The sequence below is a fragment of the Corvus moneduloides genome, chromosome 22 (assembly GCF_009650955.1).
Source record: "Corvus moneduloides isolate bCorMon1 chromosome 22, bCorMon1.pri, whole genome shotgun sequence".
Taxonomy (NCBI): Eukaryota; Metazoa; Chordata; class Aves; order Passeriformes; family Corvidae; genus Corvus; species Corvus moneduloides.
In genome coordinates this window covers 5,287,315-5,358,421 of record NC_045497.1, presented here as the reverse complement: position 1 = coordinate 5,358,421, position 71,107 = coordinate 5,287,315, and the positions used below count along the sequence as shown (strand labels likewise).

Genomic DNA, 71,107 nt, shown 5'->3' with positions numbered 1-71,107 from the left:
TGAAATGTAATTAGACCTTACAGAGACCGAGTTTCTAAATCCCTGCACCAGCCTGGCTGAGAGAAAAATTTCACAACACTAAAAGTATTACTTTCACAATAAGTGAGGATTCCACCTAGGTGGGATTGGATCTTATCACCGGGACATTTGCACCATGACGACTTGATCACCACACTCTGATATCTACATTGCATCTGATAAGGAATCGGACATTCCAGGAACTAAAAATAACTGTTCCAGGAACCAGAGATGGCCCATCCATCAGCAGAAATGGCCCACTCATCACCCAGGATGGACAATTCATCAGACCCAGGAAAGGCTTTGTGCGGCCCAACTCTGGGACAAGAAAACTTCATGAATACGAGAAGAATAGAATCGGTGCTGTTTTTCTCGATCATGGCGTTTGAAACCGATATTTCGGTGGCATAATAAATGTCATTTCTTTATTAATTTTGATTCGGCAATTTTGTTTATATTAAATCCCGTAAGTCAAAAACATAATTTGACCCATTGTGTCCCACCCACAGAGATATCCTGCAAACTGGATGACTAGTGGTGGTGGGATGCAACTTCCTGAAGCCCACTTGAGGCTTTCATGATAACCTGCCACTAACCACAAGTCTCCTTGAGAGGAAACACTAGTAATTTTAAGGAGGAGATGTGGCAGCTACCCAGTTTGCTCTGTGTTGCAGGGCCTTGAATAGATACGGACAGAGTTTGTGGGAGGGCTTTGTGCTGCCATCAGCCATGCTCTGCATGCTGTGGGAATGCTGGCATCTATCTCAAGCCACACTCTTTTATAAGTATTCTGAGAAGTGGTGGACCCTGGTTTTCAGAGCCTAATAAAGCTCACTTTTGCTGGGTTTAATGCACTTGTCACAGCAGCATCCATCAGAAGCGAACAGCACCTGAGAGAGTACAGCTCCCTGGTACTGGAGCATCCAAAAATGGATGGTGCTCCGAGCCGAGATTTTGAAGGCAGCATGGATCACATTACATCTAGAAGCAACTGATTTTTTTATGGAGTTCCAACAAGCTCCTCCATTAGCTGCCTCTCCCTTCCCCTTCCTCTGGCATTCAGGTACTTGGGCTTGCAGGGGTTGTAACTGCACAACTTCAGGGACTTTCAGTTTCCTATTCCTATTTTAACTTTCTCCTTCTTTCTATTAATACTTTTCCTGGAGTTTAATGCAAAATGTAAGGAAGTTCTTTCTCTGCAACTTTTAATCCATCTTGCAGAAGTTCTGTAGCAGAGATTATAGGTATCAGTCCTATGGTTTTCTAAAATTTCTGTTGTATTATTTTCAATTCCCTCACCTGTCTCCTTCACATTTTTTCTGAGTATTCTCCTTCCTACATCCACATATTTCCCTGCTTGTTCACTTTTCTTCCTGTTCTTTTGGACAGCCTGATCATGGCAGAAGAGGTTGTGCAATACTACAGTCCTGTCTCTGGCTGCAAGGGGTTCAGTGTCCCAGAGCTTGATGCCTGGGCTTGGATTACAAGGGGGATCCTGGAAGGAATTTTGGATGCCCAACTTTGAGTCAGGGTCATGTGAGCTACATTGGATTCTTACAGACCTCCAAATAATGGCAATTCTAAAACATAACTTCAGGGAAAAATAGGAAATAATTATAAATGAATGAATGTAGCAGACTGCTGATGGGCACTGGTGGAACTTTAATCTCAGGACCTTATTAGAGCAAACACATCCATGCCACCCACCAGCTCTGGCCATTCTCACTACTTTGCCATCTGTTGCAGGATAGCTGGATGAACAAAATTTCCATAATTTGCACAATGTCCTCATGCAAAGCACAGTAGGAAGCCTGTTGGTAGTTCTTCATCTTATGGCTCTGAGGAGACAAAGTTGGACTTTAACTATAGGGAAGAGGCCAGACCACTTCCCATGTAATTCTTTTTCTTTGGAGTTTTAGAACTTGAAGAAGTTTTTCAGAATTTTGTGAAATGGTCCTCATTTTTTCCCAGGGACAATGAATTTCCAAAACATTCCATGGACTGCAACTTCAGCAAAACAATTCTCTGCCAGCACCTGAGGCAGTCAGGGAAGCAAAATAAACAAGTAAAACCCAAGCCACACACACTGCTTGAGCTTAATGCAAATAAATCACAGAAGTATTAAGTTCAGCTCTAAATCTCTCTCTCCATCTTCCTGTCTTTCAGACTGTTTCTTTCCTAAGAATATTTTATCAATCTGCCAGTCTAGTTTTATGTACTGTTTAGCTTTTTCCTGGCTGTGTATTGTCTGTCTTCTTCCCTGCTCATACTTCTCACTTTACCTTTATACTAATAACACTGTGTTGGTAAATAGGGGCACACCACCAAAAGCAACTGCAAAAGATATTTCTCCAGCCCCATCTCTCAGGGGACACTTTTCTCCATCTTGAGGCACCAGGGGCTCTTTTACAGATAGGTTTTTAATTCTCAGCTACAGCCTGCACTGGTCCCCATTTCCACACTGGAGGCAGCACAGCTGGGACTGTCCACACACTGCCTGCAGTGGCTGCAGTCTACAGCCTTCCACATGAACACAAACCCACTGACTGTGGCATGAAGGGCTCTGGTGAAGTAGTGGAGCCACAACAGGAAGAGCTGCCTTGTCAGAGCATGAAGCCACTGGCTTTGTCAAAAAGCAACCGCATCTGCCTGCCTGGGCTGCTCAGACACACGTGGCCCCTTTTCTTGCTCCCTCAGAGAGAACCACACCAGTTCTTTGCTTCCTCACCCACAGGTAGATCAGCCTTTCTCTCACATCAGCAGTTCAAGCAGGTTGATGTTCAGATGAAAAAGCCTGCACAAGGTAAAATACAAAGCCTGATAATAGATGGAGGGTTTCAATTGCGCTCCATTTGCTCAGGGTGTGAGAACAGCACAAGCTTTTATTCTGTTTCATTGTCTAAGGCAGAATGCTTGTCTTGACTCAGTGGAAGGACCTGGACATTAAAGGAATATTTAGCTGCTTAGCTTTCCAATAGCTGGTTGGAAATAACTCTGGGTGTGGGGGACAAAAGACTAATTTGCCAAGCAGGTACCATATAGAACTCCCTGCCACAGGGTGTTTGAATAGACAGGTAAGTAGTCATATGCTCCATTGCTAGGAACTGGCCAACCTTTCTGAGGTCAAAATAGAACAGGACTGATTTATAACAGCTACAAATTTTGTTCATAATTTTCCCCCACAGTTAATTTTTTTTTTTTTTCACGGAGATAATATCAACAGGAAAAATACCTGATATAATTTTGAATTTGAAAGACATCTTGTCTTCCATTAATCATTAGGCTATAATGTGCCCTGCATTTGCTACATGCACACTGGAACTTTTCCCACAAATCCCAGAGCGATCTTGTAGCGGGTTCAGTTTGTAACTGGGCAGAAACACCAATTTAGTGTAGTGGTTTGGTCCAAAATACTCATTACTATTTACCTTCTGTGAGATAAGAATTAGGAGAAAAGCAAAGCAGGCACCAAACTTGAAAGAATAAAAAGAAGTTAACAGACCTAAAAGAGGGAAAATGAAAAAATCACACCACACCTTCAGAACACTTCTCCTCCCCCCACCTTTCTCCCTTCTCCCACTGACAGTGCAAAAAAACAACCCTTGAGATGTTCAGTCTGTTTACCACTTCCGTAATAGCCTTGTTCAGTTCATTTAGGAAGAGAAGTCTCTCTTGCTCATGCTATGGAGAAATTATCACAATGAGACAGCCGCCCAGGTTGGTTCTCTGCTTGCATCATGTGAGAGTCCCCTCCCATGACTTGCAGCTTTTCCCACAACTGCTTTCAAGGGTCCAATCTTGAGCTACTGGGGTACAATTTTAAGGTTGAGCCGTTCAGAAACAAAAGTTCTCTTCACCAATCTCTGGGAGCATTTCATCTCTAAGAGTAGAGGCCCTCCTCCTTCCCTGGGAGCAAAGGGTCCTCCTCATCTTCATCTCTAGGACTATCTCTGGGAGCATCTCTAGGAACTGAGGTCTTCTCCTTTCCATTTGGAGCAAAAGTCCTCATCGCTTCCTTCTCTCCCTGTTCAAACTTCTCATCAAATTACAGCTGCTTCAGCATCTGCTTATCTCAGCGCAGGTGCTTTTGCTCACAAGTACAAGTTGAACGCTCCACCCCCCCCCCCCCCCCCCCCCCCCATGCCTTCATGAAATTACAACGGGTACTCTGATACATCATAGCTTTACAACAGAATTTCAGCTTTAAGCATCTCCTCTTTCTTCTCCCTCAGGTTTTCAGCTCTTCACAGCACTAAAAGGGTTAATCTCACTTAGGCCTTGCAGCTGGAATTTCGCTTATCGCTGTTGGTCACATGATCTTTTGCTGGACAGCAGGGCAGCTTCAGCTGAATCTTGGCCGCACTGGAGAGGGGGAGCCGGGCCGCTCTGTCTGCACGTAGCAGAGCAGTGGGGGAGAGGGTGGGGGAGGGGGGGCTGTGGGGGGAACAGGGCCCATCGGCTCCAGGATGGCTGTGGCCCGGCCCAGCCTGGCCTGAGCAGGGCCTGAGCCAGGCCTGCCAGGGCCCCCGTATGGGGCTCCGCAGCACCTGTCCCAGTGCCGGAAACGAGACAGAGCCCTGCCTGGGGTTTATCTATTCTTAAGTGTGGACCAGAGAGGTGGTCAAAATTCTAAGTGGCTTAAAAAATTGTCCATGTTCAAACTGGCTAACTGATAGGTTCTGTCAAGTCACAGAGGAAGCTGTAAGCACCCCTTTGCAAGAACATCACTTCCGGGACTATGCTTTGCTAACCCATGAGAGATCTACACCAGTGGAGGAAGGTTTGATCTTGAGGAATCCTTTTGTTTGCAAGCACCTTCTGGCTTAGAACTTTCCTAGGAATTTTTGGTTTTATAGAAATTTTTTGCTTTTTAGTAATTTTCTGACTTTGAATCACTTCTGCAAGCTTTCCTGTTTCTGCAATAGTAGAAGAGATTGGTAACATTTCTGAAGTGGTAGTGGGTATGCACTCGTCCTTCAGTGTGTGAATAGGTTAGTTTGAGTTCCTGTCCTCCTCCTTATTTTCCTTATTCTTGTTCTGTTCTTCCTTCCTGGAGCAGGCATTTCCCCCACCTGATTTTCAGAAGCACTTTTTTTACTGCTGCTACCAATATGCAAAATCTTCTGATTTGTCCCCACTGCATATCTGGTGGAGAAGGAGTCAAAGTTATGCTTTGCTTAAGTACATTTTAATTGCTTCAAAAAGAAATATCTGAAACACTAAATATTTCAGCTTAAACTAATATATTTTTGTTCCAGTCGGTGCTTCTTAAAGATTTGTGTTTCCAGTGAAGAGCTGAAATGTTCTGCTGGTAAAGTAGAGCATTTTTTGAGAAGTTTTTATGTAAATAAGAATATTTACATATCTGGAAATGAATGACCAAGTTTTAAAAGGCTTGAGCACCCACAAATTATGTTACGTATAATGGGAACTTCAGGTTTGATGCTTAGAGGTTTAAAGATGGATTTGAAAACCTACCTTTTGGCTTGTGGATTTGAAGTTTTTGGGTTTTTATTATTGGAATGCCCTGAGTTTTCCTCAGTGTGACTGCTTCAAGATGTGTTTGCCTTTCAGGATCTTGCATTCATCAGAGCAATAACTTCTGAAATGCATCAGAAGACTGAGCAATTTGTATCTGTGACACACAGCAGCTGAGGGGACCTGAAACTTCTGCTACATGAAGGTTAGGCAGATGCTGGGGCATTTCTGCTCATGGAAATGCAGTCAAAGAGCTCAGTTAACAGCTCTCACTCCATAGTGTTGATGGGGAGCTCAGGGGACTGGTAATGGAATATGGCACTCTTTCCCTCTGCTTTACCAATTAGTATTCTCTCTGGTGAGCAATAAGTGAAGGCTAGTGCTGGCTGACTGTGATTTTTGGCCTCCTTGATGTGACCTTGTGGAGTGAACTTATTTTCCAAATGCCAGATTCAGCAGCCTTCATTCAGTGCAATGCATTGGAGCAAGTGTGTCTGGATGTGGTGGGAGGAGGGATGTGTAACCCGTGGGTGACAGAGTACAGCTTTGAAGGGTCAAGTTTAGAAATCACCGATTAACCCTTCTGAGCTCACTAACACTGCGGGTTGAGTGAGTTGAAGGCAGATGATAAGAGGCAACAGTGAACAAATAAATGGCACCTCAAATGCCTCCCACCACCTGGCTGTACAGAAGGAAGAAGGCTAGAGGAAAGCCAAGGTGGAGATAACCAAAGTGACTTATTCAAGATCCCAGAGTGGATCCTGGAGGTCCAGGAATAGAGGAACAGAGGTGTCCGCCAGACTGTGATGTGCCTCAGATTGTCCCCCCTCTATAGATTGTTATTATTTATGTTTATACCATTAATAATTTGAAGGAAATCTATCTATAGCAAAACTTCACTTATTATGCCTCCCCTTCTATGTTCAACTCTACTATGATCTGTTTGGTAAAGTCTGTTTAGAGACAGCTCTCTAACTGGAGGGCAGGAAAAATGGAATTAGGTGCTCTACAGGTGGATGTGAATAAGAACAGTTGAATGATTGATTGCAAAGAGGTTTCTACAGATGTTGGGGCTCCAGGAGGGGACCAGCTCTGTAGAAAGACACAAGGGAGACACAAGGCCAAAGATAAACTATGGAATAGGGATAGGAAAAAGAGTAGGAAAGGTTGAGAAGTATCTGCCACAGGAAGACCTTTAAGAACAGGGCAACACTATCCCAGTTCATTGAGCCCTGCAGGAAAACAGCTGCTGTATTAGTTCTCCTGCCTTCTACCTCAGAGTGGCCTGTAGTGGATAGCCTCAGGACCTCATCTCTCTTCCTTTCCCTATGTCCTCTGGTGAGCACACTGCCACAGAGGAAGTGATGTCTTGTTCAAGGTCACACAATGAGTCAGTGGCAGAGCCAGCTGGGGACGAGCCTCAGGGCTTCCCAAGTCCCTGGCCTGCATCCACTGTGCATTCACTGGCATAGAGGCAGCTCTGCAAATCTCACATTCATTACAATACAATAAAGCTTTGCTGCATGGGTCTGTTTTTTTGGGTTTTTTTACAATGTCTCTCAGAAACCCAAGACTGATTTGCATTTTAAAACCACCAGTTCCAGCTCAGGAGAATGCTATTCAGTAGCTCTGGGAGCTCAGGAGTAAAGATTATCTCCCAGTTTTTCTCTCCCAATTTTTCTGCCTGAAATTTATTTTTGTCCAAATAGCACAATACTTATTTCTAATGCTTATGTTGTGAATATTCATTACATCCTGAGGCTTCAAGGCTCCAGTGGGAAGGCGAGCACAGGAGGCACTGCAGTCCTGATACGCCTACATGCCATAGGCACAGGGTAGAGGCATCAGGGTGAGAAGGCTTGTTTGGCTAGGGTGTGAGCTGTGGGATACTAATGCAGTCTGGAAGCCTTTGGGGAATGCTGATGAAACTCCATTAAATAGTGCACTGAAGGCCTTTTCAACAAATAACTTTCATAAAACCATTGGCTTCCCTTAATTGTAAGGAAAAAGCCTCACATGCAGCAGGGGTTTAGGATACACTCTGTCTCCTTTACATCTGTTTCTTTCTCTCTGGTAATCTGCAGAAGGATCTCTCTTTCCCAGCAAGCTTCAGGACTGGGGATACTCTTCCTGCCCTCAAAACTGTAGTGTTTTACCTGTCAGCAGTGGTGATTTAGGTTTCCACATGTGAATTTATGCAAAAGAGCCCTGCTCTCATGCATACCCGAGCAGTACAGCTCCCCACAGCAGCGTGGGCTGCAGCTGCTTGCAGGGCTGGGACATGCTTCCCTTCTCCTGATATGGCTGGAGGCTCCCAAGCTCACTGCTGTTCAGATGGTGCCATCTGGCTCTCACAAAATATATGAGAAATGTTATCCAATAAAAGAGGGGACTGGCTGGCTGTGTGCCTTCACCTCTGCTCTTTGGGGAAGCGGTTGTTTCTGCATCTGGGAAATGTTTAACAGAATCTTTGAGTACTAGTGTTGCCTGAGTAAGAAATAATAGGCCAACAATTAGAATTCAGGCCTGAATCAGTGGTAACTAGAAGACATTTTGCTTGGTCAGGTCAGGGCTAAGGTTTATAAAAATACACAACACATAGAAATAGATTGTAATGTGGCTTTGTTAGTTTTATGGACAGATAGGAAATGTTCCTTTCCTTGATGTTCTGTCAAGCAGGATGTTTGGGTTAAGAAAGATGAGAAGAAAAGGTTTCAGTTCTATGAAAGGAAGACATAGGGAAAAAAAAGCTGGGGGAAGTTTCTAAAAAGAGCATTTTTTCCCCCCATCCCCATTCTTTTAATCTGAAAATATGCTTTATCTGCAACTCAGCATCCTTCAGGGATTGCCCCCAGGAGCTGAGGGGCTGAGGGGGGTGTTGGATGCACCTGCAGATTCTCCTGGGACACTTTGCTGGCAGCTGATGAAAAAGAACCTCTCTGGCCTAGGGGCTAATGCCCTTTCTTGCTGGGTTTCTTCATTACTTTCTCTTCACTTTGTTAAGTTTACTGGTTTGTTCAGTCTTATTTTGAGGCCCTTTTCTATTGCTGCCTGCTCCAAGGTCACCCTTCCCCCTCCCTGAGACTGGTCAAACAGCCGTGTGCTCTGAACCTCCTTTGTTCTAAAGTGCAGGCAAAACCGGAAGTAACTCAGACTCTGGAGCAGTGTCTGATTGGCCAGTTACCCCAGGTCCGCCCCTAGCGCTCCCCTTTCCCTTCTCGTGAATAAAAGAGAGAGCTCAGAGTGGGCCCGCTCTCTTTGGCTCAGCTCCCGTCTGTGAACAACTTCTGTGTGTCTCTCTCTGACTGAAAGCATCTAATTGCAGGATTAGGCATAAGCCAAGAGCTGTATTTCTACCTCTTTGCTTCTACCCGTGGTATTGGCTTCGCAGCTACCATTTGCTGCTTTTTAGAGCTACTGAAGTGGCAGGTTGCTTGTGCCGTCCCTCTAGACAACTCGAGGCTTCCTGAGGCACTGAAACTGAGAGCCTAGCCGGTAAAAGTGCTGTATTTCCACACTTTTCCACATACCCACAGTCCCACATGCATGTCACCCTGTCATGGTTTGACACTGGCCAAACGCCAGGCACCCACAAAAGCCGGTCACTCAACCTCCCCTGCCACAGCTGAGCAGAGGAGAGAAAAATTTAACAAAGAGTTCATAAGATAAGGACTGCGAGAAAACACTACAAGGGCAAAACAGGCACAACTTAGAGATATAAAGTGAGTTCATTACTAACAAAATCAGAGGAGGATAATGAGAAGTAAAATAAGTCCTTAAAAACACCTTTGCTTCCCCCAGCCCCTCCCTCCTTTCCACCGACAGCACAGGGAGACAGAGGGTGGGGATCTTGGTCAGTTTGTCACCTGAGGTTTTCTTCTGCTTTTTGTTGTTCCCCTGTGAGACCATGAGGTCCCCTCCCACGGGAGACAGTTCTCTGTGAACTTCTCCAGCGTGGGTCCACCCTCACGAGCAGCAGTCCTGCCAAAACTGCTGCAATGTGAGTCCCTCCCACGGGCACACAGTCCTCCCAAAACTGCTGCGCCGTGGGTCACTCTTCCATGGGGTGCAGTCCTCCAAGGACAGGCTGCCCAGCCTGGGAGCAGGGCCCTCTCTCTCCACTGGATCTCCCACTGGATCACAGGCCCCTCCAGGCATCCACCTGCTCCAGCACAGGCACCTCCCCCACGGGCTGTGGGTGGATCTCTGCATCCCCCATGGATCCCCAGGGGCTGCGGGTGGATCTCTGCATCCCCCATGGATCCCCAGGGGCTGCAGGGGCACAGCTGCTTCACCATGGTCATCACCATGGCCTGCAGAGGAATCTCGGCTCCAGCACCTGGAGCACCTCTTCCCCCTCCTTCTTCACTGACCTTGGTGTCACCATGTTGTTTCCCTCACATCTTCTCACCTCCTCCTCTTCTCTAGCTGGAATTAAAACTGTGCCACTACTTTTGTTTTGATTTCTCCTTAAATATGTTATCACAGATGTGCTAGTTTGAAAACAAACCAGTGGGAGGCACCAAGTCAGAATAACAATTTAATGGAAATTAAAGAAAAGGGGAAAAAAAGGTAAAAGAAAACACTGTCAAACTGACAGAGTCAAGGTACAACCTGACACCCTGTTAGGCAGGGTGGTGGTAGCAGTCTGGTAGAATGGTGGCTGCAGTCCTCTGAAGCAGTGATCCTGTAGTAAAACAGTCTGCTCTTCCTCAGGAAGTCCAGTGGTGGCTGTGTAGCTCCTGTCCTCTGGAAATCCAGTGGGAAGCCGGTGTCTCTGGTGTTCAGCCTCAGATTATATCCACGATGGGATGCTTGGTTCCTCCCTCTGGGTGGAGCATCTCACAATGGGGTAATGAGTCATGAGGCAAAGTGTTGATTAGGCTCATTAACAGAAGATAGTCCGGAGGGAGTTATCTCTGAGTCAGGCGGCAGGACAATGATGGGCAATTAACAGAAAGATAGTCTGGGGGGAGGAGGCAAGGAAACACTGCCCCACCTGGTTTCAACAGCTCCTGAGGATGGTAATAGAATACACTGCAACCCAGGACAACAGAGGTGTTACCATCATCTCTAATTGGCCCAGTTTTGGCCAGCAGTATGTCCATCATCAGAGCCATCATGGATTTGCTCTGCCGGACATGATGGAAGCTTCCAGCAGCTTCTCACAGAATCCACCTCTGTGGCCCTCGTTTCCAAAAACCAGGCCATGCAAAACCAACACACACCTTTCAATCCAGGTGCTTCTAACTCCAATGAGACATCTCCATGTACACAAGGCCTGGTAGCCCTGTGTGTACTCCAGGGCTGTGCTGACAGACTTTGCATGCACTCATCTGTACACACTTACATGGAGGCATTTCTCCATCCCAAGCCTGACTCTCAAGCCAGCCATTGTGTTTGACAGAAGGTCAGTGCTCAGCTGTTGCCTAGTCCCTTCTGCAATGTGTCTGGCTGGTACAAACTTGAAAGCCTTTCGGGCAATCAAGCAATAATAGACCTTGTGGAAGCTGAAAGTCCCCCAGATAAAATTTACAAGGCCTAAGAGAGTCTGCCTGGCATTATTTAACGCTTTACTAATGAGCACCTGGACGGGAAAGATTGCTTAGGTATTTTTATTCTGCATAGATGAGCAGTCAAGATTTCAGAGAGGGGCCATAAATATAAGCAAGTGGAATGGTGCCTGATCCTTCCGTGGAAGGCAGTTGTGCTGAGGCTGTGAGAACGTGAATAAAGGGGAAGGTGTTTTCCTTCAGTTTCCCAACTCCAAAAGACATCCTTTAGCCAGGAATGGCTTTACGGACAGTAGCAATCCCTTTCCTGCCTGCCTGTGACTGTGCCTCTGTGGACAGGTGTTTGTGGATTTGCAGCTACTACCCAAGAGTGCAATTCAATGCTGATGTCCCCTGGTGTCATGGGTGTGTTTCTACCTGTATGGCTGAGGACAGCAGTGTGCAGTGCCTCAGCCCCTGTGCTGTTTGGCTGGGCATGTGTGCCATTAATAAGAACCACAGATAATGCTAATTCTTTGTAGATGCATTTGCATTGTTAGTGGAGTCTGCCAATAAGGCACTGACACTTTTGTGTACAGTTATGTGCAAGTAATGCAGGTACGGTTGGATACAGTTTGTGTTTAGGTGTTGCTCATACAGACGGTTTCAACTTGTGTCTCAGTAAAACATACTCAGTATTGCTGATTTAAACTAGTAATGAACTATGTCTTCATTTTGGTAGCACACGCCGTGTTTGATTGAACACTTCTATGAGGCCTGAGGGAGGAAAGTGATAGCAGTTAGAAGCTGATGCTCTATGAACACAGAGGGACATGGAAGGAAATGTTAAACCAGGTATGAAGATTTCTCCTGGGCACTATCCTAGCCCCCTCATCCCCAAATATTTGAAATGTTTTATTTCTTTCCAATGCAGAATGAAAAGAAACTGAAATCATGGAAGTTGCCATAGCACAGGATTGTCAGCCCCTCAGTCAGCCCTTTCCATCCAGGTGAGTATTCCATTATGGAGCTTTTTGAGTGCTGTGCAGACCCCTGTGTGTTCACGTAGCGATACTTAATGTTGAATGTGGCAGTTGGAGTGTCTCTATATTGACGGGGAAAGGGATATTCTTCATGTACATATTGTAGGTGCTAGCACAGCAAGAGAAAATTCTAGTTCAGCTAAGGGCTAGTGTAGCTCTGTGGTGTGCATGTGAAGGAAGGTGTCGTGGTTTTACGCTCTTGAAAAACCATGTACAAGTTTTAAAAGCTGAAGCTGTCAAGTAGATTTGTGCAGAGAGGAGACGGGAATGGTTCGTCTTTGTGCAGGTGTGCCAGCAGCACTCTGTGGCTGATTGCTCCTGTGTGCATCACACGACCTGGGGTGCTTGTGCCCAGAGGCAAGCGGGGCCAGCTCACAGGGTGTGTGTCTGTCTGCACCTGAAACGCTGTCAGAGTCAGAAACACTTCTGAGGAGAGTTGTGTTACTGTCTGAGTGTTCAGACGCAGCACCAGCGCATAACTCCCACAGTCTGCTGGGCTCTGCTGAATGATTGATTGAGCACTGTCCCTCACATCAGCGTGGGCTGTGCTTGCAACACCAGCAAAGTTAGGAAAAGCAATTTTTCCCTTTATTGTACACTTGCAGTTTTCAACAAAATTGCTAACCCCACACCATCACCTTCTCTGCAGACACCTTCATCACTGGCAGAAGTGTACAAAGCTGGTGGAATGCATTTTTACTTCAGAAGCCTCATTAGATTTCCATTCCTTGGAGCCCCACAAGGAAGACGATGGTCTGGCTTTGTCTGCTTCACTTCCTGTTCACTTTGGGTGATGCATCAGAAAGAGCTTTTGACACAGCCTGCCTGGAGACGGACCTGTTGTATTGTGCTGCTTTCCTTTTCTTACTGACTTGACAAATCTATCTGAAATCAGATATTTTTCCTAAGCACCATCAACACTCAAATAAGTGAGAATGTAGGGCAGAACAAATTTAAATTAATTGATTAAAAGCTCTTACCACCAGGTAGTTGTTCAGCAATTTACTAACATAATCCTGCTCTTGCAGGAGTCCACATAACAGAAACAGGTCACTCCAGTACAACAGGCCAAGGATGAGGGGACTATTGTTCTCTCTCTCTCTTCCTCCAAAGCCAGAAGAGCACAAAATAAATATATGCAAGACCACTGTATCCAGCATAGTAACTAGAGACCCTTCCTCAACACTAAGCAAGGCCCCTGTACTCAGGGATGTCTTTATCATAGATGGGACTCCATCTCCTGAAAGTCAAGGCAAAGGCAAGGCAAGCTAGATGACCACCTATGCAGAATGCCTTGCTCCATGAGAGGCAAGCATGAATGTATAAAAGATTTTCTCTACCACCCTAATTAATAAGTCTTGCTGTCTCCCATTTAATGACTCCTACTTAATTCAGGGATTGTGCTGCATACTTCTGCCATTTAATGCATGCAGTGTCTCCTGTACAGAGCATTTATCTAGCAGTGAAGGTACCAGCAAGTACTCATATTGAGTCCTTCCCAGAGCCCTGGCTCTAACACGGGCTGGACCTGCAGCACCGGCGAGGTGCTGCAAAAGTTTCTAGTAGTTTCTGTCCCAAGATGCACCAGGTCCTGGGGTCGTGGCAGTGCTCACCCGACAGAGCCGGGCTCCCATCCCCAGTCCACAATCTGTCACACGAGGCATTCCCATCCCTCTCCAAAAGGCAGCCTGTAAACCAAGGGCTTCCTCCGCGGGCGGGCAGGGCAGTCCCGGAAGATCCCGCATCCCGGAGAGTCCACGGGCACCCGCAGCTCCTCGCTTCGGCGGCCGCTCCGTTACCTGCCCTCTCTGCTAAGGAGTTGCGCGGGGAGGGCTGTCACCGGGGGCCGTTCCTAAGCGCCGTGTCCGCGCTGCCCTGCCCGGCGGCGGCCGCTCTCCCGGCGGTACCGGGCCCTGTGCTGGGACTGCCTTCCCACCGGGGCTGCCTGTCCGGTGCCACCGCACCGGGGCCACCGGGGCGAGGGCCGCACAGGGGCACGGTTTATAAACGCGATTTATAGCACGGCTGCAGCGCCGCCCGCAGCCTGGCGGGGCGGCGGCAGCCCCGGAGCTGCGCACCGCACCGCACCGCACCGCACCGCTCCGCGGCACAGCGGCGGGCGCTGGCGGTCGCCCTTCCGCCCACGGCGGCCGCGGCGCTCGGCGGAGCGGCATCTAAAGGCGGTGGCGGGGCCGGGTCAGGGTTGCGGGACCGGCACCGCCGCACGCCGCTGCCGCCGGCGCTGCAACGAGCACCGGTACCGGGGGAGTCGGCGCTGCCCGGAATCGCTGCGAGCCCAGGGCTGCTGCCGCTCGGCGAAGCGGAGGTGAGTGATGCGCTCCGCGGCCTCGGGGTCTGCGGGGGCTTGGGAGTCTGTGAGCACAGCCGTCTGTCGTGGTGCCATCTCCGCCGCCGGCCCTCAGCGCTCGGCCCTGCCCGGGTGGGTGGCCCGGGGGGTCGGTCGGGCTCTCAGGTCCCGCAGTGCCCAGGGACAACATCGCTTCCAATCGCGCTTTTTTTTTCTTCCTCTTTTTTTTTTTTTTTTTAGCCCTCCACTTCCATTCGCTCCCCACCCCCCCCCCCCCCCCCCCCCCCCCCCCCCCGCCCCCCCCGCTTCCTTTTTTCTTTCCCCCTGGGAATCCAACAGCTAAATCCCTCAGTTGTGTGTTTAGCCAACTCTCCCTGGAAGCTCTGGATAGTTCATGAATATGCACAGAGAGAGCCTTTCCCGGGAGGCTGCCCCTATAATGAGCTGATTGAGCTGCGCCTGCAGCAGGGTTGTTCTCCTGGGGGAAAAGTTGGGCGCCAGAACTGAGCAGCTTTGTGTCCCCGGCTTCACGGAGGCTTGGCCGGCCTCCCTGAGGAGGAGCAGAGTCAGTGGGGTATTCGCCGTACTCAGTTGTGTTAGCAGGTTCAGCCAGGCAGGATCCTCATCTGCTGTGTGTCCAAAAGATATAAAGAGCATCATGTACCTAGTACACGTAAGGTAACTTTCCTGTTTTATACCATCTTGTGCAGAAATGGACTTTTCCTGTCTAAAAACACCGCACCACTTAATAAGGACATTTCATTGCTTAGCAACAGTCCCAACTCAGCTTGGTCCTGGGCTCTTGCCATTCAGGTGGTCTCCAAAGATGTGCCAGTAAAACAGCTGCTGTCCTGGAGAAGAGGACCTCTTCTGTTTTTTCCTTGGTGATGTGATGACCAAGCCAAAAGAGTGAGGCTGGTTGCCACTGCCCAAGTATTTAAGAGCACTTGAGAGACTGGGAGCTGAGTGTAACTGAAAAATTCCAGTCCAGACAGAGTAAGCTGGAAGTGGCCGGTCCTTCAGGCATGTGTGGGACCTTGCAGCTGCCTTGATGCTGCCTCCTGTGTCACTTGCACCTTTGTTTTGTGCACAGGCATAGCAGCATGCTGGTTAACAACCTTCACTTATGCAATTATTAGAATAGTATTTTGACAGCTGTGCAGAGTCTGCTAGGGTTTAATGTAATACACAAACAAATAAGTTCCTTTAAAATAAGGCTGATGCATGCCCTTGTCTGCTGTGTCAAGACAGACTCTAGTTAAGTGGGGTGAGGACTTGTGCTTTGGAAGAGAAGTACTTTCACAATTCAAATGACAGAATAAACACACAGACTTTTTGCTCACAAAGCCACATCCTGATACACATAAAATCTGCTACCCTAGAAACTCAGGCTTTTAAAAAAAATTTCTCCATGAAAATTTGTGTAAACTTTTGAAACTAGCTGTCTGTTCTCATCAGAACAACTTTGCTTGGGGACAGTATTTTTCCCTCTTTCTCATCAATAACCTTGTAAAGTGTTGATAAAGATATAATCCACAGCATCAGCTTCCTTTAATTGCTCTTTTAGACTGTGTATCGAGATGGAAACCTAGCAACACAACAACTTGAAGGGAGATGTTTCAATAGCTACACTTCTTTTATCACCCTGGATGCATCTTCAGAGGTTAGACTCATCAAGCTAGTCTCTTTACCCTTTAGAGCCTTATAGCTTGATTCCCTAAACCTGGAATAAAACAGAACTGAGCTAGTGAAAAAGACAATGAAGATGGAATGGAAAAGCTTAATATGATAAAAGATCCATTCTTCCTTTCTTCCTGCTGCCCCTGTGAATACCTGCAGTATTCCCATGGGAAAGATACTCCTCTACAGAGAGAGAATGCTTGTCTAATAGGAAAATGATTCAAGGGGAAACTACCCTTCAGCATTTGTGTCCGTTTCACCTAGAGGCACAAGGGGAAAGCTAAGGGACCAATGGCCCAGAGCAGTGTGTAACAATGTAATGTGTGAGAACCGGACTGGCATTTGAGAAGAAGCATCAGCATCATCCAATCTCCAATTGCCCATGGTGATGACGACTGTGATTCCGTTTCTGCAATGTACAGGGCAAATTCATCCTCAGGGGTAGGAAAAAACCCCAAACCACAACCCCAAACGTGAGCTGAAGTCACTGATACTCTATTCAGATTTCCCTCACTCACTATAGTGTAGTGCTTTTAGCTATATTGACAAACGCCCTTGTTGTGCATAGCCTCCTTACCATAGAATAAGGCACTTACAGGGAGTCAAGGTGACAATGTAATTTGGGGGTGCATAAATGAGGGATTTCACACCGGTGAAATTGCTGTTAGTTTTCAGATATTTGGGGAAAATGTGTTTGCTAGGTGCTAAAAATTCTCTCAATACCTAGTGTGTCCTTGGCTGTGCCTCCCAAGATCTTGTACTTTTTCAGTGTTAATGAACAAAACATCGCAAATGCCTTTGTCAGACCAACAGAAGAAGCAGTTAAGTTACAGGAGAACTCTGACCCCTTCTGTATCTGTCATTTCTGAACTGCAAATGAAGTTTTATTAATAAGCTGTATTTTGCAGGAGTTTATGGGGTGGCTGTGATGTGTGTGTATGTAATCAAATCACATGACAGTGATAGGATGGGTGCATTTCGATTTGGCACAAGGAGAGCGTATGCACACGGTGTTAACATTTTGCATCCAAAAAAGCCACAGCACATCTGAAATCCTCTTGTGGTACCAGTGCTCCAAGATAAGTGCTCCTTATACAAAGACTTGCCTGTTGGTTACGAGTACTTAATAAGTAAGCTTGAGTGAAACTGGAGCGGGATAGAAGTTCATACCCTGGTGCATATGGAAAATCTGGATAAACTATGATTTTTATTTCTTAAGTTTGATCGGGTCCTTCTGTGAGTCCCAGGGCGTCTCTGGATGATGCTGCTGTGGTCTCTGTGCATGCCAACATGCAGTAAATCCTGGCAGGACTCTCTTCAGCATGAAGTATTTCACATACAATTGGTTTAATCCTCTAATCTTACCAAGCACTGACATAAATGAGAATTTAACAGGTTAGTTCATTCTAAAAAATCAAATCCCGTTATATTTCTCAAGGTAGTGCAAAAGATTTCTCCTTTTACTTACTTGATTGGCTTATTTTTTTAATCCATTGTTTGTTTAGAGGTATCAAACTATAGATTTGGGCTTAATGGTGAAAGGTACAGGTAATCGGCTCTCCTGTGATGCGAGTTTATCTGCGGTTTGAACAGCTGGAGGGGATTTCAGGATCAGAGCAAGTAGTGTGGCCTGAGGGCCTGGTTACTGGGAGCTGTGAGCTTGGCAGAGGAAGGAGTTTCTACTAAGTCTCAGTGCTTCTTACCTCCTCGGCGACAGCAGTCCTATGCACTTTTTATTGCTTTTGTGCCAGTCAAGAGGAGCAGATGTCCTTTGCCTTCTTCCTTCCCACACACCTCGCCGTTTCTCTCTCTCTAGAGAGATAAGCAGTCCTCACAAGGTGTGTGTGAAAAGTGTCGTTCGGCTCTGTGAGTGTGTGGCCAGGGGCCCGGGAAAGTGTTTTCAGACCTCGTGATGAAGTTGAGCAATGAAATACTAGTTTCTAGAACTCCCTTAATCTCCCCCCGTGATACCGCAGAACAGGCTATCTCTTTAAATGATTGATTTCACACAGATTTACCTGGGTTCATTCATCTTGTTGTAGCTTTACCAGGGTGAATTTTCTCTCAGGTCTGCCCTTACCAGTGCCTTTGCTAAGGGCTGGATCCTGCCTCCTCTCCTCTTTCAGAGCAGCACCTCATTTCGTGAATAGCTCTGCTGCATTCAGTGAGACCGTTAAAGAGGAAGGTGCTGTGGTGCCTGTGACTCAGACTAATGCAAGTCAATTTAAAGGACAGATTAAGCGCAGTGTGAGTATGGATTGCAGTGTCTGGCCCTTAATGAATAATTCAGGAGTATGGAGGAGACAGTGCAAGAGTTAAGTGCTTAATCCAGCTCTAGGTGAAGTCAGCAAAAGGCTTCCCATTGACCCCTGTCCGGGATATGTTTCAGCAAAGCTTAACTATGTGTAAGTTTGTAAATTGTCCCATTGATGGCAGTGTGCTTCAGGCGTGAGCTACAGCAACTGTCCGCATTAGCACCCAGCTGAATGTTGTTTATGAATCTCTTGCCTGTTACACTGTCATTAACCGTCCTCTGCAGCACGTAAAGGAAGATTTCTGAGGTCTCAGCACGGTTGTTGAGTCACACTTTTATAGTATTGAAAACCAGAAAAGATTAATAACTGGAGTGCCACACCACTAACAGAAAATACAGACAGAAAAAGATTGGCAAAAAAAGCTTCAAAGGTTTCATTTTGGTTGCTTAGAGCCAGGGATGGTGCCCTCCTTCTGCAAGAACAAGACAATTGCCTGTGATAGGGATCCTACCAGCACTGGACACACAGCCTTTCACAGCTCAGGGAGTCCACTTGTGCCTGCTCTGCCAGTAGCTGAGTGTGATCTGCCTTCCTGGGGTGAATTGAACCCCCAGGGACTGCAACTGCTCCTGGAAGACCCGATGTGGGAATGGCAGAACAGTTTTGCTGGTGGGAACCAGAGGATGCTCTGCAGCTCTTGTTTTCAAGTTTTTATGGGTCTGTAGCACCTGGGAATCCTGTCCTTCCAGCTACTCCAGAGAGATTTACTTTCCCATAAAGGTTCAGTTCAGCACAGCCACTAGCAGTGCTGATTTTTTTCATGATGGCAGCAGCATCATCAACTTGGAGGGGCAGGGCATCTCCTCCTTCTGGTTGTAACATACAAAACTTCTAGCGTAACCTGTGCCTTTGTTCTGAGCCTCCAGATTCTGGCAGTGCCACAGGCTTTTGCACACCCACGGCAGAGCACGGCACCCCAGAGACAGGCTGTCTCCTGCACTGAAATTAGGGCTTCACAGATACCTCACCCTTTTTTCCTGTTTTAGAGTTCTCTCTGCTTGCTGGGAGAAGTGGTTTGGGGGACAAGGCTGGGATACTTTCCCTGCCATCTGCCTTAAGGCAGCAGGCTTGAAAGCTGGCAGAGTTACTTCCTGATCTTTGCCAAGCTCTGTTAACACAGAACAGCTCCTCCTGAATAGAAGGCAGTTCATGTTACATAAATAGTGGAGAAAGGGGAGAGGCCAGTGTGTTTAGAGGGGTTGAAAGCCACACTGGCAGTCATCTGATTCTTGAACTACTGCTTGGCCTTGACTCTCTGCTGCTTTATGGGAGGAGAGTCAGGGGTGAGTGTCATTTTTCTGCCTGGACGTGAAGGTGTGGATATTGTTGCTTCTGGGGCCTGGTTCTGCAGCTGCATCTCACTTGCAGTCATGTCGGTGAAGTCACTTGGGATTTGTTACTGGGAATGTTATCTGAGATCTACCTGCTAAACTAACTACATGGATAAGCTTATTTGGGCTTCAGGGCATCCTGTTTCATGCTGCCACAGACTTTCTTCCCATCTTACTTTTGCATAGCAGAAATCTCTTTGACTTGAACAAAGAGGAGGATTCCTGGAGATCTCTAGTTTTACTCTGAGCTCACTTGGCTGATGTTGGGCTAGCAAGTCACAGGGCCTCTGTGTCACTGTCGCTGTCTCTGTTAAATGGAGTTGTAGGTACAACTGCTGCTTCTCAGATGGCAACTAAAGCTGAATGATGTTAGTTGTAACTTGCTTGGTCTGTATTTAGCTTCTGTGAAAGTCAGCAAAAGTAATAGCTGAATTCCATCAGAGCTGAAGCTCAACTGTGGAACCTTGCTTAATTAATTTGTGAACTTGCATATAATCCTATGTATTTCCCTAGAGGAATAAGGAATTGGATCTGATAGGTGTTTGCAAAGGGTTTATGCAGTCTCTGATATATGATGCACAAAGTACTCTTTGCTCCTAGGGGGATGTTGGCTTGTTTCTTGGCTCTGTGTTACACCCAGGAGCTGAGAATGAACTGCTTTTGAGCTGTATTAAAGCCTTTGGAGACAGTTTGGAAAAAAAACCCAAACAACACCTAACCCTTCTACTGCTTGGGGTACTGCTGCACTTGCAGCACACTTGGTTCCCTGAATCCAATAAGTTCTCTCTTTGTTCCACCTTTTAACAAGGGAAATGAATTACTGAAGAAGATGGGGCTGCAGACTCAGATTTGAACTAGAACCCAATGGGGCATTTTAAACATGTTTGAGAAATGCCCAAAGCAACCCTGACTCCTGCTTATAAATCAAACCTGGCCAAATCCTCTGTCTTCATATTTACACTGCCACCTCTTTCACTCCACCTCTCCCCTTCCACACCCTCCCACTTGCTCTCCAGCTAAAACTCAGGCACCAGGTTTAATCTCCAAGCCAATTTTTATAGCTGAGTTGAAACTGGAAGGTGGACAGGCCCACAAGAGCATGAAAGTGACTCAGTAACACAATGGGCTCCAGTTAAACTGGGAGTCTGGACAATATAAACATCAGCTTGTTTTGAAAGCTAAATTTATTTTGCCTGAAAGCTCAGGGTAGCTCTTGGACCATGCTGAAAACTGCTCCTTCTGGTGCTTCCTGCCAACAGTTGCAATTTCCAGCCTCTGGGCATTGCAGGGTGGGCTTTTTCAGGACTCACAGAGCACCTTGTCAGTGCCTTGGACTTCTCTGAGTGTCCAGTCTCTGAATGTGCTTCTTAGTGGAGTGTCTCACATCTGATGTATATGCTTCAAGCCATTCCTTTCCACATCCAAACTGAATTTTATTTCCAGGGCCATCCCTTCACTTTTTCCCCATCCTAACTCTTGCATCTCAGCTCTGTCCCTTCACACAGGGCTCAGAGATGGGCAGCAAGTGGGCAGCTGAGCTGTGGTCTGTGGTGGTCTTTGGTCCATTTCATACTTGTCTCTGGTGTCAATGCATGCACAGAGCATGGCAGAAAAGCTGCAGCATCGTAGGGTGCTATAAAACACCAGCCTATGACAACTGGAAACAAGATGTATCAGCAGGTAAATGTTTCATCCCCTGTGGCACTGCTTAAGCCAAAGAAGCAAAGCTTCATTCCTGTAAATCAGCTGTCTGGAACCAATTCCTTGGTGCAAGTTTCCTCACAGTAACTCCAGAGTTCATAGCATGGGTTTTTGTGTAAGTGGCACAGGAAAGCATCTTGCCTTGTTTAGATTCCAAAAACGGAGAGCTCTACTATAAGTAGCAGACAAATAAAATTTTGATGACATTTCCTTTACAGACCTCTTGCAGTGCCTTGTATTTCTGATGTGTTGTGGGGAGATAATTCCTTCTGGATCCAAATCTTGGCTTACATGCAGCTAAATTCGTTCCTGCATGTACACCACCTGCCTACATGCTCATTTACTTGGTTATGTTGCAGATCCTGGTACTGTTCGCATTTCCATTTCTCTGGCTGATTTGGGAAGGGCCAACAGTGACTTTTCCTCTTGTACTCAGCCAAAAGCCTGGTTTCCAGAGGGCCAGACACAGTTCCACATCCACACAGGGCAGTGGAGTGAGTCCCTTTGAAAATCAATTTACAGATGTCTTTGCAAAAACAGCCTGTGTTTGCTTGTGAAGGGGAATCCCAGGAGTCTTTTGAACAAGGCATGTTGTGAAATGATGGAAGTCTCGAACTCCAAAATATGAGAGCAATTCAGAGCAGATTATGTGCTTTGCCCCAGGAAAGCTGGAAAAACTAGAGCCACAAATATTACCTTCATTTTTGTGTTTTAACTGCAGGACTTTGTCCTAAGAGATAGCACAAGTAGCATCTCAGCCTGCGAACATCTGTCTGAAAGTGTGGGATGCAGTAAGGAACTGGGAACAATTGCCTGAAATGCTTTGATCCTTTGCCAGGTGGCAGTTCTCGTCCCTTTGGGTTGGCTGATTGCCACTCATGAGCAGCTCCTGTGCAGCTCCTATGGCTGTGAATCTCTGCATCTTTGGTGGTAGAAGGGGAATAAAGACAAGGGTGATGTTTGCCTCTTTCTGAACTGCTTCAGATCATGGACCTCCAGGTCTGTGCTGGGAGGGAGGAGAAGAGCGCAGAGAGGAGGACATTCCTACTGTCTCAGCTCAGTCCTGGTGGCCTAAATCTGTATCCTAGAGACGTGGCTTCACTGGAAGCTTCTGGGAGCTGTTACAAGCAATGTTTCCCTCCCTTGCACAGTGACTAATAGGAACCAGCTCATGGTGTCTCTTGTTTGTATTAGGAAGCATCCTGGACTTTGTCTGAGACGAATGTGTCATTAAAGCCTGTTTGCTTATTCTGAGGCCCTGCCCCCTCCTCTGCTAATGGTCTGCAGGACTGTGCTTATTGAGCTGTAGTAATATTTAATGTGAGTTTCTGCATGGCTGGTGCAGCTGGCAGTAAGCTTTAAGTCATTGTACTGGCAGGGGATCTGCCGACCTGCTGCTCAGGCACTGAGGCAGCTTGTCTTGTCTCCACATCTTCCCCTCAAGAAGTTTTCCTTCTGTTCTGAAAAACCTTGTGCTTGCCCAGGTCCTGCTCCAGAGCAGTGAGCTGTGTGACATTAGAGGCTCTTCAGCCTCTGGATATTGCACATCTTCTTCCAGATTTCTCACTGATTCTTGGAAGATGAAATATCAGTGCTAATTAGATTAATTCCGCAAGCACTGGGTTTTCATGGGAGGAGAGCAGGTAATTGCATCTATTTGAGAGAGAGAGAGGTGTGGGAGGTAAGAAAGACATACCTGCTCAGATCCCACTTTTCAGGCTGCTAAAAGCCAGCCAGCTACAAGCTGCTTTGTGAGTCCCTCCTGATCCAGTAGTAAGTTTTCCATGGGTTACTATAAAGCATAGTTTGCTGCAGTTATTCTCACTCAGTTGTAGTGACGGTCAGGATGAATTCCCCCCAAAATTCACCCTCACATTCTCAGAAATAGGAGGCTGTGTCTGTGCGACAGATAAGCTCAGCTCAGTGAATGGAGCTGGAATGGTGCACAAGTATTTCAGTATTCCTGCTACTCCCTCATTTGGGAGAGGGCTACAGATCACCCACTCCTCTCTCATGCTGGTGTATGGAAAGCCCTGCTGAAAAAGTCAATGTTACTGAAATACCATGGGAGCTGTGTCCTCACCACAGCCTTACAGCCTTTCTGTTCCAAATCTGGCATTTTCTGATGTCAGTAAATTGTAGCAGTGAAAAATAAGACTTGTAGATCCATTAGATCTAAATGGGTAGCGCCTGGAGTGAGACACTGTGACCTGCATGACTCAACACATGTGCAGATGGGACTCTGTGCCTGTTCCTCCCCTTTCTGGAAGGTCAGAGCACAACGAGCAGAGCTGGCTAAGTACACTCTTCAGGTGGAGCACTTGTAACATTTTCTTGTAACCTTACTGTACCTTTTACCACCTTTGGAGTGGCAAGAAGTGGAGCTGAAACAGCTGCCTGTGCTGTGGTTGGCGAGAAGGCCTGGCAGCACAGGTTGGAATTCCTGCCTTATCTTTCATATTGCTGCCCACAGAACCACAGCCAGCAAAGCCTCCTCTGCACAAACTGCTGCTTGAGCTGCTGAGAGAAACAGCTCAGATGGAGGGTGAGGAAGAAGTTTTCCTCCTCCTTCTCAGCGATGAACTAGCAGCTTATGTGAATACTGTGGAGAGGAGCCTTTAGGAGAGGGTGTTTTGATCAGTCCCAGAAGCAGTGTGCACACCAGCAGGGTATTGCTGGAGAACTGCACATGGATGAGGCTGCACAGCCAGCCCTTGTCTGTGTCCTTCCTCCCACTGCAAAGGGCGGCTGTGGGGAGAGGGGTCAGAGTCTGCATGGGAATCCTGCAGCTGAGCACAGAGTGGTATCAGTCCCGGTGGTTAACGTAAACTGGGGAGGCTGAGCACAGGGTAGAATAATAAATTACTGGTAGGCACTGCCAGCAGGATCTGGCTTTCCTTTCCAGGGTGACAGTGATGTATGAAGTTGGAGTGTAGCAGCACACAAGCTTTGGGGATGGCAGTTTATTCCACTGGCTTGGGAATTGATGATTCCCCTCTGTGGTCTGACATTCCTTCCTGGAGTGATACTTCTTGGGATAGTAATGCAAGGCCCTGGTTTGTGGCAGCCATCTACATGTAATGATCTGTAAAGGCTTTGCTCTGAGCACAGGTGCTTAGGGGTAGGTGCTGGAGTGTGGGAATCCACATACCTTTGACAAGCTTGTTCTTTGGGCCCCTGGCAGGTGGGATCCAGGGTGCTTTTGAAATCTGTCAAGGCACCCAAAGGCACCCAGCTGAGCCAGAAGAGATCCCTTTACTTAGAAACAGCAACTGGCTGGGGCTCAGACAAAATCTAAGTAATTTTTGTAGTGGTTAGGTAAGTAACATCTGAAGCATATCAGAGCCTCAGCTTGTTTGGTGTCTGTGTGCAGAAACCTGGAATTGCCACATGCCTGAGTGACAGCACAGCTTATCACCAGCACAAGCAAGTAGCTTGAGTAGTAAATATGGCATAGGGCTGTGAGGCATGTTTTGTGAGATTATAACCAAGAAAGCTGCTTCTGACATCTACAATAATTAGTTACAATAACCAGGAGCAAATTATTTTATCAGGAAATTAATTTTCTTTGGCAGTGACATGCATGTTAGCGAAGTGTTCTGCAGCAATCCCGGGATGTTAGGGCACTGAACGTGCATGGTTTGATGTGAGCAAATCCTTGTGACCTTTGCCTTTGAAAAGTGCCAGTTTCAATACTTTAAAGCATGTATTTTGAGGCAATTTATTGGTTTATTTTTGGTAGTGTAGATGGTGTGAATATGGCTGTCATTGGGGAGGTTGGATATCCCTCACCAGCATAAAGGTTATGTTGCACAGTGATGGTTATGTTTGATGATACAGCTCAAATTATACTTGCAGAACACAGCAGAGTTTGTGGTTTGTTGCACACAGCCCCCATCTTTGCCCTCAAAAAGATCTGGTATCCTGTGTGTCAAGCTAGGCACCCAAAATGTCTACTTCTTCCTTCATCTCCTGAGCTCCAGCATCTGTCAGATGCAGACTACACCACCCCCTCCTTCTCTGAGATGCTGGGAGAAGATTCAGTTCACCCTGTTTGTTCAGCCCTCAGACTCTGTTGTGACAGGCAGTGTTGAAAAGCTCATGTGGAAATTAATAATTCTGCCTGTGAGCCAGGCATGAGCGGTGTGCAGGAAATGAGGCATGAGACCACACACTGAATGACGAGGAGACAACAGGGGAGCAAATAACTGCTGGGTTTGGGGAGCATTATCCATCGCATGCACTGGTGGAAGCCTTGGACACTGGGCTTGTAAGCAAAACTACACTGCAGAGCATTTACAAAAGAAGGACAAATTAAGGATTCTGTGTCGGCCCTGAATTTGGCATTTCTTCACTGATGAGTGCTTGACTTTGCAGCTAATCTTTCCACACTGTTTTTGGCATGCAATTATGAGTAGATCTAATCAGTGTTTGTCAGAGCCTGGAGTAGCAGGTGGGTGCACGCAGAAGATCCTCGACGTCGTATGCTGAGAGTGCTCCAAGCAGCCTTTGTCCAGTCAGAAAGCTGGTCAAGAGATGGTAGAATCATTTAGGTTGGAAAAGCTCATTGAACCTAATCACTTAAGATCATTGATCCTTCTGTTTCCAGCTGCTCTTATCTTAGCCAGGGTGTAAAAGTTCCTGTAGGGCTGAAGAGGGGTGGAACAGTCAGCAGTGGAACACCTCAGTAAGAGATGTGGATGCGTGTGCCTATGCTTGATTTCATAAAGCTTGTGATCAGATAATCCTCTTTCCTATATACAGCCCTGTCTATTGTCTTGCTTTTTGTGAGCAAGTGGAGTTATAGACTGTAGAGCTTTAATGTATATATATATTTAAAATATTTTTGTTGAACTTTTTTTCCGGCAAACACATATTTATATCATTCCACTGTAATTCCAACAGCTCTGTGCTGCTGGAGCATTCTGATGTCATTCTGATCTGCAAAGTGCCTGGAGTCTGGTAGTGTTTTTGTGCATCTTACCAAAGGATTTAAAGCAAGTAGAAAGGGAAATGCAAAGCACACAGAAAGAAAATAGATTAAAGCCATGTTGCTGTGTTGTGCTTGCAACTGGAAAAGTGAACCCTGCTTAACTAATAATGGTGGAGCCAGCTCAGCCATCAGATCAAACCAGTGCTTTTCAGCAGCATGTGCATCTCTGGGCTCGTATCCCACCGAAACAGGCTCTGTCAGTGTTGTATTCTCAGGTGCGGGTTCTGCTCCATGGCTGAATTAAGTCAATGTTTTGAGAAGTGTTATAGGAGATTCAGGGTCAGGTATCCATGGCCTGTTTTACTTTTCCAGGAGTGCAAAACTTGTGAAAGTTGATAAGACTGATCAATAGTTAATTTATGCAAGCACAGTTAACTATTGGGAGACAGCAAATGTTGATCACAAAACCTAAGAAGCAGGATTCACCTTAATCTTCTCAAAATAAGAGGAACAAGAATTTACTTGAGACGAACACAGAAACCACTGAATCATTCTACAAAGGACTGTGCGTGCTTCAGAAGAAAGGTGAAAAGTGCATTGTGTTGAAGACTACCGATCTTCATCAGAAAGACCCCTGAGGAAGAAGAGGCACCTTCCTCAGTGAGACCACCAGCACACACCATGCATGTGTGACACATATGCTAATGATATTAATGACTTCTGAGAACTAATTTGTATAACCACTCCTATCTCAAGGAATGTGATGACTATTCATGAATTTTACCCATAATATTGTGTTGTAGGAAGTGCCAGTGTATGTGTTTGGAGGAGTGATCCCCCATGCACCTGGTGCCGAATAAAGCAAATACCCGCTTCTTGGAATCTGTCTCTGAAGTGTCTCTTGGCCTGGTTTGGGTGATTCAACTGGCACCCCAGAGGGGACCCTAACTCTGCCTGGCTGCTGGATCCAGGGGTAAGCAGACCTCCCAGCCACGGCCCTGAATTTTCAGGGGGAGCTCAGCTGTCTCCTGGCTCATGGCGAGAGCAGACAAGGACCATCTGCACCAAATTAAGGTATTTGCTATTTTTTGTTGAGTAGAAATTCCCATGGGTCCAGGGTTCAAGTCCCCAAGGGTGGGTTGAAAGTCCCGAGGAGACTAGGTCTCCCAAAATTAGTCCTGGGCAAAAGGAATGGTACCTTTAAGGGGTTGGAGCCCCCAGGGATTGGACCCCACTCTAATGCACAAGGAAAGATACCTTTAAGGGGTTGGAGGCCCCAGGGGTTGGACCCCACTGTCATGCACTATCATATTTTTGTTCTGTCTGTCGCTGTTTTGCTATTGTGTGAGTGAGAACAGATGAGACGTGTTCCGGACACAAAGCGAGTGTGGAGCTCTAGCTGTGGTTCTGTAACCCGGAGCCGGGAGTGGCCAATGAAAAGCGAAGTGATTGGCAGTGAGTGAATGAGTATAAATCATATAAACTATTGGTTTGGAGTTCAACCTTGTTATCCTGAGGGAGGCGGATTGTATCACTGGAGGGGAGAGATTTTAGACATTAAATTGAGAACACCCAGACACGCAACCCCTTTTCTAATGTAGCTCCACGTAACTTCCCTCCTGAAATTCCGTGGAAACAGTTGTGAGGCTTGGACTTTGTGTACGTGTATTAATTGTGAGAGAAAGTGGTATTGTACTAAAAGAAGTGGGTGGTGTCCAAAATGAGGGTGTAAGTAATGTTAAAGTAAGGGGAGGGTGACAGAATAGTGAGAGGTTTATTGTGGCTTTAGTGTGTGGATCTGGGAGGCTTGGAAAGAAAAGTGGGAGGAGATGTGCAGGAAGGCTTGCGTGGAAAGAGAGAAGAGAGGAAGAGAAAAGAGAGGAACAGACAAAGGAGGCAATGGGATCATCAGAAAGCAAGGAAATAACCCAGAAGAGTCCACTGGGATGTGTGTTGGCACACTGGAAAGAACTAGGAGGAATCCCTGGAGGGACTATGAAAAAGAGCACCCTAATTAAATACTGTAACCAATGGTTGCCACTATACAAATTAGATGATGGTGAAAAGTGGCCAGAAAATGGGACTTTAAACTATAACACCTTACTACAATTAATGCTATTTTTAAGGAGGGAGAATAGATGGGATGAAATTTTTTACGTGGATTGTTTTTTACTTTAAGACGTAAACCAGAGTGGCAAAAACGGTGTGGTATCAGTTTGGCACCCCAGGATTCAATGGTCCTGCTTTTAGAAAAGGAGGCAAAAGGTAACAGCTGCATGAAGAGGTGTTGCTCATAATGCAATATAGGGCAGAGATGTTTAAAGCTCAAAACTGAGAGAGACCAGGATCCCTTAGAAAGCCAGGAGTTAATGAAATACAGTGGTGACACCCTAACATCAGAGACAACGTCCCCAGCATCTCTAACATCCCTGGAGGGTAGTGGGAACAAAGGGACAAGTGAGGCTAGCTCAGGAATATCATCCAGAACTAGGAGCAAGGTCCCTGTAGAGAAGAAGCTTATAGCACTGCTCAGACAAGTGGTAGGGCCAGATGGGGGAATAACAGAAGTTAAAGCACCATTTACAGCTCTGGATTTAGATACCTGGAGGGAGGCAGCCAGAATGTATAGAAAAGACCCTGAAAAGGTAGCAAAGAGGTTTGAATTAGTTGTTAGAAATCAGGATGTTGATTGGGATGTTAATGCTATCAGAGCTAGCTGAAACAGAAAAAGCAGCTGTAATATCCACGGCAAGAACACATGTGCAGGGACAAATAGCTACTGGGATATTACACGGTAATGTAGATAACATTTTCCCCACGGAAGATCCACATTGGGACCCAAATGATCCACAAACATATCCGTTTTTGGTTAGATACAGGAAATTAATACACTGGGACTGCTAAACACTATACCTAAAATGTTTAATTGGTCATTGTTGTTCAGTATTCACCAGGAAGCCACTGAGTCTCCAGACTCATTTGTAGAAAGGCTAAGGGATAATATGAGGAGACACACTACACTGGATCCAGCTTCTGAAATCGGGCAGTAACAGTTAATATCCTTATTAATGGATCAGTCAGCGCCAGCTATACGCAGAAAATTGCAAAAGGTCAGGGAACCAGATAACGGGAACTTAGAGAAACTTTTAGCAGCGGCGTGGGAAGTTTATAAAAACAGAGCACAGCCCCTTACGGTCATGGTTGCCCAGGTTAGGGGACCGAGATTCCCCAGGGGTGGGAGGAGGCCTCCACCTGGGGGGCAAAGACAGCAATGCCCAGCCCCTAACCAATGTTTACTGTGTGGCCAGCTCAGGCATTGGAAGCGGAATTGTCCTATGAATCGTGCCGCGATTCCGACGACACAATCATCAGCCCCGCCAGAACCAGTGACTGTAGCACAACTGTATCAGTAGTGACAGGGACTGGCTGGTCCCTCCCTAGCCGACCCGCTGGTTAAACTTAGGCTAGGGGAACGGGAGGTGGAATTTTTGGTAGGTACTGGAGCCACGTTCTCAGTCCTGAATCAGACTTTTGAGTCCTATAAGCAATGATTATGTCCAAGTTATTGGGGCCACGGGGAAAACAGAAAAAGCCTACTTTTTAAGACCCTTAAAATTTACATTAGGTAAAAAGATGGGAATACATCAATTTTTATATCTTCCAAATTCACCAAAGCCACTGCTAGGCAGAGATCTATTAACTTGGTTAGAAGCAAAAACAGAATTTACAGAATAAGGAATGAGACTACAGGTTCCTGAGGAAAAATTAATTATGGCCTTAAGTTTAGCAAATTTCCCTGAAAGAGGAGAAATACCCATGGATAGTGAAATAACAGATCAAGTGATCCCACTAGTATGGGATGTTGAAATTCCAGGGAGATCAAAATGGGCTTCCCCGGTGATTACTGAACTACTGGAAGGTGCACAACCAGTGTCAGTTAAACAATATCCACTAAGACAAGAAGCACGAGTGGGAATAGAACCAATAATTGCCAAATTTATTGATCAAGGGTTGTTGAGAGAGTGTAGGTCTCCCTATAATACCCCAATTCTACCAGTACAAAAGCCAAATGGAAGTTATAGATTGGTTCTGGACCTAAGGGCAATAAATGCAATGACGAAAACACTTCATCCCGTAGTGGCCAATCCTTACACTTACAAAATTACAGAGTGACTGGGTGTGGTTTTCAGTTTTAAAGGATTCTTTTGTCTGCCATTAGCTGAAAGCAGTCAGGAAATTTTTGCCTTTGAATGGGAAAACCCCAGAACAGGGAGAAAGAGTCAGCTCACATGGACTGTATTGCCACAAGGATTCAAAATAGCCCCACGATATTTGGAGATCAATTAGCCAAGGAACTGGAAGCCTGGACACCGCCACTTGGAGAAGGTACACTCCTGCAGTACGTTGATGACCTACTGATAGCAACAAGGACCTGTGAAGACTGCAAGGACTGGACTGTAAGTATTTTAAATTTTCTGGGACTAAGTGGATATAGGGTCTCCTCTGAAAAGACTCAGCTAGTCCTCCAAAAAGTTAGATATCTGGGATATGAACTGGTGGGAGGAGAGAGAGCCTTGGGAAATAACAAGAAGGAGGCAATTTGTCAAATGCCCTGGCCAGCTACAACCAAAGACCTGAGAACTTTTCTGGGAATGACAGGATAGTGTAGGTTGTGGATCTACAACTTTGGACTAATTGTGAAACCTTTATACCAACTCCTGAAAGAAACTGGGGGAACTCACCTATGCTGGACACCAGAGACTAATAATGCATTGATAACTCCGAAACGTGAGTTGATGCAAGCTCCAGCACTATGCATACCAGATGTCACTAAACCTTTTCTGTTGTTCTCACATGAGAGGCAAGGACTGGTGCTGGGACTTTTGGCACAGAAGCTGGGACCATACAAAAGGCCAGTGGCTTATTTCTCCAAGTAGCTGGACGTGGTCAGCCGAGGATGGCCCGCCTGCCTGCGTGCAGTGGCAGCCATCATCCTGAACATAGAGGAAGTTTGCAAGTTCACAATGGGCCAGCAGATGACTGGTTTTGTCTCTCACACAGTGTCAGCAGTGCTCACACAGAAAGGAAATCACTGGTTAATCCCATCTCGCTTTCTCAAATACCAAGCTGTTCTAACAGAATCGGAGGATGTGAGTACCAACATCTTAAATCCAGCAGCTTACCTCCAGGGCAAAGCTACTGAGGAGCCTGTACAGCATGACTGCATTGAAACCATGGAGGCAGTTTACTCCAGCCGCCCGGACCTAAAGGACTCTCGCTAGAAAATGCGGACAACTGGTTCACTGATGGGAGCAGCTATGTCAAGAATGGTAAGCGGTTTGCTGGGTATACAATTACAACCACAGACGCCGTCATCGAAGCAAATCCGTTACCTGTGGGGACATCTGCTCAAAAGGCTGAGGTAATAGCCCTGACTTGAGCCCTGGCATTAGCTGAAGGAAAACCTATCAACATTTGGACTGATACAAGGTATGCCTTCGGGGTGGTACATGCTCATGGGGCTATTTGGAAAGAAAGGGGTTTATTAACCTCACAGAAGAAAGAAATCCAGCATGCTACTGAAATCTTACAGTTGCTGGAAGTGGTGCTAAAACCTTCAAAAGTGGCTATGATGCATTGTAAAGGACACTCCCAGGGAAGCACCATCCCTGAACTAGGAAATGCTATGGCAGACAAAACCGCAAAGTCAATGGCTAGTGGGGTTCAGATCCAAGCCCTAGCTCTAATCCCTTCTAACATCCTTATGGGTGAAAACTCCCCACCATACAACACTGATGATTTAAATTGGATACAAGAAGAAAAGGGACAAATGGGAACAGACGGGTGGGCTAAAATAAAGGGTCTCATACCCAGAAAACTGTTAAAATTATTTATCCAGAGCGAACATTCTAAGACACATTGGGGAGTTGATGCTCTACATAACCACTTAAAGGACAAAGTGACAGCACCAAAATTAAAGGAGACAATTGAGGACATAACTTCCACTTGTGAAATCTGTCTTAAAAATAACTCTAATACCACTGTTAGGCTAAACACAGGGACTGTCCCTAAAGGAGCTTTACCAGGGGATGTGTGGCAAATTGACTTTTCTGAATTACCTAGAAGAGGGGGATATCTTTTAGTCCTCACAGACACTTCTTCAGGTTGGCCAGAAGCTTTCCCTTGTAGGACAAATAAAGCTAGAGAAGTTGTTAAAGCTTTAGTACAAGAAATTATTCCACGATTTGGGGTGCCTTGGGAAATTAATTCTGATACGGGATCACACTTTGTAGCCCAGGTGGTGGTGCAGGGAGTGAGTAGTCATCTACTGGGTATAAGCTGGCAATTACATGCACCATACAGGCCTCAGGCAAGTGGGCAAGTAGAAAAGATTAATCACTTAATAATACAACAATTTGCCAAAATTTGTCAAGAAACTAATTTATATTGGTATCAGGCTCTGCCCATGGCTTTGCTAAGAATTAGGGTAAAACCACGGTTTAAAGAAAAACTAAGTCCCTTTGAAATTTTGTATGGAAGGCCCTATGGAACAAATGTGATTCACAATGACAGTGTGGCTCTGTTAGGGCAAAGCTACTTAATAGGTTATGTAAAGCATTTAGGTCAAAAATTACAATCAATGTGGACTACAGTTGTTAATTGTCAACCGCCACCACCTGATAAACCCTTTCACAATGTGAATCCAGGAGACTGGGTTTATGTTAAGTCTCTTTCAGGAGATCCACTTCAGGAAAAATGGGAAGGACCTTATCAGACACTGCTGACCACTCACACAGCAATTAAAGTACAAGGAAAACCAACTTGGATCCATTATACAAAGACAAAACCTGCGCCAAAACCAGAGTGGGAAGCAAGAACAGGACCTCTACGCCTTCAAATACAAAAAATCAACACAACATGATTTGGACCATATTAGTGGCACTGGTAACTGGGGCGGGTGCATGGGATCAAAATACATACCTTCTATTGCTCAAAGGTGTTGTTGAGAACTTTAACTGATTGCTGGATATGCTCCCAGCTGCCTGAAAATTCTGCTAGAGGCTTTCCTTTGGTTGGGACAACATTCCCTAATACAACAGAAATCCATGCTGCACTTAGTACTAATAATCTTTCACATTATGTCAACATATCCCTAGACCAACTTCAGTGGAAATTAGAGCTTGAGGAATCAATAAATGAGTCCTCACTGGTACCCTGTGTGCAGCGGTGCTGGGAGGAGTCTATACCCAAAAACTCAGGAGGAAATAAGATGGATTCCAAATGTGGGAGCTTAACATTTATAGGCAGCTACCCCAACTGCTCAAGTTTTTGGACCTATGGGGGGGGTTAACATGTAGAATAAGAATCAAACGAGACGAGGACCAAAGCCCAAGGGTTGGCCAGTGCCCTCATGACAGGGTTGGTACTGGATATATGGACACAGTGCCTATAAAGTTTTACCCTTAAGATGGCAAGGCCGCTGTGCGATAGGACGAGTATTTCCCCACATTAATGTTGTCTCTCAACTACAAGGCTTGCTCCAGACTTTTATACACAGCACCAAAAGGACATCAAACCCCTTGATAGATAGACCCACTGGATTTCACAGCTTTGCGAGGTGGTTTATACCCAGCCTCGGAGTAAGTGAGCTAGAAAAATCAATAGTGAATCTTTTCACTGCCGTAGAAACCATAATGAATGCCACTGCAGATGCCATAAGAACACAGCAAATCGAGATTAAGAGCATGTCACAATTGGCTATACAGAATAGACTTGCATTAGATTTGCTGTACGCCAAAGAGGGAGGAGTATGTACAGTTATAAATACAAGCTGTTGCAGTTATGTTGATTTAAATAAATGCATAGAAACAGATTTGCAGACAATTCTGGACAAAACACAAACATTGCATCAGATCACCTTAGATGACACTTCTTGGGGGTTTAAAGACGTATGGGACAAACTTACAGCGTGGTTACCCAACTTATCCTGGCTTAAACAATTGTTCGTAATAGTTATTTCTATAATTGCATTGTTATTTACTGTTTGCATTAGTAGTTACTGTTGTACAATTTTATGTACTTGGAATCGCAATGCTTATGCTCAATGGCAAAAGCACAAACTTAGAAGCAAGATAGAGAAGGGTACTTACTTTCAAGGCATGCAAAATTTGTAAAGAATTACAAATGACCAAAGAAAAAGGGGGGATTGATAAGACTGATCAATAGTTAACTCATGCAAGCACAGTTAACTATTGGGAGACAGCAAATGTTGATCACAAAACCTAAGAAGCAGGATTCACCTTAATCTTCTCAAAATAAGAGGAACAAGAATTTACTTGAGACCAACACAGAAACCACTGAATCATTCTACAAAGGACTGTGCATGCTCCAGAAAGAAAGGTGAAAAGTGCATTGTGCTGAAGACTACTGATCTTCATCAGAAAGACCCCTGAGGAAGAAGAGGCACCTTCCTCAGTGAGACCACCAGCACACACCACGCATGTGTGACACATATGCTAATGATATTAATGACTTCTGAGAACTAATTTGTATAACCACTCCTATCTCAAGGAATGTGATGACTATTCATGAATTTTACCCATAATATTGTGTTGTAGGAAGTGCCAGTGTGTGTGTTTGGAGGAGTGATCCCCCACGCACCTGGTGCCGAATAAAGCAAATACCCGCTTCTTGGACTCTGTCTCTGAAGTGTCTCTTGGCCTGGTTTGGGTGATTCAAAGTCAGACCTTCAATTAGAGGAAAATCGTATCTAATTCTCCCTATTGTTTTGCTTAACAATTCATGAAAGGTAGTCTACGCACTTGGTGACAGCTGTGTTGATAAGGGAGAATGGGGACCTGAGATAGCCCTTCTTGGTTGTATTTTAAAATTAGAATTCTGGATTAGTCTCAGTGATTCAAGTGTAGAGCAAGACTGTGGTTCTGTGTCCTGGTGTCCCGGTGGAGCTCTGCTTTAGTGTGGTACATTAATGATGCCCTCAAGTTGTTCTACATGGCCAGAACTGTGTGCAGCTCTGTGTCACAGAGACATGGCTTTCAGCAGGACCTGGATGCTCTTAGGATGTTTTGGAAGCACAAAAGCTATTTCTCTCCCTCTTATAGGAACTTCATGTAGCTAACAAAGGGGCCTAAAGCTGCCTTTAGTAGAAACTCCAGGAGATTTCAGGAATACAAATAGGAACATAAAACTGCTAGCTTTGCTCTGAAGCTCTGCCCATGGGAGAAACCAGTGTGAAGTTTAATTATTTTGTCAATGAGAATCTCCTATATTACAGAAATTGTCTTTCCCTCCCTTCTAGTCTTGTGCTTTCTTTCCTTTTTTCTTTCTAGTTTGTTGCTGTGCAAGGCTCCCTTTTCCCTGTAGGAAGGAACAACCGGGTAATTGAAATGGAACACTAGTGAAGATTTTTTTATCTGAAAGTCAGCATTAATTAGTCAGGTCAGTTGTAATTAGCTTCCTCATCTGTCACTGCTTCTCTCCAACTTGCCCATGACTTTCTTCTATCCTAGGTGTCACTGAAAAAGAACTGTCTTGTGGGAGCTGCATGGGTGTTTTTCCTGGTTGAGGTGCGAGTGACAATCCCTATGGGGCTATTGAGGCTTAAGCTGGATCTCATCTGGAGGAAGCCTGTTTGCTTTGGAAATAACAGAGGGAAGCCCAAGAGATCTAAATGCCTACCCAAACCAGCTGAATCAGTGCCTCTTCTCTAAAGAAACAGACCCAGGGCTCCAAGGAGTGCTCTTATCCTCTGCCTCTTTCAACCTGGCCCAGGTTAGGCTTGCGCAGAAGTGAGGCAGAGCTTTAATGAAGGCTGCGGGATTAAGTTCTCTGTGTATATCCTGGAGCTGAAAAAGTAATTGGGCCATGATACAGTGCTGGGAGTCTCTGGATAGTGTGAGAAGTGATGGAGGGAAAACAGGCCAGCCCCCAAGTAGAATTCAAGCAGAAAAAATGCATTTCAATCCCCTTCTGACTAATTTGGGGGTTTATCTCCCCTGCCAATTCCATTTGCCCTGTTTTGGGTTGGATAAGCTTTCATCCTGACCCAGGCAGGATCTGAGGAAGGCAGCAAAGCTAGATGAGTCCCAAGGGCAATGCTAAGTGTGCCATGTCTGGCTTTGGAGCTGAATCACGTGATGAACTCTCTCCTGAAAGGAGTGCAGAGCTGTGGATGCAGGCATATGCTTACCCTGCATGCAGAGGGAGGTTGGCACTGCTGGGGACAGCCCAGGTGCTACTCACCCTGCCCTTGCCTCTGTCCCAGACCAAATCTTGATCCTTCCCTGACTCAGTTCTCACATGACTGTATATAAGGGCTTCTCCAGAAATTTCTGTGCTGGAGTTCACACCAGTGCCAGAATTGGTGCCAGTCTGCAGCTACAGTGTAACGTGTTGGTCACCAGATATGTAGGTACCCATGTATTACAAATTGGGGGTTGCAGTCACCATGACAGTTGATGGAAAAGCCAGAGGGAGATGCCTGAGATCTGATCCTGATTCCTTGAGGGACTACCCAAAAACAGAGGCTAGACAAAATTAAGAGAATAAGAAGCAGTTATATTTATTGAAGGGCCTTCAGGTACATTAGGGCAGACAAAGCCCACCCAGGGGCTACACCCAAAATGGACAATGGGTCACAGGGTTTTCATACTTTTATAAGTTTGGTCCATTTGCATATCAGGGTTAATCCTCCAATTACAGCTTCAGGTAATGAAGTCATTTACCCCAAGTGTGCTCCCCCCAACTCACTTCTGTTTACATTTCTCGGGGCCTGAGACTGTAAGGTGTCCTTGAGTTTCAGGCCTAGAGAGGAATTGTTTTGTCTGACCAAAATGGGAGAACAGTAGCTAACAGTCTATATGGAGTAAAGAATTACAGGATATGGAAAAATACAAGAGCTAAAATCCTAAGGCATCAATCCCATCCTTGAGTTGAGGATTTATTTCTTCGTTAAGAAAGAAGATGGTGTGATCCCTTTTCTGCTGCCTTATTATTATGTCGCTCTCTCTCATTTCCCTTTCTTGTCACATGCGGCTCTTCTGTCTCAGGATTAGAATCCTTTCCCTCCTTCTCCTCAGTAACTCAATAAAATGGGATGTCATTATGGCTCTTTACCTCTCTTTCTAAAGAGAGAATACATATACTTGTTCAGATCTCACAGTAACTCCTTTCTGTTGAAGGAGAGCCCAGGCCAGTGGGAGAAGAGTCAGGGGTAGAGGGGAGGTAACTGCAGGTACACACCAACCTGCCCAAATGGGATGAGTGAGGTTTGCACCTGAGTTCCTGCAACACCAATCTACGCTAATGTGAACTGGAGTTGTAGCTTGGCTGTGCGTTAGAGGCTGAAGGGTGACAGTCCTTGTCAGCTAGTGATGGAGGGGGGTCACACCAGCCAAGGGTGTGCTGAGGATGCCTGGCAAAGGTGAGCAGTGTGGGGTGGCCTGTGAGCTGGGGCCGACAAGGTGCTGTGTTGGGGGGGCTGGTATGCCAGCAGGCTTTGGACACATACCTTGTCAGCCTGGATGGGATTATGGCTGAGTTTGGGAGTGTAGAGTGTGAGAGAGAAGGCAGGATTATGGTAAGAATCTTCCAGGAGAGGATTAATTTGCAGATTCAGAGACTTGGGAAAGCCTCCTCCCTGTCATGATGCAAATAAGGCTCTGCAAGCAACAACACAAGAGCATGTGGATCTGTGTTCCCATAAACCCTGAGCAGTACCTGCAGTCCAGTGCCTGTCCTGGGCAGCATCATTTTTATGCTCTTGGCTTTGCCCCAGTGCCAAGGGCTCATACAGTGATCCATGTGCATTCAAGGAAACTTTCAGGCACTCCTTGGTTGTTTAGGATTATGCATCCTGAATATTAAAGAAATCTCAGCGGAGTCCAAAACCAGCTAGATTACTCCTGACCTTTCCAGAGGCTTGAAAAGAAACACACCCCTGCCCCCCGCTTGTTTTCCTCTTGCTGTCTCGGTCCTTCATGTGAAGGGGGCAACAACACAGAAGAGTTCTGTGAGCTGTCCTCTCTTCACTCTATTTCTCAGCCTGCTGAGGTTTGGAGGTCTGGCAGGAGAGGGACTGTGGCCATCTGCCGGCAGTGGTACCTGTCTGTTTTTGTACTGAGATGGCAGAGCAGGAGGCTCACATGTGCCCTCCTGCACAGTCTCCACAGTCTAGCTTGAGGTGGGTGAGCCACTGCATGAGCCTAACCAGGGTGAGGGGCTGGGAGAGCCCCTGCTCTCACACTGACAGGAAGGGTGGGATGTTTTGAGACGTGACCAGTTGCAGATTAAAGGCACTGATGAACATTCCTGCTTTCCTTGGTGTGGGCTGGAGCAGGGGTCTGGAGCTCGGAGGTTACCTGTTCTCCACAGGTTCTGTGATGAGGGGAACACTCTGCCCAGACATGCACAGATGCTGTTCAGACCAGACTGAATCCCATGGGAGCTGCTGTGGATCCCGTGAACTCTCTGTGAGCAAAGCCACTGGCATTGCTCAGACTGACCAGAGCCAGAGAGGTTGCTGTGACCCTTGCTGCTTTGCACAACACTCCTCTGCCAGGGAGCATTTTTGTCCCACTGCTTTTCCTCTTGGTCCAGGTTCATGCAGCTCCTAGGCCTTCTGAGGACCTAGAGTTTAAGAGGTACTGGCAATTTATATTTCTGCTGATATAAGGCCTGTTAAAATAGCAACACTGGTTAGAAGCAAAGCTCGTAAATTGTTTCTGGCCTGTGTGTAAATTGCTTTCAACTCCCAGGGTCAGGTAACAAACGGAACCTGTTTGTTCATTCATTCAGTGAGGGGGGCTACTGGCTTTGCTGCCTGGACCCAGAAAAGGGAGTGACACTTACAGGGTCTGGGGTTTGCTCTCAGGGACCACCACCTGTGGATCCCTGGCTTGGGAAGCCACTATGAGACACCCAGGGAAAGTCTGGGAACCTGGGAAACCCCTGCTAAGGAGAGCACCTCCCAGGGATTATCCCTTTCTTTCCTGACCAAGTCTGGGCTGATCAGGGAGGGTTTCCTCTTTCATTCCATGAAAGCAGTAACTGCTTTTTCTTCCTGGTTGTTCTGTGGGAATGGGAAAAATGCACTCCACTAACAATATCCCACAGGAGTGGAAGGAAGGCAGGTTGATCAGTCCTTTCCCTTCCCATGCTGCCAGTGGATATCCCTTCAAGGACTAGAGCAGGGTCACAGTGAGTTCTCAGAGGGGGTGGTGTGTGCGTGTGTCTGCAGGTGTGGGTGTGTGCATTTCTGGCTCTGTGTGCACACATATGCATGCTTTGTGGGAAAGATGAATACTGCTGTAAATAACTGGGGGAAATCTATTGTCAGTTCTAAGGAGAGGAAGATACACTCCCTTGCATTTTGTATCTGGTAGCATGAACTATTCCTGGGTGTGAGGACCAGGTTAGCTAATTAAATGTTCCTGCTGCTGCAGTGTGAGCAACATACTATGAATCCCTGCAGTCTCCATGCCTGGTGCTCCTGGAGCCATGCAGAGCCTTCCTCTGCCACAGCACTGGGCTCTGGGACTGTCACTTGAACTTTTTCCTCTCTGGTTCCTCTGCCAGGCAGAGTGTGGGATACCTCATGGCAAGGCTGTTGTTTCAGTGGCTGTAGCAAATCTGTGGGGTTTGGAAGGAGTGCCCCTGGGGGAACTGGAGCGTGCCTCCATCCCAGCTCTGCTGCTGGGACTCTGTGGATTCACGGCTGTGCCTGTGACACCACTGCTGGGCCTCGCTGATTGTTCTTCTCTACCTGTGAACAGGTGCTGACATGGACACAGAGGATGACCCATTGTTACAGGATGCCTGGCTAGAGGAGGAAGATGAAGAGGTAGCCTTCAGCTCCCGGAAGAGGCAAGAGGGTGCTCTGTTGTGTGGGAAAAGCCCGTGCAGAGTCAGGCCCCTGTGTGTCACGCTGCCTGTGTCTAGCTTCTGGAATATTGTTGGCTGGGTGTTTACCAACCCATACTGTGCTGGCTTCATACTTTTCCTGGGCTGTGCCATCCCTGCTGTGCTTGCTGTTGTCATGTTCCTCCACTACCCAGCCCTGGATATTGACATCTCCTACAACGCTTTTGAGATCCGCAACCATGAGTCCTCACAGCGCTTCGATGCCCTTGCCTTGGCCCTCAAATCCCAGTTTGGGTCATGGGGGAGGAACCGCCGGGATCTGGCTGACTTTACTTCGGAAACCCTGCAGAGACTCATCTTTGAGCAGCTCCAGCAGCTTCACCTCAATGCTTCCCATCTTGGGGTCAGTGCACGGGTCAAACGCAGCCCCCCAGAGGGCAGGATGAGCTCCCTGCAGCCCCAGGCCCACCTGAGCCCAGGAAACCAGACTTCCCGAATCGGGAGAGGAGCCCCGCGGTGGGACTACTCTAGCACTTACATCAGTGCCAACACACAGACACATGCTCACTGGCGCATTGAGCTAATTTTTCTGGCTCGGGGGGACTCTGAGAACAACATCTTTACCACAGAACGCCTGGTCACCATCCATGAGGTTGAGCGCAAGATCATGGACCACCCTCGCTTCCGGGAGTTCTGCTGGAAGCCCCATGAGGTCTTGAAGGACCTGCCCCTGGGTTCTTACTCCTACTGCTCCCCTCCCAGCTCCCTTATGACCTACTTCTTCCCCACTGAGAGAGGAGGGAAGATTTACTATGATGGCATGGGACAAGACCTTGCTGACATCCAAGGTGAGCTGAGGGCTGTGGGCAAGGGCTGGCATGTTCAAGGAATGCCTCTCCTCAGGTTCAGGCAGTCACTGGTGTGCAGCTAAGAGGGGTGACTGCCTTGTATGGAGAGGAAGATGCTGCTGGGCTGTGCCTTGAAGAATCGTCTTTTCTGCACCAGGGCCCCTTTTCAACCCTGCAACTCCAGTCACAGTTCACACAGACCCCCACAGGCAAGTGAGGGGGTGTCCTGCATGGTACAGATGTCTTCTACTGACCCTTGTCCCCTGTAGATGACTGTGGTTGACTAGAGCAATGCCACTGCTTGAACAGACGATAGGGATGAGCTTCCCTGCACTACAGAGCAGATTAAAGAGGTCTGTGGGGTGCTCCGGCAGCTTGTGAGTCACCAACTGGAAAGGCTCCTATAAGGAGAGGAGGAGAAAGGCCCTGCCTCCTCCTGCCAGCTCTGTACCCTGTACTGTGCACCTCTAGTAAAACAGAGGCTCTGGGTGGTGACAAAGAAGTGACTCATGAGGAGTCTATGGGTGTGATGTAGCTGTGGGATGCACCCCTTCATCTGTCACAGAACAGAAGCAGGATGTGAGTCTTTGCAATCCAGGTTTCCCTGACCTTCCTTGCTCTCTGGAAGGCAGCTGCAGTCAGCATCACTCTGACAGACAGGATGACTCCCAGTTTCCCTGTGGCAGACTAGACCCTGTGCCTTGCCAAGACAATTAAGCAGGACCTAACGAAAGTGGTGCTGCTTTCTCCTTCAGGGTCCCTGGAGCTGGCCATGACCCACCCCGAATTCTACTGGTATGTGGATGAGGGCTTGTCTGCTGAGAACATGAAGAGCTCCCTGCTGCGGAGTGAGATCCTCTTTGGGGCACCACTGCCAAACTACTACTCGGTGGAGGATCGCTGGGAGGAGCAGCGCCGCAAGTTCCAGAACTTCGTCATCACCTACGTGGCCATGCTGGCCAAGCAGTCCACGAGGTGAGGGTGTGTGCAGGTGGGAGTGCACAAGAGCAGGGAAGGGCAGAGGATGCAACAGACCTTTCAGGGTGCAAAAGCTCTGCCTTAAGGTTCACACCAAGGCAGAAGTGCCTTTTCCACTCTGATAGCCACATTCTATTTGGCCTCACTGGGAAGGCACCAAGCACAGAAGGCTTGGCATGCTAGCTTGGACTACTGGTCAGTCTCGAACAGTGGCCATGGCATAATGCTCCAGATGAAGGAGAAAAAGCATCTCCACTGAAGCTGGGCTCAGGCATGGAGTTGTAAATGAGGGTGGGGAGCATATGGCAGAAAACCACTCATATGCTCCCCTTTAATGCCTCTTCCTACTGCAGCAACATGCCAGAGACACCAATAGAGACAATGAAAGGGGGACAAAGTTTGAATCTAATGCCTGCCTTTCCACTGAGCCCTTGTCTGGCACTGGGTCTTTTTGCTTCCATCTCACAAATCCAGTTCCACTGGCTCAAACAGAGCTTCCTGCTCTGAGTTTGGCCACCACTGGTCTGATGCAGGAGATGAAATGGTCTTTACTCAAGGCCACTCAACCTGTATATCCAATTCTGCTTCTGCTTTTTGTACAGAGAGGTGGGGAGGGGAGTTTCAAGGCAGGATAATTTTCAGGAAATGCAGGCTTTTTTCACCACCAGGTCTGTATGACTTGGTTGAACAGAGTTTTGCTCAGTGCTTGTGAGCGAGAGATGATAAAATAGAGCTAAAAGGGCTAAAAGAGTATCCCAGTACCCTGGTAGCTGACAGAAGGCTTGTGCGTCCCAGTCTCTGTACCTTCTTATACTCCAACTTTCCACTGCCCTAAGTCTCAGTAACTCCCAGAATGAAGGGATGCTGATCTTCAAGAGCAGGTTGGAAGGCAGGCAGCCACGGAGCATTCTCAACATTGGGCTGGCAGAGCAGGTTGTGATTATGACAAGCCAAAAGGGAATTGAGGCCAAGGCTCAGTTCCGAAGCTTGGATCCCTGATAGCCTCCTATGGTGCAGCATTATTGTAGTCCTGGTTAAATTATGTTGGATTATTTCTGCTCTGTGCCTGCTTCCAGAGGCAGAAGCTGGTAAATCATGTGGTTTCTGATAAGCTCTCACTCTGCCTGCATCTGCTGTACTAATCTAATAAGCAGTGATTAGGATTCCAGATGGAACTGGCTTTGAAGGCTTCCGGAATTGTCTATTAGTGACTAAGACCCACCGTGCACTGGAGGAACTTCAGAAATATTAGACCTGCTCTTTATTTTTCTCCTTCCCTGTGTGAATTTCACCTCCAGGAGCAACTTTGTTCAACCTGCTCTCACTGCTCTGTTTTCTCAGAGAACTGCCAGGTTATTAGAGCAGTGACCTCCTTTTGCTCTGGAGGAGATACTGTGCTTTAAACCACCTGGCTCTCCTCCTTTTGCGCTCAATTATTCCTCTTCTTTCATATCTTCCCACCCTAGCAAAGTCCAGGTGCTGTACGGAGGGACAGATTTGTTTGACTATGAAGTGAGGAGGACTTTCAACAATGACATGTTGCTGGCCTTCATCAGCAGTAGCTGCATAGCTGTCTTGGTCTACATCCTCACCTCCTGCTCAGGTAGGCTGGAGTCACGGCTACCCTGCTCTAACACAAATCCAAATGTGCCGTGTCTCTCTCTGTCTGTGCAAGCCTGGAGAGAGACTCTGATGCCCTGGCACCAGTGTGGCTGTGCGGCACAGCAGCATGCAGAAGCCATGCAAGCCAGTCTGATTGTCCAGAGCAGAGATTTGTGGGGAGGGTGAGGGAAGACTCACAGGAGATCAGGAATAAGATGCAAATTCCCATCTTGCTAACACTGGCATAAATCTGATGTAATTTTTTGCATGAGCCTCATGGGAAAGAGTCTGCAAGCAGTAGTCCTGCAGCCCTGAACTGTTCTCTGTCACCAACACACTCATGGGAACCAGTATCCTAACAGAACGGGTGGGAGGTGTCTGTTCTCCTGAGGTTGGCCAGAGATACTATTTTTTCCATGTTTCTTTTCTGCTGTAGTGTTCCTGTCATTCTTTGGCATTGCCAGCATTGGGCTAAGCTGCCTGGTGGCTCTGTTCCTGTACCACGTCGTATTTGGGATCCAGTATCTGGGTATACTCAATGGTGTGGCTGCCTTTGTCATCGTGGGGATTGGTAAGCTCATCTTTACTCAAAGCCTACCTGTGCTGCCTTGCCCTGCCTTCTGTCTGCAGGAGAGAAGAAGGTGATGGTGGCAAATGCAGACTGAATTTTCAGGCCCTTTTCCATTACCTGTAAGTGTAATATTTGCAGATCAAATGTCAAGGGGGAAATCAGATTTTTAGCAGATGTCACTTCTGTGAGCAGAGTATCAATATCTCTGCTGTCTTTTTCCAGGGGTTGATGATGTCTTTGTTTTCATCAATACCTACCGCCAAGCCACCCACCTCAAGGACCTGCGACTGCGCATGATCCACACTATCCAGACAGCAGGGAAGGCCACCTTCTTCACCTCCCTGACCACAGCTGCAGCATATGCTGCCAACATCTTCTCTCAGGTACCCTGCACCTTTGGGATTTGGGGTTTCCATTTCTGCCAAATGGCCTAGTAGATCAGGAACCTGCCAACACCATCTGTCCTCTCCTTCAGCACAGTGGGCTGCCAGACCTGCTTCTTACAGGGCTGTCTCTTACCTGCTGTAAGGCAGTGGATTATCCAAGGAAATGCTTCTGTGCCACTGATCAAACAGCATCCAGTGGCCACCAGGCTCTGTCTCAGTGCTTTACCTACCGGGCTTGCTGATTATCATGTGAAAAATGAGGTTCACTCTTAGTAAAATTTTAAGGAAAGTTTAATAAAAGGGACAATTAGGAGACAATAGCAAAAAGGGTATTACGGCCGGGTGTTTCGGCAGAGCCAAAGGCACACCTCTGCATCCAAAAGATCGTCTTTAAAAGTACATCTCTTATTGCATATTCATTACAATCATGCATGATTCATAAATTCTTTGGAGTTTCTGTGTATCATCCCATCAGCCTTATCTTCCTTCTTGGCTCCATTCTGTCTCTGCTCCCTCCATAAATTTTTCTCTCTGGTTTCGGGTCTTCTTTCTCTGATAAGATACTCCAGGAATGTGAAGGCTTTCTCTGCCTATCTTTTCTAAATTGACTACATAAACAATAGAGATTCTATATCATGTATTGCAGAACCTAGGTAAAGTTTTTCTAACATTAAGGAACATGAAAAAACCAACATCACAATACATTCATAACAATTATGTAACATGCGAAAAGCCAACATCACAATACATTCATAACAATCATGACTGAGGTCAGCGTGTGCTATTCTCAGGTTCCACCAGATATTTCTTCCTTGCCTGCTGTCTCTCCAGCAATCCTGCCCCAGTTGATCCCAATCTCATGTTCTCTCTCTTCATGTAGATCCCAGCTGTGCATGACTTTGGACTCTTCATGTCACTGATTGTGTCCTGCTGCTGGGTAGCTGTGCTCTTCACCATGCCAGCTGCTCTTGGAATATGGACCCTTTATGTGTCCCCATTAGAGAGCTCCTGCCAAGCCAGGTGAGCCCTGGAGCCTGTGGGTGGGAAGTTGTGGAATTTGCAGTCAAGGAGGTATGCAAATTCCTTCCCTGTCATCTCAGTTTATCCTCATTCCCCTCAGGCAGCTTGGCTTTGGCTCTGACAGAAGGGAAATTTAAGTTCTACCATTCCAGATTGGAGCAAAATGGAAGGGTCAAGTCCCAGTCTCATTCTCTCTGGTGTATGCACAGGTGTCTTCCATGAGCCAGACTCTGCAATGTCAGTCAATCCTCTCGGTTGAATCCTATGGAGCATTGGACCATTTGTTTCCTCGGAGCACTTAATGCACAGCTAAATCTTCAAGCAGTGGAGACACAAGCCCTGCATCACAGACAGATCACCATTGCTCCCTCCTGTGAGCACAAGCAGGACATGGAGATTTGTGTTTGAAAGTCAGCACGTTTCCTCTTCCCCTTCTCCTTAGCACTGCAGACGACCTGGCCTGATTTTATTCATCAGCAGGGAGACGAACTGCTGAAACTCCCGTCACTCAGCACCCGGTGTCCATGGCTCAGCCCTGCTCTGTGTATCCAGCCCAGCCCTTGTCCTCTCACCACTTAGAAATGGAATTTGCTCATGGCAGTGCCTGTCGTCTTTCCAAGTAGTTGGAGCAGATTGTGGCTGTGCTCCTTGCCACTGAAGGAGCCCACTTCACAGGGTATGTGGCTTAAAACTCTTGCCTTTGTCTCCTTTCCTGCTTCGATCCAGCTGCAGTCAGAAGTGTACCAAAAAGAATGCCTTGCACCTAGCTGAAGATCTCTTCATTGCCTCAGAGGCCACCTCCAGAGCAGGCAGAGAGACCCTTCCCTACCTTGATGATGACATCCCACTCCTCAGCGTTGAGGATGAGCCTGGTATGTGTCTGCTGTGTGGTGCCTTTAGGGGGATCACACTGCCCTCTTCATCCTGCAGTTCTCCCTACCCCTGACACTGATCCTTGCCTCAGTTCCCTGAATTGTAAGTTGGAGATGGTGCCATCATGGGAGGTTGTAGGAGTCAGAATTCAGTATTTGTTGTAACTTTCCTTTGAGATCTTCAGTGGGTGTCAATGCATGCTTTCTGACTACTTTGCTGATTCTCTTGGGTCCACCATGGTCTGCTTTCTGTCTGGAATCACTGATTGTGACATGGATGTAGCCATGAAACATCTAATCCATAATGCCAGGACAGCTCACCTTGGAGTAAAGTTTTCCCCTCTTCCCTGTCATTTGGAGCACTGCATTTGGGAAGCAGGAGGAAGAACACTGTTGTTCTCCAGCATCAGCCCCCTACAGCAGCTCCTCCATCATGGTATGAAGAGGGCAGTGACTTGCCTGAGATCACATAAGCAATCTAGAAAAAAAGCCCAGAAATTCCCTATCTCTTGTTAGCAGGAGATAATCCTTCCAGCCCTGATCCCAAGAAAAAGGTGCTCACAGGGTCATGCTCTCTTGTACTTGGCTTTTAAAACTTGCTGGAATTTCTTCCTTTTAAAATCCCCAAGAGGAGTGGTCTGGGCAGTGAGTATCTTTCAGGCCTAGAAGCAAACTGGAACTGGAGGTAACTGAATCAATTCCATGGCATATGCAGAGCCCTTGCTGCAGGGAAGGCTCTGAGATGCCTTTGACAAGCAGGTAGAGATGCTCTGGCTTTGTGCTTCCTTCGTATGCCAGAGCCACATGCAGTGCTGATGTATGGAAATAATCCCTCCCTTCCCTGCAAACAGCAGGATGTTTTCCTCCAGGGTCCCTGGGATCAGGGAACTATAAAGAAGCAAAGCAGCTTGTTCCAGTCAGTGACCAAGTGTGGTTTGTAGGTTGGCTGTACAGTGTGCCGGGCATGCTTCATCCCACTACAGCAAGTGCCCACTTCTCACACACAGAGAAGGGGGCAGTTCCCTTTGGCATCCCTGATCTGGAGAGAAGAGAATCAGGGAGGAGCCAGGCTGCAGTCAGGAAGAAGTCAGCTGTGTATAATTAGCAGTAAGACATATTTAGTGGGACAGGGACAAATTCTGCTTGGCCCAAGAAGCATGCAGTGGACAGTGTTTGTGGGGTTTGGTAGAGGAAGGAATAGCCTGAAGTATAGATTTCGACTGAGCTATTGATTTACAAGTGTAGCTGTTGCATAGCAGTGACTTGACAAAGATGCTTCTTATAACATCCTGTGAGTCACTGCCTCTGCCGGGGTCTTACTCCATCTCTTTAGCTTGAGTGAGTTGTGCAGCACCTTGCAGAAGATTTGATAAAAGAGAGCAGAGAGCTCTAAGAGACACTCAAGACACTGAGACTGCTTTTGATTTCTCTCTATTCTAGTCTCCCTGGAAATAGGGGATGTCCCCTTGGTGTCTGTGATGCCAGAAAATCTGCAGCTCTCTGCAGAGAAGAGCAACCGGGATCACTTGATAACTCATCTGCAGGAGCTGCTGGAACACTGGGTGCTGTGGTCTGCAGTGAAGAGCAGATGGGTGATTGTGGGTAAGGAAGGAGGCGGGTATTGCATCTACATGGATTTTAGAGGGTTTGACATTTCAATCAGTCTTCAAGCCTTGATTATTAGTGACAAGAGGTGGGAAAAGGGACATGGTAAATGGTTTCTAACACAGTGGAAGAGTGCTCCCAGAATAGTCAGTCCCTAAGGGACTTTTCCCCTTCTTCTCACTCAGATCTAAAGTGGCAAATCCTGATAGAATTTTTTCCAGGCATGGGCTTATTACAAGAAAGCCCAGATGCCAGTGTGCTTTAGTGGCTGTTCTTTTTCCAGCTGAAAATACCATCTTTCTACCACATGCCTACTCTCTGAGTATGTTTGAAGTGTGAAATGCATGTAAGGTCCCACACTTACCCAGGTTTCTCCTTGCAGGGCTCTTTCTCCTTGTTTTGCTCCTGTCCATATTCTTTGCTAGCCACCTCCATCCAGCTAGCCGTGCTCCAGTCTTGTTCCGGCCAGACACAAACATCCAGGTGCTACTGGACCTGAAATACAACCTGAGTGCTGAAGGCATCTCTTGCATTACCTGCTCAGGTGAGAATGCTGGTCCCCAAACCATGGTGGGTGCAGCCCAGCCTGGCCTAAGCCCTGGACTGGAGGAGCTGAAATGTGAGGCAGACACCTACAATGTTCAAATATCTCATTGGACATTGGATGGACCCTGTGGAAAGGAGGCACACATTGGGAGCGGGATGGTTGAATTGCCTGTAGGAGTGGAGTATTTAGAAAAGTATTTCCTGCTTTAGCCATGAACTGTTTATTTCTTCTGTAGCAATCCCTTCATAGACTATGAAAATTGACTACTTTTACTCATAAGTGCTGGTCTCATGTCAGTGCCCAGCTGAGGGTCTGTGGCACTGTGTTGCCTGCTTAGGGTTTGGTGTTCAGCAGCAGTCTGTGGTGTGTACAGGGCTGGTAGGTCTTTTCTCATGCTGTTCACTCTTTCCTCCCTGACTAACCTCGTGGGACAGGTTTGTTTCAGGAAAAGCCCCACAGTTTGCAGAACAACATCCGAACTTCCATGGAAAAAAAGAAGAGGGGCTCAGGGTCACCTTGGGGAAGCAAAGGCAGCATGGGTGATACAGGGCAGCAAGGTGAGTGGGGCATGATGACTCCGACCACATTTGGGGCCAGGGCCCAAGGATCCACTGGGGTAGAAACTAAACCACATGCTCTCTGAATAGCTGATGGGGAATAATTCTCTTCAGAGCCTGCCCCACTGAGCCCTAGGCTGGTGCTGGATGTATGGAGCATCTTCAAAATCCCCCTTTTCTTAATACCTACTGCTCTCCAGGACATGGTCCTATAACCCAGGTGGCAGTACAGTCTAGTGTCATATCCCTCTGATCTGAGTACAGGGCTAGGAACTCCAAGCTTTCACATCCCACTCCTGTTCACAACCTTGTTGGCAAGTCATGAGGAGAGTAAATTCAGCCTGTTTGCAGGGGATTTTGAGGATAAAACAGTTATTGGGCCATATCCCAAGACAGCATGAATTAATAAGCCATCAGGAATTACTGCAGCTCAGGATGTATTTGTGATAGCCTTTGAAAGGTGTGCTGTGCTGCCAGAAGACAGAAGCTGTGCCTGCTGTCCCAGAGCAGACAGCAGACCAGAACCCTCCTTTGCTCTGTCCATGTCAGTAGGATTTACTGATTGAGAAGTACCACCAAACCTCATGCCCTCTGTTTTCTTCAGAGCTCCAGGGGACTGTGTATATCTCCAAGTCCAAGAGCAAGGGAAGACCAGCCATCTATAGATTCTCACTCAATGCCAGTGTCCCTGCACCCTGGCAGATGGTGTCACCGGGAGACGGGGAGGTGCCTTCATTCCAGGTAAGTCAGTCCAGGATGTTGGACCCCTCTAGCAAGAGTGCAGCACTCAGCAGGTGAGCACAAGAGCCTCCTCCTGTCTCTCCATGGGGTCCTATGTAGCCCTGGGTGACATTTTCAGGGCACTGTAGTAGGGTAGTTAACACAGAAGGCATTGTGCTCGGCATCATCCAGGATGATACCCTGGAGTGCCACAAGACTTCACCTGTTGCCATTGTGAGGTGACTGTCAGCGATGGGAGCAGAACTATGGGCGTCACTAGAGCAGATGTCCCTCACCCCAGGCAGAGCAGCCACCATTCAGCCTAGGCCACTGGTAATGGGGGTGCTAAGGGGCCCTTCACACATGGGGGAAGGGTGCCCTTCACACACATTGCTGGGAAGGGGCAGGCTGGGGGCTGGCTGGGGCTATGCCTGCAGTGCTCATTCTGTGTGGCTGTGCCAATGCTCAGGGAGGAGGGGAGAGTGTGATACTAATGTGCAACAGACTGCAACCCTGTGGAGTTAAGTGTCTGTTTTCATTAATCCATTGCTTAGGTGTATAGAGTGCCTTTCGGTAACTTCACCAGGAAGCTGACAGCTTGTGTGTCCACAGTAGGGCTGCTTAAGCAGATGAGCCCCAGGAAGTGGATGATGACCACCTTGTCCTGCGACACCAAGAAGGGCTGGAAGTTCGACTTCAGTTTCTACGTGGCCTCCAAGGAGCAGCAGCGAACACGGTAACCTTCCAAAACCCCCTCAGGACAAGGCAGCAGAAACAGCACAGCTGAGACGCTGATGGGAGATGCCTAATGGCCAGTGCTAGTCCTGCTCTCAATCAGTCACATCCATGGCCCTAGAATTTGCTTTGCTGCATATATGCCCCATCGCTGCAGTCACTTTGCAGGCCTGTAGCATCATTAACATGCCAAAGGCTTGAGAGACTGTGACTGGGGGCTTCTTTAGGTGGCAGAAAGACATTGCTGATCTGGTTCTTGCCCTTACCCACCTGAACTAAGGGACTGAATGGGTAGCACAGAATATGCAGTGGCTAGGGATACAGGTCTGCAGATGTTCACCTTTCCCTTCTGTCCCTGCAAATGTCTGTTTCCATGTAATACTTTGGACGCTTCATCTTCTCTACCTCTGGTCCCCCATAACAAACTTTCTTTGCTGCACAGGAAACTGTATTTTGCCCAGTCGCACAAGCCGCCTTACCACGGTCGAGTGTGTGTTGCACCTCCAGGCTGTCTGCTCAGCTCTAGCCCAGACGGACCCAACAAAGGCATCCTGTATGTTCCCAGTGAAAAAGGTAAGCTGATGAGGCCCTGTTCAAACATGCCAAGGTCCAGAGAATCAGACTTTTTTTGCCATCTAATGTAACCAACCTTTATTCTGTATTTGACAACAGCACCCAAAGCAAAGCTGTCGGCCACATCTGGATTTAATCCATGCATGAACACAGGCTGTGGGAAGCCAGCAGTGCGGCCGCTGGTAGACACCGGAGCCATGGTGTTTGTAGTGTTTGGAATCAGAGGCGTTAATCGCACAAGACGCCCAGACAACCACGTCATTGGAGACATGGTACACGTAGTCTGGCATGCTGGCCAGGCATGCTCGGGGCTGGCGAGTGAGGGACAGGCTCTCTGGATGGTGTTTAGTTAATATCCACAGCCGAAGGTGGTCCAGCAGTCTGGACAGATGGAAGGGCAGAGGTGGTAGCATTGTGATGAGCCAGTACAGTTCTGTTTTAGCAAATTGACAAAATAATGGAGATCAGGAAGTCCTTACTGAAAAAAACATGTCAGACTTTTCAGAAAATCCCTCTGAGTGCAATATATAACTTTCTAATTTTGAGTCTAAATCTGGCTTTCCCGAGGATTTTAGAAACAAACCCATCTTGAGCTCAGTACAAAACTCACTACAAATTCAAGACTGAGAGAACTGATATTTTTCTATAATATATATCTTGTTATGAAGTATTAACAAAAAATAAAAATTGGTTACTCTAGGGAAAGGTTACTAAACGTGACTTTTCTAGAAACAGTTTATCTCTCAGATCCGATACCTTGACACATGACAATCTTTCTCTAGAAAAAATTATGCTTAGCTTGGCTGATGCACTTCAGCGTTCTGCTGTTCTTCCTGCCTTGTGATTTGGGGGTACTGTGCAGAATCAGCCTTTGCCTGTTTGCTCTGAAGGGACAGTGAGAAATGCAGGCGGTGGAGCGGGCAGGAAGCTGCAGTGCCAGTTGCTGTGTGTATGTCTCACGTGTGGTGCTCTTGTCATTGTGTCTCCTTGTGAAAGGGCAGCGTTATCTACGATGACAGCTTTGACCTCTTCAAAGAGATTGGCAACCTGTGCCACCTCTGCAAAGCCATTGCCAGCAACTCTGAGCTGGTGAAGCCTGGAGGGGCTCAGTGCCTGCCCTCGGGTAGGTTAGACTAACTCCTCTGCAGCCCTACCTGTGCTTGCTTGGGCTGGGGTCCTCAACAGCAAACCAGAAAGGGTGACTGCTTCTTGCTGTCTCCTTTTCTTCCCAAGGCAGCTTGACCCTTCTAGAACATGTCATTGGTTGTGCTTTTTGGGACAGAAAGAAAGAAAAATGGTCTCTTTAATGCCAAAGACACTGGGTATATTCTTTGGGATTTAATCCAGAAGGATAAGAACAGAATTGTATTTGTTCTTCCCAGTCATGGATATTGCTTGAGATTCAATCTTTTGATTCAGTAGATATCTTCTTAGTAGCTCCTGAATAACGATGAAATCACACCTGATCTCATTGCAGTGAGGCTCCTCACTGTCTCTTTGGCTTTGCATACCTGACCAGTGACCGTCTCTCCCAACTTCAGAGGTCACAAAGTTGTGGAGCTGAACCTAGGAAGTGTATATTGGCTTCAGGCCAAAAGCCAGTTTCATGCCTGGAGCAAATCCCTGCCAGGCCAGGCAGACACCCCTTAGCACTTGCTCTCTGTGGTGCTTCCTGACAACTGGGGACAAACAGCAGTGGCAGTGTCCTGTCCTATGCTGATGGCACAGAGTGTCCTTTCAAGCTACAGCAGCTGAGAGCTGTGATGCCGAGACCTCAAAGACTTTGGCAAACCAGAATGGCAGGGGGAAGCAGCTGCTGACAAATGGGACCTGCTACTCTCTTGAGGCTCCCATTTTGGGTTGTTGGTTGAGGTTTTTTCATTCCCTTGCTCCAGTGTGCTTCCTTTCCCTGTTCTGCCCTCCATCCCTTGCTCTTTCTTTCTCTTCAGGTTACAGCATCTCCTCCTTTCTGCAGATGTTGCACCCCGAGTGCAAGAATATCCCTGAGCCAAACCTGCTGCCTGGACAGCTCTCTCATGGGGCAGTGGGGGTGAAGGATGGGAAGGTGCAGTGGATCTCCATGGCCTTCGAATCGGTGAGCATATGGCATCACCTAGTGACATTGCCATTCTGGTGACGGTTTCATCTTGTGACTTCTGGGTGTTTAGCTCTGCTCTTTCTGCACTGGCCACTTTCACTTGCAGCCATAATTTAGTGTTTATTAGCATTTGTTGCAGACAGATGCCTACACTCACAAGTTGGTAGAAGTGGCTGCTTACACCACAATTAGCTCAGGCAAAAAGCTGGTGGCAGATTTGCCCAAATGCCTCTGTCAGTTCTACCTGGCACTGCCCTTTGAGCTAGCTTGTTCTGCCCTTTCCCTTGCCATGCACACCCTGCCCAAAGAGCAGGATACAAGTGATGTGTTTGTCTTGTTACAGACAACCTACAAGGGGAAATCGTCCTTCCAGACATATGCTGACTATCTGAAATGGGAGACATTCCTGCAGCAGCAACTCCAACTCTTCCCAGAGGGCTCTGCTCTCCGGCATGGTTTCCAGACCTGTGAGCACTGGAAGCAGATTTTCATGGAGATAATAGGCAAGTGACTGCTGTGTTTCTCTCCGTGCTCTCTGATACATCTCCACAGCACACTCCATCCTGTATGGTGGGCATGGGTTATATCTGCAGTCCCTTGCCATTGCTGTGCAAATTCCTAAAGCCTGTTCCTGCCCTAAGCAATGTGTATTGTCAAAATTAGGCAAACCCCAAGGAAATAGGTAAGGGAAAGGACTCAGCCTTGCTGATGCTAGATTCAAGAAACCTATCACCTTCTTTCCACTGTCATCGTCCCTTCTCATCTTCCCCAGCGTGAGTCCCTGCCTGCCTTGTTGCCAGCAGGAACATGGTACCTTTCTCACCCCAGCTGTCACCTTCCAGGATTCAAATCAGCTGGCTGTTTTCTTCCAGGAGTGCAGAGTGCCCTGTATGGTCTTGTCCTCTCACTGGTCATCTGTGTGGCTGCCGTGGCAGTGTTCACCACACACATCCTCCTCCTGCTGCCAGTGCTGCTCAGCATCTTAGGTAAAAACACCAATTCCAATGTGTCAGGCTTTCACTTTTCCTGAAATTGGTGGATTGTGGCACTGCTGAGTCTCTGGTGATTTGAACTGAATTGCCCATCTTCTGTGTAAAACCCTTTTGGCTTTCCAGAAGCCCGTCCTGGAGAACAGACTAGCTAAGTGATCAGAAGAAACTCTCAACAAATGCACAGGAACCTCATTGGGAAAGTAGATTTGTGTGTCTAATTCCCAGTGTGTTTTATCTACACAATCCCTTCTATTTGTTTAAATAAGGGGTTTAGCTACACAAATGCCATCCCTACCTGTTATGTGTAATAATGTGATTAAAGTCCCACATGCTCTGAATAACAATTGCATTACTTTCCAAGAACCTGCGCCATGGCTGCTGTTTCCAAGCAGTGGGAGATGTTAAAAACTGAGTATTTTAGCAGTTTTTTAGTATTCGAAGCAAATTTTAAATAGTTTCCTCTCCCTGGCTGGTGATTTGGTGATATTGTGCTCTAAGTGTGTTGCTAAACTTCTCAGTTTAAAAATCAAATCTATCATTTTGAAACCACTTATTCTCCCACATATGACTCAAAAACTAACAGTACTCTTGACTTCTAAAAAGTGTGCTCAGCCTCTGTGTAACTTCAGCAAGCAAAACAACAGGCTCACTTCCTTGTGGTGCTTGTGTGCACACATGGACATTTGTCTGGGCTTGGATTCATATAGCAAGAGTTAGTCTAGATTGACATCAGTCTGTCAGTTTGCCTGATATTTAACTAGGTGTTCCACTGGCCCCAGCAGGTCTGATCACCTTATGGAATGGTCCCTGTGCAAAGGGAAGGCAAAGGAAGTGTTTTTCTCTGTGGCAGGGGGAGTGTGTACAGGACTCAGGCTGGCTGGCAGCGGGGTATGATCCCAAACTCCCCAGGGACTGACTTGTATCAGTAGGCTTGGACAGCAGTCCCAGAGTCCTTTACATTTGCCTGACAACACCTTCCTCACACAGGGGTTGTCTGCCTTGTGGTGACCATCATGTACTGGTCTGGCTGGGAAATGGGAGCTGTGGAAGCCATTTCCCTCTCCATCCTCGTTGGCTCCTCTGTTGATTACTGCGTGCACTTGGTGGAGGGCTACCTGCTGGCAGGGGAGAACCTGCCACTCCACCAGGCAGAGGTGAGCTCTGTTCTTCCTACAGCCTTGCATTCATTCCTCTTGTGCCCTCCCATGCCACTCAACTGTGATGCAGGATGCACGATAGGCAAGGGGGGATGTGTCCTGGCACCCTCAGAGCATCCCTGGGATATGGTAGTTGCTGCTTGTCCAGCTGACTGCTCAGACTGTGAGCTTGTGTACCTGAGTACAGTAAACTCAGATGGGGGTCCAACCCACATGGTTGTCCCTTTTCTTGCTGGCCACAGCTGTGCCAAAGCAACACCTTTTCATGTTCAAGTGAAGACAGTCTGTGCTGGAACAGCTCCATACTAATTGTGTAACCTCTGAAAATTGCTTTGCTGGACGTCCAGCTCATCTCTGGGCTTGTTAACATCTTTTGTCTCGTTGGGAAGATGGAGACCACAAAAGCCTGGGATCTCTGTTGCCAGGTGTAGTGTCTGCCTGCAGTGCCTGTGTTGTGTAGGCCCAGCAATCAGTCTGATATGGTGGAAAGGAGGCACAAAATCCAGCAGCCTTTGCCTCTGCTGGGTTTTAACCCTATGGCTCTTGGCTCAGTGTTCTCAGAGACTGCATGAACTGTTTGAGATGCACTCAGGCAGCCTCTTCGTCCTGGACAGGGATTCTGTGAGCTAAGCCACCCTCTCAAAGCCTAAAATATCAGTGTAGCTCCATGTGCCGGTTCTGCTAACACTGCTGTTCTTTCCACCAGGATCCCACAGTGTGCCGACAGTGGAGGACAATGGAAGCAGTCCGGCATGTGGGTGTGGCAATCGTCTCGAGTGCTGTTACCACCATGATCGCCACTGTCCCACTGTTCTTTTGCATCATTGCCCCCTTCGCTAAGTTTGGGAAGATTGTGGCCCTCAACACGGGAGTCTCCATCCTGTACACGTTAACTGTGAGCACAGCCCTGCTGAGCATCATGGGGCCTGGCACCTTCATCCGCAGCAGGACTTCCTGCCTCAAGGCTGTGCTGGGGGTGCTCCTGACTGGCCTGCTGGGTCTCTGCATCTGCCTTGCCCTGCTGAAGAGCGGATATAAGATCCCCCTCCCCAACGGGACAGCCCTGTAGACCCCAGGCCAAGAGCCACATGCTCTGTCCTCTTGCTCCCTTTCTTTTTTCTTTTCTTTTCTTTTTAAAGAATATTTTTTGTAAGAAAAAAAGAGGAAAAAAAGTCCCTTTTTTCCAGAAGTTTTTCAAATCCAGATGCACTTTATTTTCTAATGGGTTTTGCTCTAAACTTGTATTTATTTTGGGTAGTGATGGATGGATGATGGACGGTGAGGGCTGCCCAGGGAATACCTCAGCCCGTGAGTAGGAGGGGAGGAGGTTTCCTTCTCTCAATTTTCTTTCTGCTTTTCTTTGTTTCTTTTCTTGTTCTTTTAATTTATTTTTAACAAACAGGGCTTTCTGGAGTCACGAAGCTAAAAGGAGAGAATTTGAGAAGGCCATCTGATCCTTTCAAAAACCCTTCCCTCTGTCCTTCCTCTCCACTTGTCCAGGGTCAGCATTGCAATGATGACTCTTGAGGCGATACCCTACTCCCACACCAAGCCTGTGCTTCATTACTTTAGCCTTCAAGAACAGCAGTGAGCTGTTGGACAGGCCTGGAGAACAGTGTTGTCTGGATCCCTTTGGCAGGCCCTGTATCCAAGCCAGACCAGCAGTGAGCTTGCTGCATGGGAGCTCTTATGGGTGTCATTTTGAGATCCGAACTAGAGCTGTTGGGTGGCACCACCTGCAGTGACCTGCTTTCATCATTCAGGGAGGGCACTGGGACACATGGCTTTCCCCTTCTTTCCGGAGGGACAGTGCACCTTTTACTGGGATCTCATGTGTCTGTGAACAGCCATCAGGAAGCAGATGGTGCCCTCAGCAGCCTGCCCTCCTCTCCCTCATCTCAGTAGTGAGGTCAAGGCAGTTTCAATGCCCAGTCCCCCTGGTCACCTCACCAGTCACTGCCTCTGCTCTTCCTGGTGGAGAGAAAACAGAGAGCCCTGAGAGCCCTGCAGAGGTCTTTGGCCATAATGGTCAGCTCTTAGCCTGAGGACAAGGTAACCCCTGGGGCTAGGTAGAGCCCACACCTGGTGGTATACACAGGATCCTCTGTGGCAGCTCAGAGACACCCTCCTGTGTGGACACCTGAGTGCAGCAGAGCTGCAGCTGCTGTCTGCTCTGAGCAGATGGTTTATATTAAAGTAAAATGAAATCGCACTGGTGCCATTAACAAGTACATTTTAAGCACCACTGATTCTATTATATTTTTTAAATTGAAATAGCTAAGTGTGCATTGATACACAGCATATCTGATCCTTAGCAGAAGGGGAGGGTCAGGCCCCCTGGGAGATTCGTTAACCACTATTTACAATAGTGCCAATAGAGTAATGTGGCCAGGAAGCAGCCTGACTCCATTTCTTTGCAGATTCCATGTCCTGGTGGCTTTGTGTTATCTGTCTGGATCAACCTCTCTTTTTAAGATGAAAATTCCAGGAAGCCCAACCTAATTGCCAGCCAAGTTGTGGAGCCTGTGCTGCTGGGAGACTGAGCTGCTTCTACTTGGCTCAGTGCATCCGTGCTCTGATCCCTGCCAGTCTTACACCTTCACATTGTGTCATGCCTGTGAAACTGGATCAAATATTTGTTTCTAAAGTAGCTTCCCCAAGGTGTCCCCAAGGTTCCCCAAGCTGGAGAGAGGAGTTATTATTTTCAGGAGGGCTCCAGAGCAATCCTGCTGCAGGCAGTGAGGGTCGTGAGAACGCGAGTGGAGCAGACCTGGTTTCTCCTTGCTATTCCATGGTGCAGCTGAATTACCCCTTTCTGCAAAGTGTTAAATGTTTCTTGGCACCTACCTCTAATCTGCACTAGCTCCTTCATAATGAACCCTGTGCCCATGAATAAATGGTTCTGGAAAGGATTTTTGACTATCCTTAAGCTGTGCTGCTTTGATGGCTGCTGTGCGCAGTTCAGCACCATCCTTGATCTGTAAGCCATGCTGTTCCCCGTGTCTGTGCTCCAGACTTAACTCTTGGTGGTGCCCTGAGTAGTCCTAGGTGGCAGTGACTGGAGAGGGCAAGAGTGCTGATGATATACAGCCCCATGGGACCTGTGTGGCTATGCAGGTGCTGCAGGGGAGGGCAAGGTATCCCTAGTGCTGTGGCCAAGGATGCTCTGACTGGTGGCTTGATTTGAACTTAACAAACACTTCAAACCCCTTTTGGGTGATTAAAGCTGATGGATATTTCCAGGTCACCAGACAAGAGAATAAGGTGCTGAGGGCACCCTTAGAGGAAGGTCCTCCTATAAGTATGAAGAAACCTTTAAAGGCCTCTAAGAAAAGGCACAGGAGTGCTTTGAATCCTGCAAAGTTGAAAGCCTGTGTAAGCCCCTGGTATCCTATGTTTGTGCTCACTATAAAGAGGCTACATCAACCCCTCACCTCCAGTGTGATTCTGGACACGCCATGCTGGGAACACTCATTCAGCTGCTGAGGGGAGGCAAAGATTAATTTCAAAGTAGAGGGAAACCTTTTATGTCTCTTGGGTATGATCTGGCAGTGTCTGATCTGCAGACAAAAATAACAAGAGTTCTTGGCACCTGACAGGATCCATGCTGTTTTCTGGAGCAGGAAGGGAGAAGGACAAGCTGTCATTTTCCCCCCTCCTCTCCAGCCAGCCCAGGCTCCCTCATTGCAGAAGGACTAGCTGGCACTAGCAGGAGCAGGGCATCACCTTGCGTTTTGTTGCCCAAAGTCATACTGGGAATGCAGTGGCTGGAACGATTCAGAAGGAAGAGGAGCAACCAGGATAAGTGCAAATGATTCACAAAGGCATATTGAGGAAAAGGAAGTGATATTTTCCAGGAAGGAAAGTGACGTAAGGAGAGGAGGAGGAACTTACACCAGATGGAGCAGGATGGCAGAAGAGCTGGTAGAGGATCCTAGGTGATATTTTATGCTGCAAGGACTCACTGAATGTTGTAACTTGAGACCCTGATTAAACACAGTCATGATACTTGGCTTAAGATCTAACTAGACATTTTCCCCATCACCACTTCACCCTGCACAGCTCTGTGGTCAGGGTGGCTGCTGCTTTCTCCAAATGCAGTGGAAGGAAAGAGACTTAAAGGTGGGGCCCAGCCTTCTGCAAAACACTTACATCCTGATCTGCCCAAGCATCTGTGGAGACAACAAAAGGGTAGCAGATACATACATCCATGTCCATGTAGGCAGTGTCATCCTTGTGATTACAGAACACTCATAAAATTATAGAGGTAAGAAAAGGGATGGCTTTATCTGAGCAAGTGTGGAGGTCCTGCTGGGAATTGGTACTCGAAGGCAGATGCTCGTAGCAATAAAAAGCAAGGCCTCACCTGTCTGGTGCTGTTCCAGGAGCAGATGTTCACCTTAAACAATTCCTCCCATATCTCTGCCTATCTTCTTTCTCTGATGACTCCTCTGTTTCACAGGCCATCTCCTGGGCCCTGTTTTCTTGCTGAGCAAGGTTCAGCCTTCTCCGTGGTACATGTTCATGCCTAAGGTACTCACAGAGTCTGGACTGAAAGTGGCTGGAGAAGTCTCAAGGAGAATCTCTTTAGGCAGAGGAAGCCAGGGAGTTAAACAGCTTCACACAGAGCTTTCAGTTTTGATGTTTCTAAATGGAATGTATCAGATCAGTCTTACTTGGAAAAAAATGCTCCATTTTCCATTTCAAAATGATCTTGGTGCAATTAAAAAGCATACACGAACTTTCAGCTAGCACATGGCAATGGAATGTGCCTGTTAATTGCCCACTCCTTTATTTCTAGTAAATCCTGGTTTGAGGCTTAAGCTCTGAAAAGTTAGGTTAATACTTCAGGAGGGGGTCGTTCTGGAACTATGCAGTCTCCTACAAAACAGAGCGGGGCTTGTCCTGCCCAGAAGTTCTCTCCAGCGCAGGGCAGTAGCAGAAGGACACTGCTCCTTGGTGCTGAAGCTCTGAGATTCATGCACAGAGCTGGTGTGACTGCTCTTTGCCTTCAGTGGAGTTACTGAGTGAGTCCAGGGCTCCCCATGGCTGTGAACACTGAGAGAAAGACTCCTCACTCACAACAGCCCTGTCCACATCAGCTTTGGAGCAGGGAGGAACAGAGTTGATGTCCTGTGTAGAGATCAGCATCAGAGGAAGGAAAAGATCCATGACTCCTCACTCAGTTTGTTTCTTTATGTTGTGGTGCCTCTTGAGGTGCTGGATTTGGGCAACTGGGGCATCAGGTTTGGCCACTGACCTCAGCAATTGCCAAGGCTGCAGATTCTGAAAGGAATCATTGGCTGAGCTGGACTGTGTTTCTCAATTCTTGCCGGATCTGAAAATATGCCAGAGCAAAGGCAGCCTGAGAAATATCCCCAAGGAGAAGGACATGTAGACACTTGGAGAGCTACTGGGACCATTGATATAGTAGTCTGGAGGCAATGGTCTCCAGATACCCTGGTTTTGCCTCCACTGGAGCAAATTGGGATGTTGCTTTATGTCACAGTGTCTAAGTCTTTTAGCTGGTCCTGCACTGAATTTCTGTAGCAGAGCAGCCTGCCTTTCTGGAAGGTTATAAAAGGCTTTTTGTTTAACCCCATGACACATATAAATCCTCCCATACTGTCCACCAATGAAGCTGTGCAGACTGATTTGCAGCCAGGCAGGACAAACTCAGTCTCTTGGTTACTTCTTCCAAAATCATACCTCACCCCAGATACCATGTAAGCCATAGTTCACAGATATTTCAAAGGCTTTTGCTAACTACTCTGCCCTGGGTTAGTACCCGGGGTCCCAGAGCTAGACATCTTTCAGTGCCTATCTCCATCCTGAGGACAGAGGTTTTTGGCTTTTTCCTCTCTGCTCCTCCTTTGGGCAGTTGCTGAAGGGAGGTGGGGGGCAGTGACCAGGACCAGAGGCAGAGCAATGATCAGATAAACAGAAAGGTTTGGAGGCAGAAGCAGAACAAATGGGAGGGAGGATGGTCCAAAATACAAGGGAGAAGAGGTGTTAGCACCCCATGGACAGAGGGAGGGAGGGCATTGCCATTCTACCACGTTGTGTGCAGACCTTAAGAGTGTCAGTTCTCAGAGTGATGTAGCACAATTCCCGATGTATGTGTGTCACTTTTGTAAGTTGTCTCCTACCTTCACTATTTTCAGTGTTCCTTGATTTTTGGAGACTGTTGTAAATAAAAAGATTTTGACATTCGCATGTTTGGACCCTCACTCATCACCACATTACTGTTTGTGTACACATACTGACAGCCAGAGTAGCACTGACAGGATCTGTATTGTGTAAGGAATGCGGTGGGGATGAGGCCACAGAACCAGTTCCTAACATGCACAGGATTGTCTGCTACTACTACTGAAATTGGTCCTCTTGAAGCCAACTTATCACATCCAGAAGAGCCGGCAATCTGGAAAAGGCAGTGCAGGAAACCACACAGGTCTGCAAGAGGAGCTGTGCGAGAGCTGTGGACCACAGAGGAGGCACAGGTTGGCCTTCGCAGGACTGTGGGACCACCTGGCAGTGGTGAGTGCCCAGGGCTGCCAAATATGGGAATGAGGGCACAGAAATGGGGTAGGATAGCTGCAGGCATGGACAGAGATGGACAGGGTTTCCACAGCTCTTCAGAAAACAGCTGCTGGACTGAGGAAGGATTTGGGACAGGGGAAGGGGCTCAGAGGAGGGATTACACAGGGTGACAGCTGCTTGGTATTCATTTCAAGCTCGCAGAGGAGGGAAGGAATTGTGTTTTCATCTGGGGGAGCCTGTCCACACAGGCTGCTGGCTCAGCCTGTGCTAATGCTGACAGTCTATTACCACAGGCCTGGTTCCTACGGTATATCACTGTGTCCCGCAGCTATAGGGAGGAGGAGGAGGAGAAGATCCAGCAGGCAGGAATTGTGCAGCAAGATTGATTTTTTAAATTATTTTACAAACTCTTTTATAGACTTTTTTCTTCATAGTCTAATTGGACAAAGGACCAGCCACCCCTTGGGGGTGATTGGCCAAAATCCTAAAACATCCATTATCAAAATATTTTCTACTATACCATAAACAAGACTTTCCAAGGTTGCAGGTGGCTTGGTTGTTTACATTCCCTGCTACCTCTTCTGTGAGAGAGAAAAATCTCTCATGGACTTAGAAAAATAACAAGAAGATCCTCACTAACAGCATTTTTGTACCTACAACAGTCCACACTCCAAAACCTGCTGCCTACCATTAGGAGAGCCCCATCTCTCTTTCCAGATGAGGGAGTCTGGTGTGACGTTTTCATCACACACAGGAATTCCCCCATATCTCCTGTCAGCCTCTGGCACAGTGAGGTCTCCAGTACCTCCACACCAGCATCTGGGGGCTCTGCCTGTGTTCCCTGTGTGCATTCTCCCACAAGCTCCTTCCCACCCCAAAACCACCTCCCAGTTCTGGGGCTTTAAAAGGGAAAAGCCTCCTTCTCTCTGAAAAACTGTCAGATGCTGATGCTGTACCTGTGTCAGCTGCCTGTCCCAGGGAGGCTTTTTGAGGAGCTGGGGAGGTAAGCTGGGCTCATTAGTGCCCCTTACTTCAAGGGGAAGCTGCTAAAGGGGCTTCAGTGGGTCCAGGGTAGGGGGTGGCTTTCTATCTTTTCATAAGGGGCAAGGGGCTACATGTTCCCACCTTTTCATGAGCAGGCAGGTGGGCGCATATGCTGCCGGTGCCTCATCAGGCCGCATGTAAGGCGTGGCTGAGAGAAGTCAGCTGCTTCCGACAAGACATGGCTTGGTGTCAGCCCGAAGAGTGGCTCCCTGTGTCAGGGCCTGTGCCCTCAGGACCATCCCTTGGCTCTCAGTGCCAACCTGGGTTGCCTTCCTGTCCCCTTCTCTCCCTTAGCACCGTTCTCCACCTCTCCACTGCAGGTGTCTTAGCACAGAAATAGGGAGCTTTTAAACATTATCCTTGCCTGATTCAGTCATGCTGATGGGAAAATAAAATAGTATTTTGGGGATTTTTTATTAGCTTTTACTCCTTGGTGTTTTTCTCCCCCATGCTGTGCTCGCCACCACTTCTCCCACCCTCTCTGAGACAGTGCCCAGGGAGCATTGCCTGCCGTTGAGTTTGGCCCCCAGCTGGTTCCTGAGAGCCACACATGGCTCATTATCCAGAGTAGCTGGGGAACAGCCTTCCCCCTCTGATGACTGACACAGAGGGCAGACAAAGAGGATGACTCACCCTCTTCCCCAGTACTTTGTCACCCTGCAAGTGACACATCTTGTGGGGAGCTGTGCCTCTGGGATGCTCTTTTTTTATCCTCATGTCTGTTTATTCCATTATTATGTGCACCCCAACCCCTGAGGATGGTGATGAGTAAAAGCTGGAGAGGCTGGGTGCCAGGCTTTCTTTCAGCTAGTGCAGGAGCTGAACTGAGCCCAAAGCAGTGGGAACGCTGAAGGTTTGTGGATCATGTTTTTGTAAGTGCTGGCCCACGATGCCTATTTCTTGTTACCTTTTTTTTCCTCTTTCAAGTCAGAGCAAGTTTATTGAATGCAGTATGCAACAAGCAATAGGCAGGGCCAGGAAACCTTGTAGCAGCCTGATGGGTGTTTTGACATGGAGAAAAGCAGTGAAGGAGCTGAATAAGTCCTGAAGTGTCTTGAGCTGGGGTGAAAAAGATTGCCAAAGATTTGGTTTCAAACCCAGATTTGAAGCAGAGAAGCTATTTTGCTAGGTGGGGTTGTCCATGGATTAATCTGACAGTGAAGGGCAGCCTTGGCTGGGCCGGAAGGCAGCAGCTAGCAAACAGCTTGTGGTAGGATGTGGAGGAGAGTGAAATACAGAACATTTCTACTGCCTGCCTCAATCACAACCTATCTTGAACATGAGAAGTTCTGCTTGTGGAAATGGAGGTTGAGAGGCAATACCAAAGGGTGAATTTGGGCAGGAAGGAGGTATGGGTAGGTCCTGTGTGTGGACTAGCCAACAAAAGGGGTATGTCTGAGAGGAAAGGTTGTGGTGCTCCTGCTTTGGGTAGCCCATCTGAGAGTGTGTGGGTGGGGAGGATAGGTCATATCCTTTTCCAGTAGCAGATGTGTCAGTCTTGGTGTCCCCAGGGTTAAGGTGGGTGTGAGGACATGTAATTGCTGAAGGGCTGAGCTGAAATATGGCACTGAGAGCATTGTGGTTTGGCTGGTTTTGGTAGGAAGGCAAGCAGCCTATGTTCTGTGTTAGGCTCATCTTAGGCTACAGAAGTGTGCACTAATGTCTCATTTTCCAACACGAAGCAGTAATGCTGTCCCTGGCTCGCTGGCAAGAGCTCTGGCATGCCCTCAGTCAGAGCGGACGCAGAGTTACTTCTGCAACGTCACTTCTGCAACGTCCTTCAGAACCAACTTCGGCAGCAGAAAGGCGCTGGCTGGGTGCGTGTGCTGGTTCCTCCATGGAGGAGGCATGTCAGGGGCCAGTGGTCTGGGCTCACGTTAATCCGGAGGCAAAGGAAAGGAGAGGGGCCGCTGGTCTGGGTTTCAACAGGTTTATTGTCAGAGGGTCCAGGAACCAGAAAAAGGCCTTCGAGGGGCTTTCGCTTTCAGTTTTATAGGGGGTTTGAAAATGGCAGGGAAAGGGAAGGCAACCAATGAGATACAAGCCAGGGGGATGAATCACGCCTCAACCGGGCCAGGAGACACTTCAGAGACAGAGTCAGAGAAGTGGGTATTTGCTTTATTCAGCATGCCAGGTGTGTGGGGATCGCTCCTCCAAGCACACACACACCGGTGCTCCCTACAACACAGTATTAAGGGTTAAATTATGAATATTCATCACATTCCTTGGGACAGGTGTGGTTATACAAATTATTTCTCGGAAGTCATTAGCATATGGGGCACGCATGCACTGTGTGTCCTGGTGGTCGCACTGAGGAAGACCTCTCCTCTTCCTCGGGGGTCTTTCTGGTGAAGACCAGTAGTCATCCTCCCAGTGAACTTTTCACCTTTCTCCCTGGCCATGCGTAGTCCTTTGAGGAATGATTAAGCAGTCTCTGAGATGATCCTTGTCCCCTCTATCTTGACAAGATTAGGGTGAATTCAGCTTCTCAGGCTTTGTAATTAACATATTCGGTCTGAACTAACATTTGCTGTCTCCCAATAGTTAACTTGTGCTTACATGAGTTAGTTATTAACTGCCCGTTCTTCAGGGAGGATACAATTTAACAAGAACCACTGGGGGAAACCCAGAGGCGGGAGTTACAACAGGGAGCCAATGAACAACTGAATACCAGAGAACTTTCTCGAACAGGGGGAGGCGGTGTGGAGCCTGGTACTGCCCAGGGAGATGCAGCTTAGGCTTCTGTGCCGCCCATCGACCCACCCTCCGAATCACTGTCCTGGGTGGGGAAATCCACCCACTGAATTGTTGGCATTCAACTCCCCAAGCCCAACAGTGGGCTGGGTCACAGCAACATAGGAGCTCTGCAGCCTCGTTGGAATGTGATGGGTGTTGAGTGATTAAGAAGCTCCCATGTGAAATGACGTGATCTGAGATTATCTCTATAAATAGAGAGTGAAGATATAGAAGGGGTGGGACCCTTTACAACCTGGGGCAGGACAGACTCAGGGTGGGCTTTTCAAACGGCTGTGCAGAGGTGTCTTTTTGTGGTTTTTTTGTTAAACTTTAGTGACCTTTTCAGTTGAATCTCTTGGTGCTGAATGAGAATTACAAGGTGACTGCAAGGGAAGGTTGCATGTGTGTGCTAGGGCTTTTAATCCTTTCTAGCTGGTAGCCTCTGTCCTGCTGAGTTTCCTAGGGCTGTGCTGTATTGGACAGAAGCTTATGAAGAGGCAATAGGGACTTGTGTTTTCTCTCTTGAACTCATTCCCAAACCCACTGGCTAGCTTGTGCAGGTATCCTGGGAGCCTTTCCTAAGGGGAATGGTCTGACCTTCCCCTGTGCTTTTTTGTAGACTAACAGGGGAGTTGATTAAGCAGCGAGTGCTTAAGCTAATTGCCCGCAAATGGTTGTCAGAGGCTGGACCCAAGTTTGTTGTCTTAGTGTTGAGCGCTGCCTGTCAGAATGGTCCCGTGCTATGGGCAGCCGTGAGAGCTAGGGTATGGCCCTTGATGGCATTCAAGAATGTGATGAGTTCACTGCCGTGGTGCTGCTCTGCTTCGCTTCACGGAGTTTGTGTTTGGTCTACAAGATAGTTCTGTCACTAGAGAGTGAGCAGGGGCGGTTAATCACCTTCAGTGACACCTGGACTCGTGGTCGTTTCCTGAATGAGATGCAGCCCAACAAATGCTGCCTGTGGGATTTTCTTTCCAGCCCTTTGTTTTGAGAGGGGGAAGTTTCTCACAAGAGAAATTCCTTCTTAAGCTGCCAGACTGCTCAAGGGAAGGTAGTGGAGATGTGCTGCTTTGGTCATGTTTGCTGCCTTTACCTGTTCTGTCTTTAGACTCAGCCTCTGTCCTCTGGCACTGAGACACAGCACTGCCTGAAACAGTCTGGGGGTCTGACTGAACTCTGTGAAAGCTAGACCAGCTTTTTATTTTTCTTGCAAGTGCTATTGAGCTAGCTCTGGATAGTGCTCCCATTGTATACTCTTTGGGAATGAACTGCTCCTGGTGACAGTTTTTAAGGTTGGCTACAGAGGCTGGTGGCTGATTTTTTTTTTATTTTTTAAACTCTTGCAGTTTTCCTGAAGGTTCTAGTTTGTCAGAGACATAGGTGTGAATAAACAGCAGACTTGTCCCCTGCCCCCTATATTCATGTAACTTTTAAAGGAGCTGCTATAAGGGAGCCAAAGGCTACTGTGAACGCCTGGAATTACAGTGACGATAGATTATATCTTGCCAGTGCTTTGTGTCTGTATGTCTTTAGGCTTCATTTTTTCTGATGTAAAAATGGAAGTGACATCTGCATCTAATGTGTGAGGCTGTGACCTCAGTGAAATCTGCTGGTGGATGCTGCCAGAAGGCCCTCATGCACCATCCAAGGCTGCTCTACCCGTGCTCAGCTGGCTGTTGTCCCAGGGCTCTTTTCAGTAGCTGGGAATATGGAAACTGCTGTTTCCTTGGGGCCTGGCTTACACTGGCCACAGTGGAGTTTATGTGGGGGGAGGAAGCATGCTCTCAACTGCCCCACTGTGTGTTTAGGCATCTATTGTGGTGACAGATCTCACCCTCCAGTATGCAGTTATCTTCCAGCTGCTGTTAGAGGCTCAGGTTTGCTGGGCCTTTGCTGCTCTGGAGCTTTAGGGCTGAGCAGTCTGTGCAGCTGGGAATAACCCTGAGAGAAGATCATGGCTTAGCACTGGAAAGCACAGAGGGCACCAGATCAGAGACACCCAACTAAGTATTAATTTTGTTCTCCACAGGTTATCATTGTGTGCTACTGGAGAAGTCTCCCAGAAAATTTTCTCTCTGCTGTCTGTTTTGCTGAGGCAATTTCTAATAAAGCTAACTACAGAAAATCAGATTCAGCTTGTTCCCAAAGCATGGAGACAAGTAAGTTTTTTCCTCCAGCACTGCTACTCTGAGCCCTTTCTTCCAAGGTGAGAAACTTGCCTTACACTCCTGACTCTGATAACAAACTTTATCTGCTCATGTGGCAGCTGAATTCTGGGGACACTCTGGGATGGTAACTGTGCTGTGGCCACTCCCCAGCAGGGTTAACTGGGTGTGGAGGCATGTGTGGGACAGAGCTGGGATGGCTTGGCAGGCAGAGCCATGCTCTGTGTTCTGTGTTTGAAGGGCATCAGTGGTTGCAGCACTGGCTGGGAGCTGTGCCAGGAACCTGGCTGGGGAAGGCTGGTGGTGACCAGCAGCTGACCTCATGTGCACTTGCAGCCTGCTGTCCCATTTATTAGCAGTTAAAACACGCTGTCTCTGCTCCAAATGGAGTTTTTACAGCATTGACACAAACAGCTGTCCCAGTCAGCCAGATCATAACAAATGGGAGATGTGGCTGGAGTGTTATTTTGCTGCAAGGGGGCAATACATCTTATTACTAAACAGTGAAGGTCGTGATGGATGGTGACAAGTCAGGGCCAGTCACAGGGTTGTCTTGCTTGATGATCGCACTGAAAAATAAACATAAAACCAAAGATGTTTCCAGGGAGCTAGGCAAGGCCTTGCATTGTACCTGGGAAGAGACAACACTGAGGTTCTCTGGTGTCTTATCTGCAACAGCCTTTGCATCAGGCTGTTGGTTATGCTATGTCCTCGCTTGAATTCAAGGCAAGGGGGGACTGGGAACAAGGTACTACAGGGGGTCGTGGAGGAAAATTATGATTTCTGTGGGGACAAGGTCCTCCTGAGGGCTGGGCGTATCATCCTGCTGCTTCAAGTGACTTGCGTGGAGGACTGTAAGCCACAGCCTCTCTGAGCAGAAAGCTAGAGCAAATGAAAGGCTTGTTTAATACCAGCACAAAATTGGAGGAAACATTTTCAATGGAAAGGTGAGTTAGTCTGATCAGCCACCTCTGCATCTGTACAGCTGCAGCAGCAAAGCTCAATCCTGTGCAGATATATTACCTACAACTCAATCACTGCTGAGACACCGATGGGTTCTTGGATCCAGCTCTGAAGGAGCTGCAGGTAGAGGAGTGTGGGCTGGCTAATGATGGTGTGTGACTCACTGATCTCTCCAGTACCTTCACCCACGCACCCTTCCCCTCCTGTTTCCAAGAGCAGAGAGTACAAGGACTGCTGGATTTTCTTGTCAGCTCTCACCTGCCCTAAGGGTGTTTTCTTTAAAATGGGAATTTGACATGATCAGAACAGGTAGTGCTGTGATTTCACACCAGAATAAATACATTCGGAGCACAAGTGGGACATGCAGAACAGCCCCATACCAACCAGCATCTCCTCTGTTTGGGCAGTTGTGGCAGAGAGGGCCTGGCAGCAGTGAGGGCTGGTGTGGGTATGCAAGTGGCACGGGCAGTGTTGGGAAAACAATTAAAGGTCGTTTACACTATTGGCATATCAGCAGGCAAGAATTCTTCCAGCTGGATTGGTTTCACGAAAGGATTGGGCAATAGGGCCAGTATTCATCTGGCAGCTTTTCTTTGAGTATTCTTGCATTCATCATCTGCCCTGCCTGTGCATGGCAGGGATCTGCTGGGGGAGAGCAGCAAAGGGGCTTGGCTATCCCTGCGGAAGGGTATTCCCGGCGTTGTACTCTGCAGCAGAAGCTGTGGCAATGAATGGCGGAGGGATGAGCTCTTGATTGGAAGCTATAAAAGCAAACAACAAAGCAGCTCTGTTTTGGTGTGTTTGTGGAGTAGATGAAGGACAGGGAAGCTTTTAAGAATCCTAGATCTCTTTTTCCCCAATACATTCTCCTGGCTATCTATTTATATTTAGTATCTATTTAGCAGAGAGGAGGGGAGGGCTGTCTGGGTAGGGCGTTTGTTAAGAGAGGATGGGTTTGTAATCCTGACAGATTCAGACTAACTTAAATAGAGCATTAAGGGAAGAAGGAAGCTTTGAGATTGCAGCTTTCTATTTAGGCAAAAAAAGGGAGCTTTCTGTGCGTGCCAGCTGCTGCTGGAGTGCAGGGGTGGTTGGTCCCTGCACAGAGAAGCTTTCATTTATGTGCACACAAGCACTCCTGAGGGCATCTGTGCTGGTTGGGGGCATTTTTGGATTAAGTCTTAAAAAGGTCGTGGAAGGCTAACCGTGCCTTGTGTGTGTGCACCATGGTGGAACAAGCAGTAATGTTGCCAGCTTTGGGGCCCACTTGGCTTTCTCCAGATGCAGCTGAAAGCAGACTGGCCCGATGACCTGCAAGTTGCTGCAGGAGGTATCTGGGAAAGATCTCGTGGCTTTGTCTTTCTTCCCGGGTGGAAACTGGGGCTTTGAAGCACTGCTGAGCAGTGCCTCTCCCTGCTGCCTGGCTGTCTTCCAGGCTAGCTCTGCTGAGCTCCCATTACCTTGCTCCTGTACTGTCTTTTCCCTTAAAATCATACTGAAATTGGGAAGCCCAGTGCTGAAAGACTTGCTGAACATCAGACAGTAACTGAAATCATTATACTCCCTTTTTTTTCTTCTTGTCAAGGTCATGGTGCATCTGGAGACTTTATTTCTGACTGTTCAGTAATGATGAGTACTGGGACCAAGAAAGTCCTCTGCACTAGGTCTGTGCCCAGGGATTGTCCAGGCAGAGGCTGCAGGTTCCTCGGGTGCATTTGCTCTTTGGGCCAGTCAAACCCTGATTTCTTTGCATTTCTGTTTTTGTCACTAAATATCAATATTTGAAAATTGCAGTCATGTTGCCTGGTTACTATGGAGTAGAGAAATTACATGGACTTGACTTCTGTGGGTGGCTGTGGATGGTGTGTGAGCAATTCCCAAGCAGCTGTCTGGGGTAGGAGGGAAATTCAGGACGTGGTATGGCATGAGACATCAAGAATACATATCCAGCAGGAGTGAGAGACTGAAATAGGAGTTAGGTGATGAGGTACTTAACTTCTGTGGACCTGTGTACATGATATTACAAGAAAATAATCTGAAGAAGTCTCTGCACTCCTGTACTAGTAGTAGATAGGAAAAGTTGGTCTCTAATACTTCCATATCAGCAAGGAAATCACAATGTGGTCCCAGGACACAGACTTTGACAATCATTTCCTGCAAATGCTCTGGCCAGTCAGTCTGTCGCTCAAATATTTGCTGAGAGATGGGTTCTTAGCTC

General features: G+C 47.4%; 1 protein-coding gene across 1 annotated transcript; it reads left to right on the top strand.

Moving 5' to 3' along the window:
* The first annotated feature begins 14,159 nt into the window (after positions 1-14,159).
* DISP3 (dispatched RND transporter family member 3) lies at positions 14,160-61,657 on the top strand. The gene is made up of 21 exons (XM_032131687.1): positions 14,160-14,357; positions 40,093-41,028; positions 41,784-42,003; positions 43,473-43,609; positions 44,045-44,179; positions 44,402-44,562; positions 45,446-45,585; positions 46,312-46,457; positions 47,898-48,059; positions 48,445-48,606; positions 49,044-49,166; positions 49,771-49,907; positions 50,441-50,622; positions 51,064-51,194; positions 51,294-51,466; positions 52,191-52,317; positions 53,144-53,289; positions 53,636-53,795; positions 54,165-54,278; positions 55,272-55,438; positions 56,148-61,657. The coding sequence occupies exons 2-21, from the start codon at positions 40,101-40,103 to the stop codon at positions 56,508-56,510; spliced, it is 4,014 nt and encodes a 1,337-aa protein (XP_031987578.1). The 5' UTR covers positions 14,160-14,357; positions 40,093-40,100; the 3' UTR covers positions 56,511-61,657.
* The last annotated feature ends 9,450 nt before the right edge of the window (positions 61,658-71,107 follow it).

Bases quoted from the DNA above. Each gene is read 5' to 3' on its own strand.
- DISP3 (XM_032131687.1), top strand. From the start codon at position 40,101: ATGGACACAGAGGATGACCCATTGTTACAGGATGCCTGGCTAGAGGAG. The intron at 42,004-43,472 runs GTGAGGGTGTGT...TTCCCACCCTAG, and splicing joins CTGGCCAAGCAGTCCACGAG to CAAAGTCCAGGTGCTGTACG. The intron at 49,167-49,770 runs GTGAGTGGGGCA...TGTTTTCTTCAG, and splicing joins GGGTGATACAGGGCAGCAAG to AGCTCCAGGGGACTGTGTAT.